The 72,089-nt window shown below is 37.5% G+C and overlaps 2 protein-coding genes and 2 long non-coding RNA genes across 5 annotated transcripts in view; 2 read left to right on the forward strand and 2 right to left on the reverse strand.

Annotated features, from left to right (window-relative positions):
- Nucleotides 1–18,389: 18,389 nt before the first annotated feature.
- LOC114821922 (uncharacterized) lies at nucleotides 18,390–19,844 on the reverse strand. Its single transcript, XR_003769774.2, has 2 exons — nucleotides 19,712–19,844; nucleotides 18,390–19,041 (listed from the first exon to the last, which is right to left on the reverse strand). It is a non-coding gene; the product is annotated as an uncharacterized lncRNA (long non-coding RNA).
- Nucleotides 19,845–43,847: 24,003 nt separating this feature from the next.
- LOC103416927 ((R)-mandelonitrile lyase 2-like) lies at nucleotides 43,848–48,802 on the forward strand. Of its 2 annotated transcripts, none has more exons than XM_029096105.2 (5): nucleotides 43,848–44,121; nucleotides 44,340–44,467; nucleotides 46,513–47,172; nucleotides 47,525–48,365; nucleotides 48,465–48,802. In XM_029096105.2, the coding sequence occupies exons 1-5, from the start codon at nucleotides 43,940–43,942 to the stop codon at nucleotides 48,619–48,621; spliced, it is 1,968 nt and encodes a 655-aa protein (XP_028951938.1). In that variant the 5' UTR covers nucleotides 43,848–43,939; the 3' UTR covers nucleotides 48,622–48,802. The 2 variants fall into 2 exon arrangements, with proteins under 2 accessions (XP_028951938.1, XP_008353354.2); XM_008355132.4 differs by having other exon boundaries at nucleotides 43,917–44,121; nucleotides 44,323–44,467.
- Nucleotides 48,803–57,386: 8,584 nt separating this feature from the next.
- On the forward strand, nucleotides 57,387–58,256 carry LOC139192882 (uncharacterized). The gene is made up of 2 exons (XR_011577407.1): nucleotides 57,387–57,780; nucleotides 57,875–58,256. It is a non-coding gene; the product is annotated as an uncharacterized lncRNA (long non-coding RNA).
- Nucleotides 58,257–69,050: 10,794 nt separating this feature from the next.
- The window catches only part of LOC114822052 (ADP-ribosylation factor 1-like), a 5,199-nt gene continuing 2,160 nt past the window's right edge, over nucleotides 69,051–72,089 (reverse strand). Inside the window, exons 6-9 of the mRNA XM_029096000.2 lie at nucleotides 71,203–71,314; nucleotides 70,759–70,806; nucleotides 70,371–70,501; nucleotides 69,051–69,338 (exon numbers count right to left, since the gene is read on the reverse strand). Of these exons, the coding sequence (XP_028951833.1) occupies nucleotides 69,305–69,338; nucleotides 70,371–70,501; nucleotides 70,759–70,806; nucleotides 71,203–71,314 (325 nt within the window). The 3' untranslated portion in view covers nucleotides 69,051–69,304. The remainder of the gene's footprint in view (nucleotides 69,339–70,370; nucleotides 70,502–70,758; nucleotides 70,807–71,202; nucleotides 71,315–72,089) is intronic.

The raw sequence follows: 72,089 nt of genomic DNA on the forward strand, positions 1-72,089 counted from the left end.
CTTTCTGAGAGCTGCCCAAAGGCAGCCCTTTCTCCCGCTCCCCCCCACTGTGCGTCCTCAGTTTCTGCTTTTTATATTTTCTTGTCAGTCAGTCCATTCTGCTCCTTTATGCCGTGTCCATCCACTGCCTATGTGCCCCTCTTTGACCTATCTTCTTCTCTTATTTTATTTCCACTCCCTGCCACTCACTCCACTTCATTCCTTTCTTTATTCCTAATGTCTCTCCCACTCGGTTTCTCCACTTTTATTCCTTCTCGCCCGTAGCTGTCTTATTTTCCCTTTCCAAATTTCCTTGTCTCCCTCTCACATTTTCTTTTCTGACATGCCCCTCTAGCTACCTGCTTTTTGGACCTGCCACTTATTCCCTTTGCAGTCTGTCCGTCCCACCATCCTCCACTCTTCTATTGCACCAATATGCGTATAGTAAGCTATTAACAAAGTTAATATAATATTCAGATAATTCAAAAACATAGAAAATTGTGTTACTACTAAATAACGTAAACAGCTCAAAAATAACGTAAATAGCATAACAAATCCTATAAACACAAAAATAACGTAAATAGCTCAAAAATATAAGGAACTAACTAAGAAAAGACGAGTGAATTCGAAGTAAAAATATATATAAATATGATCCGATCACTTGTCACCAACAAAGCTGCTCATGGTTATTCCTGATAGAATGAGTTCGTCATTAGATCTTTGCAGCGCCTTTATGCCGGATAGGGGCATGATATTGACCGTAGCCCCATAATCGATGAAGATTTTGGAGATTGGATAGCCTTTAATGTGAGCCGTGACATACAATGGCTTCAAATGTTGAAGATTAACTGAATAGGAGTGGGGAAACAGTACAGCCAAAGCTGCTTGAAGTTTATCAACTTTACTCGTTTGCTCATGTTCTTTGGTAGCGATGAAATCGACTTGTGTTGCTTCTTCGGCAACCATATCCCTATCCAAAGAATTTGGTTAGTGTGTGGTTGGCTGAAATTCAGCAGGTAAGACATGGACCATGCTGATTTCCATATTGTCGAGGATTGAATGACCCATCGGGTCTTGGTCGTCGTCCTTTAGGTTATCGAGTACGGTACCCTCGACTTGATCATTTCTCGCCTCATCGAGTACCTGCTCTTGTGGTACGTCAATTGAACCTGTTTCATTCAGGCTATCGTCATCGAGCTTGTTCGTTGCTGGGGTTTGATTTTTTCCCTGCAGTACTTTACGAGCTCGTTCCTCATAGGCGATTCGAGCATCCCTTGTATCTAGGTAGGCATTCAAAAGTTCCACACGATCCTTTTTATAAGCCATAAGGCCAAATGAGTATGGCTATGAAGACTTCGAAATGATGTCGTAAATACTGAAAGTCTTCAAAAGAAAAAAAGAGCTCGGCGGTGTCTATGTCTGTGTACAGGTCGACCTTGAAGCTGAGTACTCGAGCTTCACATATGTGTTGGAACCTAGCCTTCATTATTAGGTCAGTGGTTTTTCTGAATAATCTGTTCGGCATCAGGGCAAGTTAGTACCAGGTTGAGGGCTTCTTGACACACCTTGGGTAGGCCGTACAAGTCATTGGTAGAATGTTTCTTGTGAAATTCTCGCATGTACTCTTATTAACGGCTCTTACAGGGTTAATGGAGGAAGATTACTTTCGGCTTTTTCTCTGAAACCCTCGAAACTAGCATTCATCTCCCCGGGCCAAAGGAGAAGTTTGATGCACTTCTCAAACTCTTCAATTGTGGTTTCAAAGTTGTGATCAGTTACCATTTTCCCTTAAAGTAATTCAACCTCACTTCCTGCTGCTTTTTTTTGTTGCCATTTGGTAACTGAAATAGCCTGTACTGCCTGTCGTCGAGCCATGCAGTCTATCCGCTGGCGTCGACGTTTATGAGATTTGGATAATGCAGTATACATGCCAGTAGGAGAATTGTAACTATACCAACATTGGTCGCATAACTCAGATGGCTTGAAGATTTTTTGATTTGCCGATGAATTGGAGCTTCTAGAGTTACGCGAGTAGTAATCCTCATTATAAAATGGTGCATCGAAATCAAGATGTCATCTGGCTGAAGTAGGGCCGTCCGTTCGTATGTAAGGGCCGAGCTTATCGAACATTTTCTGACACTGACCTCCACTGAATTCCTTTGGAGGTGTTGTTGTGGCCTTGGATGGTTGCCGTGCTATTAGAGCCTGGGGTGGGTTCTCTTTTGGTTCGGTTTTGACGACGTGCGCTTTACAACTGCTGCATAAAACCATCGGTCCATTAGTTTATTCTGCACTGGAGTCTAACATAGACTCGACTATGGCCAATCCTAAAAACCCTGTGGGTGGTTTGTTGGAAAATAGATTAATCTTGAGTTGCGGCAGAGAGTTTTGCTTTGGAACATGTTGTGTTGGAACGAACTCGGCCTTTCATTTCCCTTTGCTCTTAGGTAAATGAGCATCTACCATGCCAACTGTCCCCAAGAGGAAGGGATCAACATCAACAGTCATCTGCTTTTCAGGAAATTTCAGCTTGCCTTTATCAATCCAGCTTTGAATAACATCATGGAACACGACACGGTTATTTATGGTATGCTTATTCGAGTTATGGTACTTGCAATATGATGTTCCTTTTAACTCTTCGGCCTTAGGAATGTTGTGTCCTGGCTGAAGTTTGATGATCTTTGCCAGCAATAATTGGACAAAAATTTCATCGGCTTTGGTGATATCAAAAGTGTAAACTTTTGATGTTTTAATTGCCTCTTCAGAGGCCAAGCGGGTTTTGGCATCCTTGGAATTAATTTGAACCAATGCCTTACAAACGTACGGTTTATCTATCACTATATCGGCCGCGTCCACACTGACATATTGGAAATCCTCCACTTCGGGCGATGCATAGCTAACCATGGGATTTTTGTAAATTGTTCCCCGGGATGGGGACTTTGAGATCTTTTCCTCTCGGAGCAGATAATCATGGGCCAGTTCATACATATCTCGGAAGTTTGCCCCCAAGAATTTTTTTTTATTTTCCACATCCAGGCTATTCAGAGCGATTATGACGAATTCAACTTCAGGGAGAGGTACTCGGCACCAATTTCTGGCTGACTTGAACCTCATTAAGTATTCCATTGGCGACTCGTCAGAGGCTTGAGCCATCCTAGCCATTGATGAAACTGACATTTCCATCCTTGGCCGGTTAAATTGTTAATGGAATTTTTCGACAAGTTCCTCCCAACTTTGGATGGAATTGGAAGGGAGGTTGATGTACCAAGCAAATGTTGAACCTGTTAGCGAGAATCGAGCCACATGTTCTAACGAGGATAGGGATGATTCTCTAGCAAAAAGGCTGAAATCTGGGATCTTCAAGCCTTTAGGATATTCAAACTTCTCTACATAAGCTGGGTATAGAAGGATGAATTTCGGGAACTTCAGCCATTTCTTCAAGGCCGAATCGATCATTCTTTAGACCTCGATCATATCAACAGATGCTGCTTAATCCTCCTCTTTTTTCCAAGTCAATTGTTTTGAGCCGAATAGATCTTGTTTCGGCTTGTAGCAGATTACTCTTGAATGGAAGTTGTCAGGATTGATCAATAGGCCCACCTTTAAAAACTCTACTAACCAGTAGTTCGAGCAATCTGGTATGTGTATCACCATTATTTTGTATCACCTCGAGAAAACCGTTCATTTTTTGGCTAACTATTTGTTCAACCTGCTAAGATTGCTCGTCAAGTCATCTTTGAAGGAAACGACCTAGTTGAGGGATCAGAGCCTTCACCACCATCTTTATCGCAGTCCTCCACTATCCCTTCAATGAAGACACATGCGGTTTTGTTGGGAATTTATGTTTTACGAGGCTGGGTACCGAGACAAACTTCCTTTTCTCGGTGTGTTACACTTGCAGCCTCCGGCGTCACAGCAACTAGAGGATTTTGTGCATGTGATAAAATTTGTTTGGGGCTCTGAACTGGCAGGTCGGTCGTTGATTTTCCCATGATTGAATCGATTATGTTTCGATAAGCATGAACTTCGTAGTTCTAACACTTGGTCCCACTGGGCGTGCTACATTGTTGACCCTAAAAACTACCAAGCCTACATGGCACAGGCTGAGTAATTAATAAGCTAACTATGTCCTTTAGTTGTGTGCTGGGCGTGCCAACTCAACGGTCGAGCTTGGCCGGTGAGTAAAATTTGTTGATGTTGCGTTAGGTGCGCTACTAACTTCTTAATCTTATGACTGCGGCCAAGGAAGGAACACGTCTCGGCCTTCAGATTCTAGAGCCTGAAGACAAGGCTACTAGTTATGCGAAGTTCACAAATCGTCGGCGTCGAATTGGATCACAATGATTATATTCGTAAAAGTATAAGCACGCCAAATCGACACCAAACTATATGGGCACAAGTACTCAAAGCAAATGTGCGTCTTAATTGTAAACATAGTTCGGCCATCAGAATACTGAACTCTAGATCCCACTTATAAGTATCCAATCATAAAACAACTCGGTGTTCGATGCGTCGAGCCCAATAATCCGTAACACCTTACCTCGCCGATAAGGCTAACGAGATGACCTCTACCAATAAGGATTCGAAAATCCTTCTCAACTGAGACTTTGATAGATAATCAGTCGCCCTCGACGCAGTGTTGTTTATCCAAACTGAAGGTGCTTCGCGGTCGGCTGATTCTACGGCAACAATGTTGTTTATCTAAACTAAAGGTGTTCATCGGTTGCCTTCACAGTGCTGTTTATCCAAACTGAAGATGTGTTGGCGAAAAAGAAAATAAAAATCTCAAGGTTGTTGAGAGGTTTCGTGTAGAGCAAGAGTTTACGCAGGGCAGTTTGTGTGTTGAGTTGGAGGGCTTAGAACGATGCACCCATTTCTTATTTATAGTAGCCAATCTCATTATGGCCGAACTAGGACTATACTCGGATTAGGATTCTTTATCCTAATCTAACCGAGTCTCGGCCAATCCTACCTCCACTAGGACCCTGAACCAAGCTCTTTATACAGCCACATTCACTTCTCAAATCCTGGCATCCTCGTTCCAATAAGACTCCTTATCATACTAGGACTCGGCCTATTCACTCTTATCCAAATCAATCCTTCTGGCAATAGGGCTCGACCGAACTGATTAGGCGGCCCATAGTATTCTTGGAAAAGCTTTGGACGGAACATAAACCTTCGCTCGGCCTAATAATATTATTTTGGGCCCAAACAATAGCATATAACTATCCCTAGATTGGAGGGACTCCAAGACTTATAGGATCTAATAGTGTCCATATTCAGATTAGATCACGTGCCTTGCAAAACAAGCATGCTTATCCAACAGAGTCACTAGAACTCCACTTAGTGCCCTAGAGTACAGTGATGGTAGCACCCTGCTTCATCTAATATAGCTTCACCGAGAGCTAGTGAGTCCATGATCGGACTTCTGAGGTAACTGTATTCGAATCAGTCTTACTTTGGCCCTGAAAAATCATGGTCCCACAGCTAACATGAAGATATAACCACTAGTTAACATTCTATCATCAACAAATCCTCCAAGATCAACATCATGTTAATTCCAAACTATCAACATAATGATAACTCAATACATAAGACTATGTTTTTTTCAAGTATTTGAGTACTTTCTTTGCAACATTCCAGTGACAACACGAGGTTCAATTGAAATCTTCCCAAAGTGCAAAAGCCAAATCAGGTCTGCTACACACTTGAGCATACATCACACTACCCACTAGAGAAGCATAAGGCTTGTCATTCATATGTTGAATCTCAAACTCAATTATTGGACATTGTTTGGTAGAAAACTTGTCTCCTTTCCCAATTGGTTTTTCTCCACCACCACAGTTTTCCATATTAAACCTCTTCAATAATTTACTGATGTAATTCTTTTGTGCAAGCCCTAGAGTTATTTACTGTCTATTTCCAATAATCTCAATCCCCAACACATATTGAGCTTCTCCCAAATCCTTCATGTCAAAATGACTTTTGAGCATGTTCTTGGTTTCATTAAGTAGCTGAGAGCTAGTACTAGCTAGGAAGATATCATCTACATAAAGAACCATGAAAATTAAATTTTACTTTATCATTTTCATGTAAATGCAGTTGTCTATCTTGTCCTCTATGAAACCAAAACTTGTCACAACATGTTCAAACTTTTTATAACACTATCTTCAAGCTTGCTTAAGTCCATAAATGGACTTGTTGAGTTTGCAGACTCAATTCTCCTTCCCCTTTTTAATGAATCCAAGTGGTTGTTTCATGTAAATATGTTCATCCAATCCTTCATTTAAGAATGTTGTTTTAACATCCATTTGATGAAGTTCCAAATCAAACTGTGTTGAAAGAGCCATTATAACACGAAAAGAATCTTTGGTTGAATCTGGAGAGAAGGTTTCTGCATAATCCACTCCTTCCTTCTGAGTGAATCTCATTTCCACTAACCTTGCTTTAGAACTTTCCACTTTGCCTTGGGAATCTGTCTTAGTTTTAAAAAATCTACTTGCAGCCAATAGCCTTTGTACTTGGTGTACCCTCTACCAAGTTTCGTACATTATTACTTGCCATGGAAGCCAATTCATCATCCATTGCCTCTTGCCAGTAAGAAGCATAAGGACCTGTCATTTCCTCTTTGTAAATTGCTGGATCATCCATGTCACCAACGTCATAATCAATTTTTTGCAAATATACCATATAGTCATCTGAAAAATGGATGTTTTCTGGTTCTAGAAAACTTTCTTATAGGTTGTAATGATTGATCGGCATTGGCTGATAATTAAGGTTGAAAAGTAATTCCAGATGTGCTAGTTGCACAATGATTGTAGGAGATGGTGCCAATGTGGTTGTCTGAGAGAGTATATCAGTTTCAGATTCAAGTGGAGGTTGAAATGGAGTTGGTGCAGGCAAAGATGGAACATCAGTGTTCAACGTTGGTAGTGGCAAGGATAGGACATTCACTTGACTTGGAACAACAAAAAAAAAGATTCTACAGCTTGACTGTCCTCTTCAAAAACAAAAGAAGTAGTGGTACCAATACCATGATTAACTCCATCTCCAATGAATTTTGCATTGTAACTTTCTGCAATTCTTGTAAATGATTGTCGATAGTAGAATCGAAATCCCTTAGATTTCTCAGCATACCCAACAAAATAGCTTGTAGCGGTCTTTAAATCCAAATTTATTTCATTTGGATTATAAAGACTTGCTTCACATTTGCACCCGATGTGTGAAAATGTGAGAAACTAGGCTTTATTTCTATCTAAGCTTAAAATGGTGTGATTGGAACAGCTTTGGTAGGCATTGGATACGTATTTGCTGTTTTGATGGCTTCACCCCATAAGAACTCAGGAAGACGAGCATACGAAAACATGCTCTTTACCATATCCTTCAGTGTTTGATTTCTTCTTCCAGCTACTCCATTTTGTGATGGTGTGCCTGGAGTGGTGTATGCAGCAACTACACCCTCTTAATATAGATACAACGCAAATGGTCTCTTAAATTGTCCTTGTTCTTTGTATCTCCCAAAGAATTCATCTCCACGATGAGACCTTACTATTTGAATTTGCTTATTTACTATTTTTCAACCTCAACTTTAAAGATTTTACAAAAATTTAATGTTTGAGACTTGTCTAAAAAAAAAAATAATAATAAGTGTATCTCGAAAAATCATCAATAAAGAAGAGAAAGTAGGAGTGTCCACATTGTTTTGGTTGAAATGGACCACACACATGTTGGAGCAATATTAGAAAATATGAAAAATTCCAATGATAATAATCATAAAGAAATTCACAACATCAATTATATATGAGATTAATATAAACAACTAGAGTGAAAGTTAGAATAACTAACAAACTTGGAGATTGAGGCTTGCATAAAAGCAATGTCCTAAAGATAGAATTTCGCCTAGAATTTCGCCCCTACTCTTGTGCTTGTAGTTCGATAGGCATCCATCTCCCAGGATTCAACAATCTATAATCCGAAGTCAAAGCACTTCAATCTTCGGACTCTTGCGAACTTCATATATTCTGTACTCTCAAGACACGATTCGGATTTCTACCTAAGACATTGGAGAAAACTCTTCCCTTCATTTTTTTAGACAGGTGGGATGCTTGAGTTTATATAGAACTCAAGCCACCCTTTTTGAAACAATATGACTGTTGTCTAAAGTTTCAATGAACAGATACAACTTATGAATTTGAATTCAACTATGACACATGACTCTTATTTTTTATTCATACAAAAATTAAATATTATAATATTAATTATAATATATAATTTCCAACAACACATGTGTGTATGATCTCCAAGAGATCACTGCTTCTTTTTTCCTTTGTTTTTATTGGTTAAGTTAGTGGTCTTGCCCTTAAAGTAATCTATGCAGTTTTTAAAATCATTAGTGTTAACACTTGACAATGCACCATCCGTTATAAGTCTCAACATTCTATTATTTGAGATATGTCCCAACCTTCGATGCCAAGGCATCGAAGATGAATCATCTGTGAACATTGTCTTTGCTGTAGTATTTACAACATTAAGACAATCATAATTATATGTGCATTCAATTTGCCAAAGGTCACCATTTGGAAAAGCATAGCCAATAGCACTATCAAACTGATCCTGAAGGTAAAATTTTATTTCATTAGCATCTCCAATATAAGAGAAACCATTTTTAACAAACTGAGTCACTAAAAACATATTCCTTCTTATTGAAGATACATACAAGACATTGTTCAAAGCTAAAATGTAACCAGATGACAGCTTTAAGTTGACAGTGTCAACTGCTTCAACCACAACTTTATTCTCATTTCCAACGTACACACTAGGACTCTTTACTTGTCTACTTCTAGCTTTGAAATCCCTGCAATAAGTTTGCAATATGGATGGAACATCCAGTGCCAAACCACTAAGAGTTTTGAGGTACAAAAATCATATTTGGTTCAACTGTTACAAAAACATTAAAAACAGTGTTACCTTTCTTGATCAACCATGCTTTAAAACCAGAACAAATCTTTCTCAAATGTTTAGTGAATTGACAATGAAAACACTTCTTAAAATGAGGTTTGTGATCCTGTAAACCAGGTGATGTGGAAGCTCCATCATTTTTAACAGATACACCAAGACTTTTGAACTGTTTCTTTGAACCAAGTGCACCAGCATGAGCGTTTCGTGACCAGAGGGTTTGTTGCCCTTATAGTTGTCATTTTTGTTACCCATGATTAGCTATCCTTTTGCCTTTTCCAGCGCCGACAAGGTTGGCTATTTCCATTTTCTCAGCTTTGGAGTATTTCAACCACTCTTCTTCTTGACAACATATGGCAATGAGTTCATTGAAACTGCATGTTTCGTTCTAAGTGTTGTAGCTTGACCTTGATTTGTTCATATTCCCCAGACAAAGAGTATTACGCCTTATAAACTAAAAATTGGTCAGTGATGCCAATTTCCATTGCATTCAGTTTATTTGAAATGTTAACTATCTTCAACAAGTGCTCACGCACACTACCTGATCCATCAAACTTGCACTTGATGAGCGTACAAAGATATGCCCCTACTTCAACATTGTTAGACCTCAACCTTTCCTTTAAGTATTGTAAGCAAGAACGAGTCTGAATTGTAAGCAAGAACTAGTCTGAATTGTCTTGTTACACTTAAACTATGAAGCTAGTAACACCTTTGGGCAAGAAATTGTCCATACAAGTATATGATTTTCAAGTTTTGCATAGCTAAGTATAAAAGACATGCTTTTATGTAACACTACACCTTTTGGAAATTTCTAAACTTGATATTATTCTGAACTGCCATTTTAAGTACCCTTTATGAAGTCACATAATCTTAAGTGATAGTCAAACACTTTGGTGCAAGAATTGAGTAACTCCCACGACATCAGTACTCAAAATTTGTTACACTTCATATATGTGTAAGCATGAGATACATGTATATCATTTTCTGCATTCTTTGCATTATTGCGGACGAAATGATAACCAAATTATGTGCGTGTTGTTTAGTTTTAGCCAAAATTTTAGAGTAATAAAGATAGAAACAAGCATAATTAACACTCAGGATGATGATTGTATAAGGCTTTACTAACTTATCAATGTAACATAATAGAATATTTGTTAAGAACAGGTACAATCATCATACACATATGAACAGCAGCGGATAATTCATCATCATAATCACATATATACAAGATGAGGTTTGAATGGAATGGCTCTAATACCAACCATTAGAGATCGAAACCATCAACCCTAATCTGTGCATGGACGTTAATTAGTCATGCATGAACCCTAAAACTGATGCACTATGTTTGTAAGCCTAACCTAAGTTGGATGCCATAGCGTTTGCGATGAGAAAATGATCATCTCTTCCCTTGTGTATCAGAAAAGGGTTACTCAACTCTCAATGGGACAAGTTTGCCTTCTTGTAACCAAGCACACATCGAGAAAAGGGACCAAATTCAGTTTTATATACATGACAACTGCCTCTTCCCATCAAAGAGGAAGTTGTCATCAGTAATCGTCCAAATGTAACTGACTGATTCAAATGTATTTGAATCCATTAGGTTTCCCTCCAACAGTTATTTGTCCGGTTACAAACAAAACCCTAATTAAACCTCACTTAATATGACTCACTTAGCTTAAAGTATTGCACTCATGATATGTTTGATGAAACTCACAAAAGAGTTTCTTACTCCTTATTGATAGTTTTTTTCAGCCACACGAATTTAGAGAATCATGATGATCTACTTTCATTTTAGTTTAATAGAAACACAATATTTGGCTCCAAAAGCTTTGTATCTAAGCATTGTCCTCGAAAGAAATTAAGAGTTAATTTGGGAAATTGGGATTGTTTTTGTTGAAAACCCTTTTTGTAAAGTTTTTATATATTATGTTTTAGTCATTATGTGGTTGATCACCTTCTGAGTCAACATGTAATATCTATAGTTGAACACCTTTTTCTTTGTAAATCCTACACCTATAAATAAGCACTCTAATAAGAGAAAATGGCATCTTGATTTCTCGTCCACTTTCCCTCTCATCTCTCTCTATTCTCTTTTACTCCAAACTTTATTTCCAACATTTTTATATTTTATCAGAATTGTTATGTAATACCTTATAGTGGAGATCTTTATCTTTATTTGTCTTTTACTTTTATATGATAAATTTTTTTTTGTTATTTTATGAAAATTAAATTTAATGAATGGTATTGAAACCTGATATGTGATGGAAAATCTGATTCGAAGTGGATTTTCCCAACCCCACTCTTCATTAGGATTTCTATAAGGCAAAGAGAGAAAACACGAGTTCTCTCCTTTTCTCTAGAAGGCCGGCCACATGGGAGGGGATTGCTAGCATTCTCTTCCTCTCATGGCTCTCATCTTCTTCCTCAATCAACCTTGGTATCGAAACATAGAGGCCTCCTGCTTTGGGCTCTTTGGACAATTGCATCCAAATTCAAGAATCCAAGGAGGAAAAATGTGCTATGGAGTCCAACTCAGAGAAAGAAATGAAGGCCCTTACTTTGGATGATTATCCCTTGCCTATGCAAAGAGGATCTACAATGGTATAACACATCTCAACTCTCTTTGTTGAATTGGGTTGAGTCTTAGGTTCCCCATACCACTAGGCTTTGAACTTCATGGGTTAAGTTTTGTAATTAACTTTGTACAGGTATGCTTCTGTCATTTAATTGCTAAATGCACGCATATATGTTGCTCCATGAACTTAGAACAATCAAATTTTTCCTTCACCGTGATGAGTTCTCACACACATGTCATGTAAGAACTCATATGTTGCAATAATGCAAAGTAATTCTTTAACCTGAGAAACCATAGTTGCCTTATGGATACATCTTTGGTCATTTGAGAATGTAACAAAGTACATGCCTCATCTTTAGGATGTTCTTAGCGTTGTTAGGGTTTATGATTTACCCATAGAGACATGTGAGTGTACAACAAGGGATCGCTAGCCTTCCATAGCGGAAGAAAAATATTCTAAGATATGACTCATGAGACTTTGTCTGAATAATATGAATATGATTTAGGAAGTATGTTCCAAATCATATTCACTAGAATTATATAGAGAAGTATCACATTGGATAGTAAATATGAAATAAACTATCTACGAAACAATGTGGTCAAGATTATTGAATTAGAAAATGACCGTATTGCATTGTATTTATAACTAAATAGGTTCTCCAACCACTTATACTTTACTTGGGTAGCCATTACATACTGTTTGGTGTCACTATGGTTTGTTGAAGCCCTGAAGATTATTGAAAGTAAGTTTTTTAATTCACTATTAATTAGGAAGAGTTACAGTTGCCCACTGCCTCGTTAACTAGAACCTGATGTAATGTACACCGAGTAAGGATGAGTATGAAGAAATACGCTTGAGATAGATAAGTAAAATTAAAGAGTTTAATTGAGCCTAGTCAAGATTAATTAATTAGTTAATTAAACATACAAATAAGTCCATATTTCGGGTTTCTTTGCCAAATGTATTTTTTGGTCCATAATGCTCATTAAACATAAGTTGCGTGACAAATTAGCCCACTAATTAAAGGAGACCGGTCATGCTCGCGTTATGTCTTAATTTCAAGTTTGCGACTCAATTCTGAGTGTGTATTAAATTGAAGCTCATTACGGTTCTTTTGAGAGAAAGTTTGGAGGCACACAAATTTCTCCTTCTCTCTCTATAGCCGACCATCTAGAGGAGGAACTGCCAACACTCCTTCCTCTTCTAGGTCATTCCATCTCGTCTTCACATTTCATCCTTGCTATGGAGACTTAGAGCTTGCAATTTTGGAAGCTTTGGAGAATCCATTCATCAGATTCTCAAGAAACAAAGAAGAAGCAAGGAGCAAAGAGGCAAGTAGAAAGGTAACATCCAAGGAGCTAGGAGTGAACTTGAAGCCCATCCACTTGGGTGGTAACCTTGTGGACACAAGGATGAGTTTCAAGGGAATGAAAGCTCAAGTATTTTTCTTTAAATTTTTAAAGAATCATGGTCACCATTCACTAGTATTTGCATTTTATAGGCCAAAGAATTGTATTTTAGTGCATGCCTACTTTAATTGTTAATATATATATGCACGAGTTGCTCAAATATTCTTACAAAGTCATAAAGTTTCCTTCACGGAGTTTCCTATATTTTTAGATATTCCTACAATCTAGTAATTGGCATGTGTTGCAAATAATCTTAATATTCAAGTCGATCCTCCAAATCCCAAATTATTCATGAAGAATGAACGAGACGGGCAATTAAACTTAGACAACATGTCATCATAACAAACCATGCACATGAGCTACACTCCGACTTAAAGCTAGCTCCAATCATGTGCGGCTCCTACCTAATTAACTTCTGACAAATTCAAGTATGATCTCATCAATCGAACACAAGCAAGTCAACTTGGTCAAAGAAGTAATGTCCTATGCAATGACTTAGAGACCTTGCATGGACCAATGTCAGGAACAGCATATTTAGGACGTAAATCCCCAAAACTAGGGATAATGTTCTCATATCATCGTTACGGATGGCCAAGAAATGTGCAACCTTGCCACCCTTACATTAAATTCCCAATTCTTTTGAATTAAGAATTATGGTTTGATTATCACGTGACTTTTTTTGTTCTTTCTTGCACCATCTTTTCGGTAAGGGGAATACCTCAACTTCCAACCAAAACAAAGCTTTGTCTTACTACTTCGTAACTACGAAAAAAATTACCACATTCTAAATACTCAAAATGCTCGTACCAAAGGAGTCTCCTATAGCCCATTCTATACAGATCCATTTGACAACTTAGGAAGTGTAATTATGCAAGGCAGACTACGGATATTGGGACATGGCTATGTTGTTTGGCGTCTTCTAGTGCACCATCTGACTTCCATAAAATTTGTACAACCTAAAGGTTATGGGTTGTAGATTCACCTGGGGCTCTTGCCATTTGAGGGAGTAATGAGAAGGGCGAACCGAAAAATCATCCGAGTAGTGGCTTTAGACTCTGACCCCATAGTATGATTACTTCTATTCCAAAGCAGTGCACTAAGTCAAATACGTTCTGCAGCAACCTCGTGCCTAAAGCAGGTCCAAATGAGGCATCCAAACTAGGAATGTCTCAAAATAAGATTGTATTCCAATGGAGCTCTGATTCACGGAAGTAACTTAGTAAAGTCAGTTAAGTGTAATTTGATCAGAAACAGTTAATTCTGACATATAGGTCATTTCTTATAAAAAAAATTAAGGATTATGCTATTCACACACCTATTTTTTCCTCTTACACACTATTGTTAATTTTTTACCATTGATCTAATTCAATTCATTTGATCCGATGGCCGACAATTAAGAGGGGTGTGTTAAAAGTAAAAATGGGCGTGTAGGTAGCATTACCCAAAATTAATTGATTATTTCAAGTTGAATGTAAGTAGAAAATTAATTTCCTCATTTGGTGGATGCGGAAGCAATGTATTAAGGGATGTGTTATCCACACACCTCTTTTTACTTCTCACACACCCCTTATTAATTTATGTCCCTTGATCTTTTTAATTCAGTCGATCTGACTGTCACAAGTTAAGATGGTGTGTATGAAGTAAAAAGGGGTATGTGGATAGCACACCCTTGTATTAAAAGGAGAATGTGGATATAAAAATATATATTGACCTTTTATATATAACAAATTTCACATTGAATTAGTCATTTATTTAAGAAAAGAATCTATAAAACGTTGCAATCATATTTAGAATAGGAATGTGATTGTATAAATCCCAGTGTATCTAGGGATATCTTTGAATATTCCCTGTAGTAGTTAATATCTTATTAGAGATGTAATCTTATAAGTGTAAGGATTTAACCTATCATACTACTATAAATAAAGGCACAATGGGGTGATACAACACACACCTCACAATTAAATCTCTCTTTTCTCTCTCTTCTCTCTTATATTGTCGTCGGCCTCCCCCTCTCTATCCCCTTAGAATAGTTCAATTAAATAGGCCTACAACATGTTATCAGCATGCTCTTACCAGAAGCTAAGGAATTGAAGGATCGTAGAAGGGGGCTCTCTTCTACAATATTCAAAGGCTTTTATTTGTTTTCTGCCAATCAGGTACACTTAAAATAAAGTAAGATATTTGAAATGTCCATGAAGCATGAAAACATTCCCCATGATGCATGAACCCCCTACATTTAAATTTTCATTCCGATATGTGTGTGTGTGTGTGTGTGTATATATTGTATATGATTCATATATTTGTCAATATATATATATATATGTATGTATATGTGTGTATATATATATATATATATGTTTCATGCATTACACAATTATTTTGCTATGTGGAATTTGTGAGTCAAAGCATATAAAATAAATTAGAAGCAATTTAGGGTCTTTCAAACCCTAGAGATGTCAAAAAAAAAAAATTTAGAAAATACGGCATAGCCGCCGCCACGCCGTCGTGGCACAACTGCTCTGGCCTGTAGCTAAACCACGTGGGGCACACTACTAGGTCGACGTTGTTTTGATGTCTAACCCATGGTTACAGCCTTTTGGGCTTGCCGCAAGAAAAGAACACTCGGTTGGGCTTCTCTGCACCAACTCGCAGGCCAGTATTCACTGGCCTACACCCGTGTCCAATTTTTGGCCTAAAGCCAACAAGTTTTTATGTTGGGCTCCCCATACCACACGGCCCAGAGGCCTGCAACCCCACTACTACAAAAGTGGCTTATTGTGTCGGTCGTCGGTGTCAGTTTTATATAATATACTGGCGGATAAGACATTTTTGACACTCTCTTTATATGGTGTTGAAATTAATGTCGGGTATAACCGACATAAAATATCTATGTCGCTTACAACTGACATAGATTGTTAATGTCGCTTATAACCGACATAGCTTTTAATCTTTTTAAATGGCGGTGTCATATAAAAAAAGAATCGTGTCGCTTTGGCCCGACATTAATAATTATTTTTAAAATATTGTAAAACCTAGTGTCGATTCTAGCCGACACTAATAATTGCATTAGGGATTGGAATGTTTTATTTGGGTTTTAAAACCCACTTTTGTCAACATCTATCAAACATTTCCCTTTTTTAATACACTATCATTCTCCTTCCATTACTTCACTTGACTCTCTCTCTTTACACACAAATCACATCATTTTTTTCTTACCTTCTTTTTGGCTAATTCCCTCACATGGGTTTCTTTCTCTCTCTGACACACATGCCTCATTTCTCTCACTTCCTTTCTTTTCTTGTTTTTCTTATTATTTTTCTAACCGGTTCTTCTTCACCCCCTCTCTTTTCCATCTCCCTCACATCTCTCTCTGTACCCACCCACTCAACCTTCCTGCATCATTTTCTCTTTTTCCTATCCTCTCTCTCTCTTTCCTCGACTTCTCCATTTCCCATCCCTCCATCTTCTTATCTTCTGAATATCCACAAATCAAAACACTGCAAACATCTCCCTTTAGCCTATAAATCAAAACCAGCCAAGTTGTATCCTTTCCTCTATCTCTCCACTACACATCTCCCTCTATCCCACCAACACACTTTTCCGTTTCCACACACGGAGCTTATAGATCTAGTAAGGACGCCAAGCTTAGTTCTGCATAATGTGTTCCACCACTGTTCATTGCATACCCCAACTAGTTCTCGAGCTCTTGACTTGGGAAGCCTCCATACTACTCCCTCTCATTTCAGTTTATGTTTTCTAGCTTGATTTCATGTAATCTTAGAACCCACACCGTGGTTGAAAAAATGAATGAGGGTTTTGTTCATTTTGATGTGTTTTGGATGCGAAATCAATGAGAAAATTAGTGTGATTTGGAGATTTCTATGCTTAGATTGGAAAATGTAGGAAAACAGAAGTGACTTTTTGAATTTCGAGGGAATAACAATTTGTTTTCCCTCCTAAATGAATTGTTTTCATTTCCCCAAAAACTCAAAGAGAATGGAAGCCCCGAAAGCCACCAAGGACGCCAACGGAAGAAGAGGCGGAGATAGGAAAAAGTCAGTGTCCAAGTCAGTTAAAGCCGGCCTCCAATTCCCCGTTGGTTGTATAGCTCGTTTCCTCGAAAAGGGACACTACGCCCAACGTATTGATACTGGCGCTCCCATTTACCTCGCCGTAGTCCTCGAATACCTCACCACCAAGGTGATTTCCCGATCCACATTTCTCAGATCTAAACATATTCCGTTTATATATATTTTTAACTTTTGGTAATTATTATTAATAATTGAGACATATATTTTTTTATTAATAGTTTGTGGTGTCACTTATGGGCGACGTTATATTAGTTATTATATTTTTCAAATTGTTAGGTGGTGTTGGTTAGGACCGACACCAATCTGTTTCATCTGCCAGTCTTTGTTTATCACTTGGTTTATCACCAATCGAAGCTAATATGAACTGTCTATCATTATTTTGCTACCAAGATCGACCCCTTTTGGTCCCAATCTATTAAATTAATTAAAAGTGACCTACAATCCATTAATCTGATAATTAATCCAAAATTATTAACTTGAAGATCACTTTTGGGCATTAATGATTCAATAATTTATTTTTATATTTTGAACCGTTAACATCCTTTCATAGTCCGAAGCTCTCACACTTGAGTTCCTAAAGCAACTCAAATCCACTACACTTCAATCAGCATATTGCATTCTATGTTCTTGCAGGAACCTCTCCTTTATGAACTAATCGTTCATAAAACTAAATTGAACCTGTTATTTTTATCCAATACATGTCTATCGAACCCGAATGTTCTACAATGTATGTCTATAGATTACGATTTGACTAACTATGTTTTGTTGTACCCTCCGTTTTAGGGACATGTCGAACTTAAACAAGCACAATTTCACCTCTGTAGAAGTATCTGGTAGAAACTACCTAAAGTGGGTTCAAGACATGAAGCCCCATCTTACTGCAAAGAGATTAGAGCCACTATCGAGCCACTTACCAACATCAACCTCGTCGATGAAGCTCAGAAAGCTACTGCAATGATCTTCATTCGAAGACACATCCATGATGCACTGCAGACCGAGTACCTCGCTGAGGAGGACTATCACGCCCCGAACCCAGGGTCGGTGGAAAATTCGATCCCAAGTCCGAAACGCGAACTAAAAACTAAATAAATAAAATAAAACGGAAACGTGTTGGAAAATAAAATTCTTCTTATTTAAAATAACTCAATAATTCTTTACAAGGCTAAATAAATAAATACAATTCTAGCCTCACATCTATCTCGTCTCATCCCGTCTACCCTTTTGACATTTTAGTTAATAAACGTGCATAACAATAGAGGGGTGAGCTTCAACAGCTCAGTAGGGACATAACCTTATCACATTAAACTAATAATATTAAATTACGTGTTATTAAAATCATGTAATCAAGTACCAAATCATTATCAATAACAATGCATGAGTGCAATGCAATACTCTTCATCTTTATCCATTAATTCATATAATAAAACACGCGGACCTGCACGTCCCATACCGTGCATTTTACCTCTGCAATGGTGGTTCGAATGTTCTAATATACAAATTAACCCCCTGTAACTCAATCATCCCAATTTCCCCTTTTGTTAGTCATCTTGCCAAAACCCTTCGTCGCCAGTCCCGAATTATCCTTAAAGAATATGTGCACTGTGGGCTCGCTTGAGACCTGGTACCTACTAAAAGTTGAGCTCAACTACACAAAAGATCATTTCCAACTACCCTCATTTCCAATTCCTTCTCACCACTGGAACTCCAACCACACGACCAATTATGAATGATTCACAAATACTTTCATTTATCATTCACATATACCATAGTATATTCTCAACCAATAGCATTTCACCAATAATTCCATAACCAATAACAAGTAAACACGCAAGAGCAGTATTTGTCCAATTAGAAACCCATATCACATTAATCAACCAACAAGATCGATAATAATATAATGCTTCACGAAATTTAATAAAGCCAATCTTGGTAAAGGTCTGCCGTATTTCCCCTACCTGGAGTCCAAAACAAGTAAACAATGTCCCTTACCAACACCTCGATTAAACACAACCGTTGTGGTAACTGGAGTCCCTGATCCAACAAATAAACTATATCACTGTATAATCCCTATATCTAACAACCAATATAAACTCCTTTATTTTAGAATTCCGTTATTAGCCTTAAGATCACCTTATCTCAGTTGGACCCTTAAAACATTTTTCTTTCTTATTTGGGTCCTCAAAAATTTCTCAATTATATACATGCTGCCAGCAAGCATTTGCCCACAAAACAATTCTAAAATCACAGTTTTGTCCCAAGCCTGCGGGTAAAAACAAAACTACCTAACTTTCAAAGAACTGTAAAATGGCCCAAAATCTAAAACTTCTTTTTCAGTTTGGTCCCTACAGCGTGAATAGTGATATTCAGGGTTATTTTCCAGATTGGTTCCTCCTGTCTTTCAATCCAAAACATGTCCAAACCTATTTATCATGATCTCTACGTACCAAATCACCATTCAAGTTCACCAAGTTCCCTTAATTTCGTAACAGCCACAAAATATCAAGGTTTAAAAGCCATGAAATAATTCTAGGGTTTGCAGCAGCTAAGCCCATATAGAAATTAACCTCAATTCGTTCAATTAAGCTTCGAATAAGCTTAATCCACCATAAACAACATTTAAATTTGAAGATTAAAGTTTGTGTAGGAATAAATCCCAAAAATGGCAGCTTTCAAAATCTGCAGTAAATCCATAAATTATTACCTGAGATTTGTAGTACTCTTCCCCACGAAAGCGGAATCAAATTCAGACTTCCAAATCAAAAGTTAAGAGAAAAAATGGTGTTTGGTTGAGACAAGGAGATGAAGCTCATTGCTTCCTCTTTGCATCTTTCCGTGAAGAAAAGAAGAAAGGCCATCAGGTCTTTCGATCCAATATATAGGTGCACCTGTACCGCTTTCTTCATTTGTGGTCCAATGTCTACTTGCCACGTTTCAAAGTAATTCTATCTGCTTCTTAAGGTCCAACTAAAACCTGCCAAGTGGAAGACTTGGCACTTATTTAAGAACTCGGATCATATCCTTTTGTTGTCACCTTCAGGAGCTGTCACGTGGTGATTCGCCATTGGTCCAGCTTGTAAATTCAATTAAAACCTAAGCTCCGAAAAATCATCTGAAAGATTATACAAACTCGCAATGACATTCACTACCTTCATATGAAAACCTTTTGAATAAATTTTTTTCCAAATATTTCTCTTATTCGATAATTAATTCTTGGGATATTACAAGGACCCACGCACCCTCTAGCTTGCTCTCGTCAACCGTTTCGATCACCAAAAGACATTTACTTGCCTGAAGCAAGACACGACTGGCAGTATCTACGCTTCCAAGACTTTAAGTCTGTGAATGAATAGAACTCTGAAGTTTATAGAATCTGATCACTGCTTAAGTTATGTAAAATAGACTTAACAAATGCAGATATTCTAGAGAAAACCTATTCGACCTTCCATGCCACCAATATTGTCCTGCAGCAACAATATATAGGGCACAAAAGTTCACCAAATTTTTGGATTTGATCTCTGTTTTACTTCTTGCTGAAAGCAGAACCAACTTTTGATGAAGAATCATTAAGCTCAACCCACTGGCTTGAACCCTATGCCTGAAGCACAGGCTACTAATTCTAGTAGCCACAAACGACGAAAGAATCGTTATGGTCATGGTAATGGGCAGCAAGCCCAACCACGGGCCCAAGGTCAACAGAGCCAAGGCCCACCCAAGGGAAGAAACTTGACCTAGAAGCACCAACCCCTTAACCCTAAGGCTCCAAACTTCAAGAACAATGGAAAAGCTACCGTTCGATCGGCTTCTACAGAAATGGATATGTGTTACCGCTGTGGATCAAAGGATCATTTGTCACATGTATGCAGAGCTACCCCCAAGGCCATTGCCAAGTATCATTCCCGTTGTGAGTCTAACTTTACCCATGTGGAACATCCTGAAGATGCTACTACATCCATGGAGATGTCAAATTTTTAGAGGTATCAGCTCCTATGGACGAATAAGTTTTATTCTTCTAGACATGATTTTAGGGTGTTTTTACCCTTAGTGGCCGAACCTACTAGGAGTGGCCGGACCTCCCCTTAATTTTTAGGTTTATGGTTTAATTTGTGGACAATTTTTCCAAGTATTTGGAATAATTTGTTTGGTTTTGGTTTGTTTTGAATTATGGATAATTATTTTATCGATATTATTTCTCGAATTGATTAATTGAATGAATGGAATTATATTTATGCATGTGACCAATTCAATCAATTTATTTCTAGGTATGTCTAGTGGGGAAGTTATTTATCTGACTAATAGTGCTACTACGCACACCATATTGCATGAGCGAAACTATTTTACTAACTTCGTACCTAAGAAAACACCTTTGACAACTCCCTAAGGATCATCCAACCTGATTGAAGGATATGGAAAGGCTCGTATTATGTTGTCTAATGGTACTATCTTAACCATTAAAGAGGCCCTCTATTCTCCACATTCTGGAAGAACGTTGTTGAGTTTTAGAGATATTCGAGATAATCAATATCATATTGAAACCACTGAAAAGAATGGTTATGAATTTCTTTGTATTACTTCTTATGAGTATTGCCAGAAGCATATTCACGAGAAGTTGGAACGTTTCCCGAGTGGGTTGTACATCATAAACATTCGCGGCATAGAAGACCACCATGTGGTCGGCCCTGTGCCTGAGTTCCAGAGCACTTTGCTACTTTGGCATGATCGTATGGGACATCCCAGACATGACATGATATGCCGTATCCTCAAACCATCACATGGGCATGATTTACCTCCTTATGTTGGATTCCCACCATGCAAAGATTGTTCTTTGGGGAAGTTGAATACTCAACCCCTAATTACAAAGATTATTCACAACCCTCCCAAGTTTCTTCAGAGGATTCAAGGGGATATTTGTGGACCTATCCAACCAACATGTGGACCATTTAATTACTTTATGGTGTTGGTTGATGCATTGACACGTTGGTCACATGTCTGTTTACTGTCCACATGCAACGCTGCATTTGCGAAACTCCTAGCACAAATTATTAAGCTAAGGGCTCACCACCCTGATTATCTGATCAAATCGATTCGACTGGATAATGTTGGAGAGTGTACATCACAAACTTTTGATGATTACTGCATGTAAGTAGGGATTGAAGTCGAGCATCATGTACTACATGTTCACGCCCAAAATGAACTGGCAAAAGCTTTCATAAATTGCCTTCAATTGATAGCTCAGACTTTGGTTATGCGAACCAAATTGCCGGTATCTGCCTGAGGCTATGCAATATTGCACACAGTTATGCTGGTCTGCCTGAGTCCCACCGCTACCTAACCTCATTCACTGTTATAGTTGGTTACTGGATACGAGCTTGATGTCTCATATTTACGGGTGTTTGGCTGCTCAGTCTATGTGCCAATAGCACCACTACTACGTACCAAAATGGGTCCTTAGAGAAAAATGGGAATCTATGTCGGTTATGATTCACCATCAATTATTCTCTATTTAGAGCCATTGACATAAGATCTCTTTACCACACGTTTTGCGAATTATCACTTTGATGAGACAGTTTTCCCGTCGTTAAGGGGAGATAAACATGCTAACATTCCTAGAGAACACTGTGAATTGTCGTGGTATACTCCCACTATATCTCATTTAGATCCCCACACTGCCCAGTATGCAACTAAAGTGCGACGATTTATAAATCTTCAAAGCATTGTTCAAAGCATGCCAGATGCTTTTACTGATCTAGCTAAGGTGAAAATATCACATATACCTACTACTAACGTACCTGCAAGGATAGACGTACCATGAGTATGCTGTAACACCACCTAGGAAAGCCGAACCATCCCCAAAGGTGGGGAGGCCGCACCTTCCATGGGGCTCGGTACATTAGCGGCTAGCCAATCATCTGCTCCGACCTTGAAGCGTGGTCCCTTGGTTTAAATGATTCACAACACCAGAAGAGGAAAACGGCACAAACTAGTGACCCTAGTCTGAATCTGACCATCGCACACTCGTATGTTCCAACGCATAAGGTTATTATAGATTACGGCGATGCCTTAAATGAGAGACAACCGTACCTCCCGAGAATTGCAAGATTTCGGTCCACTACACAATATTGGATGAGGTTTGGAATCAAAATGAGATGATCGTAGACGATGCATTTGCGTACACAATAGCTACTGACATCATGCTTAGTGATGACATTGAACCACGTTCCGTTCATGAATGCCGACATAGAACTGATTGGTCAAACTGGAAACAAGCAATCCAAATCGAACTCGATTCCCTTGCGAAACGTAAGGTGTTTGGACCTATAGCTCATACCCCACCACATGTGAAGCCCCTAGGCTATAAGTGAGTTTTCGTGACAAGCATAATTAGAAGAATGAAATAGTATGATAAAAACACGCCTCATAGGACAAGGCGTTTCTCAATGCCCTAGAATTGATTATGATGAGACGTATTCCCCTGTAATGGACGTCATAACGTTCTACTACCTTATTAGTTTGGTTGTTTTCGAAAAACTGAATATGTAGCTTATGAACGTGGTAACCGCGTATCTCTATGGGGATCTAGATACATAAATCTACATGAAAGTTTCAGAACGACTTCCATTGACTGGTTCAAATAGTTCTAGACCACGGAACACTTTCTCTATTAGATTAAGGAGATTACTCTACGGATTGAAACAATCCAGGCAGATGTGGTATAACCGTCTGAGTGAATATTTGACAAGTTAGGGTTATGTGAACAATGAATTATGCCTATGCGTGTTCATTAAGAAGTCACATTCTGTATTTGCGATCGTTGCAGTTTAAGTCGATGACATGAACCTCATCGGAACTCTTGTAGAGCTTAAAGAAATTGTCGTTCACTTGAAATCGGAATTTGAGATGAAAGATCTTAGGAAAACTTGATATTGTCTCGGCCTGAAGATTGAGCATTGTTCGGATGGAATCTTAGTACATCAATCAAACTTCACCCAAAAGGTGTTACGACGTTTTAATGAGGATAAAGCGAAGCCTTAGGTACTTCTATGGTCGTTTGGACTCTAGATGCTAAACGAAATCCCTTCCGTCCTAATGAGGATAAGGAAGAGATGTTGGAACTTGAAGTTCCATACCTATGTGCAATTGGGGCTTTATTGTACTTGCCTCAATGCACTAGACTCGACATTTCCTTCGATGTTAATCTTTTGGCAAAATACAGCAATGTGCCTACATGCAGACACTTGAATGGTGTTAAAGATACTTTTCCGCTACCTCAAGGGTACGACGGATTTGGGCTTGTTCTACATCCACGAATCCTCGAGAGGAACCGCCACCCCCCGTCGGTTCTTAGGTTCATTCTAGCCTTGTTAGTTATGCAGATGCTGGATATCTACCTGACATTGAAGCCACCGCTATATCTTTAATGTTGAAGACACCACTATATCTTAGAGATCTACCAAGCAAACGCTAGTTGCGACTTCTTCAAACCATGTTGAGATCCTTACCCTGCATGAAGCATGGCGTGAGTGCTTTTGGTTAAGAGCAGTCATAGAATATATTCGAAGCACTAGGGGTCTTATTACTGTCGTTGACCTTCCTACGACGATCTTTGGCATGTATCAAACAGTTAAAAAAGGGATACATCAAGGGAGAGAACACCAAGCACATAGTGCCAAAGTTCTTTTATTCTCACCAGCAACAACAACATCAGAACATTGAAGCCAAGCTAATCCATTCCCAAGACAACCCGGCCGATCTCTTTACCAAGTCATTGCCAATGTCTACTTTTTGTAAGCTTGTCCAAGGAATCGGCATGCGTAAATTATCTGAATTGAATTGCTTGAAAGTTATGTCTAACTCAGGGGGAGTATCTTGAAGCATACTCACTTGATCTTAATGAACTCTTTTTCCTACAATTAGGAGCATTTTTCCCACTGGGTTTTTGCTACCTAACGAGGTTTTGATGAGGCACCCATCCCAAGATGATCATAATCCGTTGAGTTCACTATTTTCGTCTTGTTTGATGTTTGTTTTAGACATTATGCATACTTCTCACTTTTCTCCTTAGTCTATAGGTTTTTACCTGCCTTAGGTTTTACCATAGCGAAGTTTTGTGAGTTTTACTACCAATGCAAACTTTCTTTATATTTGAGACTCGCATTCGCCCGTTGTGAGTTTTACTACTAATGCGATGTTTTGTTTGAGTATTTACACAATCAAGGGGGAATGTTGCAGTCATATTTAGAATATGAATGTGATTGTGTAAATCCTAGTGTATTTAGGTATATCTTTGAATATTCCCCATAGTAGTTAATATCCTGTTAAAGATGTAATGCTATAACGGTAAGGATTTAACCTATCCGACTATTATAAATAAAAGCACAATGGGGTGATACAACACTCATCTCACAATTAAATCTCTCTTTTCTCTCTTTTATTGCCGCCGGCCTTCCTCTCTCTATTCCTTTAGAATAGTTCAGTCAAATAGGCTTACAACATAAAAATGATTATAGATGCTATTATTTCAAACCACCGAACCGACCCCTAGGCACGAGAGAGGGTGACAGGCCAACAACTCTAGTTGACACAGACAGTTTGACATGGATATAGTAGCGGTTTACTGTTGACTAGTTTACGAAAATTCACATCCTCATGCTTAAACAGCATAGTTTCGGTTCAATTATTGGTTTGAGTGGTGGAAAACCATATATACCTTATATAACGGTTTACGACATGATGAAATCATATATCATATCGAACCTTGATCTTTGTGCCAATGATACACAAACACAAAAGATGAACATGGAAACAAATTCCCAATCCACGGTTTAAAGTTTAAACCTGGAAAAAAAATAATCTAATCCAACTGTTTAAGTGGGATGAAATCGATCTTGTCGGAATTTTAAAATTTTTTATCGAATTATGCGGAAAACAATTTATGTTAACAAAAATGTTGAAAATTAAATTTAATGAATGGTATTGATACCCTTATAAATATTAAATTTAATATTGCAAATAAAATTACTGTGTGAATATCAAGGTTTTAAAAGACGCTAGGTATTAGTCGGGCAGTAGGTTGGGGCCTACCACCTAGCAAACTAGACGGATTTAAATCAATTTATTATATTTCGTGTAAATAAGTATTTGTTTATATAAAAAAAAATTTTGGTCACACGCCGTCACGAAAGAGCTCAACTCCTTTTCACCAGTTTGGTAAAAGGCCGCTTGCGTCTGTTTATACTTAAAATATATATAATTTCATCATAAACTACAAAATAGAATGACTTATATATTATGAAGTATTGGAACATAATGAAAACATAGCGAACAAGCATATAAGGTGTGTTCATTTAAGTATTCAGCAAGTCTCTTACAATTTATTAAAAAAAAAATGCAAAATGAAAGTTATCTATTTTCCATCGAAGTGAGTCACAACCTAGGTAGGTGCCTGGGGGGGTCTAGACGGGCCTGACGGGGTGCCTAGGTAAGCGCCTCAGCAAGTCTAGGCGCCATTTCTTAATTTTCAAACGCCTAGACATTAATTGGGGCAGTGGCCAGCCGCCTAGTGCCTGCGCGGCGCTAGGCAAAGATTTTTAGAACAGTGGTGATTATACATGTTTTAAGCATGGTATGGAATTTCATTTGAATATGTTTACTCGAATATTGCAAATACAGTATTTCAATTTTCCCAATGACTCTTTGTTTTCTTATATGTGAACTACTCCTTCAAATATAAAGTGACATTATTGTATCATACAAACGTCATAATCGTAACCATTAATTTTTTTATTATCATCTAAAATTGATCTCTTCAACAATTCAAAAAGAAAATGATAACCACTACAAAAATTCATGGGATATAGAGACTGTACAGTTATCCATATAAATCAAAGAATTCATTGAATATGGAGATCATTTAGTTATCCAAATTAGTCAAAGACAATTGATGATTTATCAAAAAGGTTTTACTAGTGGTCATAACTGTCACTTTGCTCAAACAAATATAGATGACTAAACAGTCTTCAAATTGAAAGAAATGTTTTTAATTTTGACTAATGCGATAAAATTCCATTTATCAAAACAAACATATACAAGAAGGTGCCATATGGGTACATTTCTCTGGTGACCAATCTCTTAATCTTGAGATAAATTTTCACAAATTTGCAAATAAGAAAACCCCTACATGGCTACCACAACAAGAACCATGAGCAAGCAGCATAGATCTACCACAAAGATGGCTGATGCAACATACCTAGCTATAGGGCACACAAAATCCATTATAAGAATAATGAGTAACAAGCAACTAGCTAAATAGGACAAAACAAAACATATAAAAGCTACCTAATCCAAGATGGAATCATCAATCAACAAGTCTCCACAGTGAGGTGCATACCGCTTCTAGAGAGATCTTTTAGCTGCCATAGGAGTAGGCCACCATGAAAATCAAGCTGTAAAAGGTGTATCTGACCCACCACAACCGAAAATCCCACCCAAAATCATGAAACTAGCCAAAATCAGAGTGTACAACCTAGATTTAGGAAGAAAACTCCAACAAATGTTGGAGGGTTGTACAAAATGGTGGGAAAGGGAAAGAGCTTTTGCAAGGCATCACCAAACCCAGTGAAATTATAGGAAAATAAAGAAGTTTGCTGGAGGCGCGTAATGGAAAGAGGGAGGCGCATGAGCGAGGGAGGGAGAGGATGTGCAGAAGATGGGATGACAAGAAAATCCACAAAGGAAAAGGGAGAAAGGTTCGGAAATGGTGTGAGGGGTTGTTGCCAACCCTAAGCCGAAGCTAGGGGAGAGGGAAAGAGATAAACCTATAAAATGATGCTCAAGAGAATGAACACTTTCGATTATGATCGTCATTAAAGAATGAATTACTCATTAGCTATATTTTGTGTATATCCCAAATAGATGCTCATCTCCATGAATAGTATGGTCCCTACGTGGACTTTTACCAACAAAGAACGAGAATGCCGCAATTAAAATTGTGAGGCCCACATTTAATCCACGCACAGTTCAACATCCCTGAATGCTTGAATAGTTTAATGAATCTTATCTTTATGCTCTCTTAATTGAAGCTCAACTCCATCAAGTAGGAATCACAATCATATCCAATTAAGGATATTTCAAGATAATCCCAAGATATTATTTATTAAATAGTATCTTTAGTATAATGTTTTCCTCATCCATCTTACAGATGACATACCTTAGCCAACTGGACGTCAATAGATGTCATAGCAAACCATACACATGTGGTCAGCCTAGCTCTATAGATATGCTATTCTCCACTAAATTCTGGTAAGCTTTTGCTACACAATCAAGCTCTAAGCTCTCTTTCCTTTTCAAAAAAAAAAACTAACTTATGCATCGAAAATCTATTAGCCAAACTCCCCCCTCTCCACCTTGTGAACATACATAGCTTTAGTCTTTAATCAACGTTGTTTATTTGTTTTGTAGGTACAAATAGGCCAAGACCGAAGACAACATACTTTTGCTACCATAAATTGGTCATTTCATTGTGAGCCCGATTTAATATCTTCAAAAGGTTCTTGTAATCAATTTCGAAATTTTCTGTTATGTTGAATTTCTCATACGTTCATAGTCATTTAACTGTTTCAAAATTCCTTGATCAATCCTTGGAGAAAGGATACTATGGTAAAAAAAAATAGAAACCACGATGAGCAGAATGCTCTACGTTCAAAAATATGGACCAGAGAAAGGAGAATATGACGTGGCCCAGCGCCGCTGTTCCTCGTGACTCAATGCAGCGATTGAAGCAACCTCACATCCATCATAGAGGAGTCTTATAGCAGCGCCGGGCATGCAAGTCCATGATGAAGACTTATAAAATAACAGGCAAAAGGACCAAGAGCAAGCAGCCCACGCTTCGGTAACGGCTCACACTCTCTAGGCCCATGCATACTTGTAGCAGCAGCAGACCTTGCTACTAAAAAAACTAGGCCCAAGCGCAATGCATAAGAAGTCTAACATAAACCCTATACACCAGCTGCAGTAGCCCAAGGCTAGGCAGGGCGACCTAGCTCCGTGCCTCAAGACGCACCTATGCACCTAACCTGACCGATGGTCCCATATTGGTCTTCAAGTCAGTAAGGCCAAGTAGGCCTGTAATCCCAGCTAGATCCTACTCCAACCGGGCCAACCAGACCGGTAATTTGATCGATGACTGAATGAATGGTATTTTTACCCTTTTTTCTCAAGTTTGACCCATCCAGGCTAGAATTTTACACTAATTATCCATTACACATCCACCACTGGTGGGGATGCTTACCAACCAAGCTCTTTTACCGCAAATATAGATCAACACCTGTCCTAGTAGGTTGTAGATTTGACAAACACCTTCACGCAACAGATGACCTTATTGAGTAAACCTTTAATGCACATCGAGATGCAGCACTCCTAACGAGGTGTCCATGATCAGGACGAAGGCAGATGACTATGTTTCTTTCAAGCAACATCATGGTAAGCATCTACACAACCATAAATTGAGCATTCTACTAGTGCACACTCTCATTTACTCACTCGAGATAAAGTTATCTCCCACCATAGTACACGTAGAAGCGTTCACTCTCAACTTAACTCACGAGAGAGTGTTAATTCACGATTGAGCCCACACTCTAACAAGCATCCTAGATGCAGTATCCACTTACAACTTGGCCTCGCACAGAGATTATCCCACCACACACCAGAATAGGTGATGCAAGGGACAAAAGGAAGGAAAAGAACGATATGGCTCAAGTTTGATTGGTAGCCAATGCCAATGTAACCACGAACAGCCCGCTCACATACCAGACATGAAGGAAGTGCACTACAGCCACGACACTGACAAACAGGACACTAGGAAGAGCTGCATAAACCTGCAGGTCACCATTGCCCTAGAGGCAGATCCATTAGGAAGTAAAAATATTTTTAGCTAAGCGATTGAGCAGTTTCCATCACATCGACAACACTGAAGACGCGTTCTGGATGGAAGTAATCAGTATAAGCAACTCATCTTTCACAAACGAGATTAAGCAGACGAACTTGCATCGTAAGTTCAACATGCCACACTTTACCCTTTTCAAGGACTATGACTATTCGAATAGACATTTAAAGCAGTACCGTCATGCATGACCTTTACAAGAACAACGGCACCCTCAATTACAAGATTATCAACATCACCCTGCAAGGCGAGGCATAAGACTACAAGATTATCAACATCAACTTGCAAGGTGAGGCGTAAGACTGGTTTCATACCCTTCTTTACGGTTAATATGGAACTTCAATGAACTTTCCTTGGTTTACATCAAGGAATGTTCATCCTATCGCTCGATAAAAAAGAAGTCTGACCATATGTTCAACATCAAGAAAGACCCGAAAGAGACGTTATGCAACTATATGAGGCGGTTCTATAGAATTATCAGAAAGACGGGCCATGCTGTGCACGACCGACTATTTTTTTTTTTTTTTGCAAATCCCTTGCAGAACGTCAGGCTGCTTGTGTGTGTGTGATATTTCCATGTATGAGTATGAGTATTGCTGTGTCAAAGTATCCTTGTGGGTGTGCTACTTTGTTGTGCAATTTCTTGTAAGATATAATGGCATCTTTGGAGGATAGCGGGGTTCTGAAATTGGAAGTGTTGGAAATGTGCCCTAAAACCAATCATATGATGATACTTTACAGACATTTCAAATGTTAAACTAATCTAGTTTAACATATAAAGGGCAAAGATTATTGTTTGAGCCGTCTCATATAAATGTTATATGCTTAAACGATAAAGTCCAAGGAATATGTGATTGGGAGAGTGCAATCTAATGAAGTTAGATTAATGAGACCATTCTTTCGTAGACACTTCCTAAATGTTCCTGATCATAGGATTACCAATTGGGCATTGACAGTCCGTTAAGATCAGTACGTACTGTGTCTTCTCTCAGGGAGAGTGACTAGTCTCGAGTCATTGGTGTGTGTGACATCAAGACAAGTACGTAGGTGCTCAATAAGAGAATGAGTTCACTGAACGTGATCAACGAAGAGTTCTTATATTCCATGTCACATGAGAACTCATGGTTGGGATAATGCAAAGTAGTCCTTTTACCTGAGGCATCACAGTTGTCTTGTGGTTAAGTCCTTAATCTTTGATTATGTCTAATTCACCCCCTCGGGGTGTCACGGCATCGTTGGGGTTAAGCCACTTAGCTATGGAGACAAGTGAATGCGCAACAAGGGATCTCTAACCTTCAAACAGTTGAGGGAGAATACTCTATGATATGATTTGGAATCTCTGGCCAGAGTATGAATGAGATTGGGGAATGCGTTCCAAATCACATTCAAGGAAATCATATAAGCAAACGATTCACATTGGATAGTAGACATGAGTAAATAAACTATCATACCAAACAATGTGGTCAAGAGTATTAGATTAGAGAAGGACCGTATTGCATTTGTAATCCCGAACTGAATAGGTTCTCCACCTCTTCTGATTAGCTTGGGTAACTATGATATGCTGCTAGGTGTCACTCATGGTTTGTGGAAGCCCTAAACGTGTGTAATCACTAAAGGGAGAATTGAAAATAGTTTCAATTCACAATCGATGTAAAATGGTTTTAATCGCCCACTACCTCGCTAAAAGGAACCTAATGGATCGCACACCGTAAAAGGTAGAGATTGGAGATTAAACGGAAATGAGTAAGAATGATTAAATGGTTTAATCATTTAATTATGGCAAGGATTAATTAATATGTTAATTAATCAAACGAATAAGTTCGTTAAAGACTTCGGGATAGTTTTGGACCTTAAGGCCCAATGGGCTTCGAACGTCAAGCCCATTAACTTAAATTGTATGACAATTTAATGAATAAAGATTCATTAAAGCCCAAAAGCCCAAACATCCCTAAATGGCCGGCCATATTAGATGAATTAGGGTTTTGGTTGTTTAGGTTACTTAAAGAAGTGACTATATAAATGACTTTATAGCCAAAATTCATTAAGGAAAAATTAAGGGTTTATTTTGGGGGAAAATTGGTGAGAATTGTCTCTCCATTTTCTCTCTAAAGAGGCCAACACCTTGGAGGGTACATCTAGCAATCCTACTACTCCAAGGTCACTCATTTCTTCTACAATCAAACCTTGGTGAAGAGACTTAGAGGTTCCCTATTTTGGGAACTTGGAGAAACCTATTTTCCATCCAAATCCATGGATCTAAGAAGCAAGGAATGAAGGCCCTATCTCTTTGGGTGATTAGCCTTTGCTTATGCAAAGAGGAATCTACAAAGGTAATAATTTCAACTCACTTTGTTTTGAGATGATTATTGGTTCACCAATCTACTAGGCTTTGAATTTCATGGTAATGTTTTGTTTTTGAGTGCATGCAAGCATGATTCCGCCTTTTAATTGTTAATTGCATGCTATATGATGTTGCTCAAATGAACATGTTTTTCAAAATAAATCCTTCAAGTGGTATCAGAGCCTAGGTCTAGTAGTTGGTGAATCCTTTTGGGTTTTGTAGTTCATAAGTTTATGATTTAAAAGTTGTAATTGTTACAAGCTTTATTCTTGCTTCTTTGAATGTAAATTTTGTTTGAAAATTTGCCATCTCAAATGTTGTAGATGTAGTTCATATGAGGATGAATATTGGAGCTAAAATTTGGTGCCATGATTTTAGGGATTTTCGGCCAAATCCAAAGGGTGATTTTTTGGGTTCATGTTTGTCTTGTTAAAATGGTTTTAAGGTGACTTTTGGAACCCCTAAGTACCCTAGGATGTTAGCCTCATTTTGAATGATAAAAATTTGAGTTTTATTGCATGAAAACATTCATGGAGCTTTTATGGGTTTTCATGGATGTTCTTCATATGTTCTTGATGTTCTTGCCAAGAACACAAAGGTTTGTGTTTTGATTCAAAGTTTTGATTTATTTCATAAAGTTTATGATATATGTTTTTCAAATGATTTATCATGTATTTAAAGTGTTAAATATTTGTATAAATGATGATGGAAACATCAATCATCAAAACATATATTATTTTTATGAAAGTATTTAAAGTGTTAAATATTTGTATAAATGATGAAAGAAATATCAATCATCAAAACATATATTATTTTTATGAAAGGTGAAAGCACTACTTGATTGTTTTTGACAAAACTAATAAATCAAAACACCCACCACTCATTTTTATCCCTAAAAACCGGCCACCCTAATAAAATAGGGTATTTTTGGGGCTTTTATGCAATTACATAAAGTTTTGATACTTTTGTGTATTTGTACTTTGACCCGAAAGTTTACGTTTTGACGTTAAGGCCTAAAAACGCTAAAGGACAAATTGTTTTGCTCCTTTAATGAAGTTTTTGAATTTATTTAAATTTTGGGTTCTAGTTGTATTTACATGAAGTAGTGACTTTTGTGTTTTTACAAAGTGACCCCAAAAGTTTATGTTTTCGCAATATGGCCCAAAAAGTTGTGGTTATTGCATGATGGCCCAAATAGGATGAGAACAAAATTGTTTTGTCTCTTTAAATGAGAATTGGATTTTCATTTTGTTTAGCTCCACTTAAATCAATTTTATGGATACAAAAACCAAATGAAAAATGTTGCATTCAATTAATTAGTTAAAGCGTTAATTAATTAAAGGATGATTATGAACCTAAGCCTAATATAATTGAGCTATGTGAAAGGCGTTTCAAATTTGTTTGAACCATGGGAATGTGTAGATTAGATTTTGGTTGTAATTTGATTTGATCAAATGTTGTAAAAGGGCATAAGTCCTTCTTTACTTTAAGGTAATTTGTTTTATGCAAATGTTGTAATGAGCATAAGCTCATCCTTTACTTTGAAGTATTTCTTTCTTGCTTTATATGATATGCATGAAAATGAAGTAATTGGGTCCAACGCCCCTAAGACAACACGCCTTAATGTGATTAAACGCGTAACTAAAATCAATCTCCATCCCTAGACCGAGATTCAACACAAGGCTCGTGTTGAATCTAAACAAAGGTTCATAGTCATCCTAAGGCCCTAAGGCAACTATATAGTCCATCAAATGAATGCAAACCTTATGTTAGTAGTAACATATACTCTTGCTTTAAAAACCGTTTTAAAAGCATAGTGGGAGTATTATGTACAACTAAAACAATCATATGGACCAATAGTTGTAATAGGACCAAAATTGTTTTAATAGAGATTAAAATGTATATTGATATGTGATGAGACCTAAAACCCTCAACCAAACCAATATTAAGTTGAAAGCGTGGGAGTGCTTAGAACATTCTTTCGTGGCCTTCCACCATGGTAGTTCCAATCGTTTATGACTTGTACACCGGCTTCACCCTATCATGGGGAAGTACAAAGTGCATGCTTATACTCAGGAGGAGTCTATATACATATGATGAGGTGAGTTTAGGCAACGAGGATGGCCAATATCGTATCATCGTGAGGCTATTCTTGAAACCCTTCATGAACTAAGCTTGGTGGGAATGACTTAACTAAGTGCAATGGAACCAATATCATATCATTGTGAGGTGACATTCTCTAGAGGCCAAATAAGATGGGTACTTGCATGAGTTGCAAATGAGTAAGCGTACTCTCTCATTATTATTGTTGCTAGCCATATATCGTATCATCGTGAGGTGGGCTTGGTAATAGTGAGCCTCCCATAACCTACTAGGAGTTTCATCCAAAACTCTCGAATTCCTATGAGGGATATGGAATTTGCCAAAAATAGTGGGTGGTGCTATTTGATTTAAAGACCCAAATCAAATGGCTTAAAATCAATCAATTTATATTCGTTATGTATTTGATTACCAATATATTTGCAAACGCTATCCAACACTTGACAAATAAAAGCCGAACGTTTAGTTTACGGACTTGGTACTACAAAACCATAGATTGTCTTTAATGGCTTGTAAAAGTACCAAAGTAGTCTCATCCTCACAATCTTCCTATTGATAATGTATCATTAGAAGAATATGTTAGAAAAGGTCTATCATAGAGAGGACAACACTTTTAATGTCATAATTCTTCAATTACAAATTGTTGTATGAAGAAATAAGAGTTGTTTTGAACAACCCTTAGTCAATACAAACACTTAGTGCTTATTTCTTTGTTAATTGAACAAAGAACTTGAGAAGTAAGCACAAGGGCATGGACACTTTATGTGCCATGATTCTTCACTTACAAATTGTTGTATGAAGAAATGAGAGTTGCCTTGTACAACTCTTGAAAGTTTGTAATTATGTTTAGAACATAATGGTTGGTTGACAAAAATAGTCCATTAACATGGACTTATGATGATTTTGAATCATTGAGTGTTGAAGTGTTAAACCACTTAACGAGACGGAAACTAGGCAAGGACTTCACCTTTGTTTCCCTATCCTAATGGTTCACTAAGTTTATGGTAAACTATGTAGTGAACAATAACCACATACTCTCCAAATTGTTTGATGTGTATAACACAATTGAAAAAGGTTTCAAGAGAGATAGTGGGAGTTTAGGGACCATGACTAATGTAGTCAAAGGTGAAAGTCAAATAAAGAAGATAAATAACTCCAAGGGAACAAACTTTCTTTATGAAAGGATGGACATTGGAAGGGGTATTTGCAAGAAATGTCTTGCAAGTGTCAAGAACACACCTTTCGAAGGTGTTGTAAATTGTTCTTGAATAGTTCAAAACAGTTGGTTCTTCTACTTGAATGTATGATTCCGTATTAGTAACTATGTTTTACAAATCGTTGTAAAAGTGTGACTAATAAGAAGTAGAAGATATATGAGAGAAGAAAAGGTGCTTCACATACGGAACGTGAATAAGATATAGATCTCTGCGAAAGCAGATAGTACTTACTTCCTCATATGAACTACCAAAGAAATTGGATTATAGTAATCTAATTGATTGTCTCTATAGTAGAGATGATATGGTAGTGTTAACTGTTTAGAATATAATGATGCTTAAAACCCAAAAGGTTGCAAGGTAGTGACTAATCCCAACTAAATTGTGATACCTCTAAAACATAAGTTACGAGTTGGTGAAACAAGGATGCTTTGGATCGTTAGATCCGGATCCAATACCTTCTTGTTAAAATTGTATAGAGGCGAAATGTTCGAATCTTTATTCTTTTGGAAAGAAGAAAGAATCACAAAGTTGTTGAGGTTAATTCACTTAGATGTTAGTGGCACTTGTCCACAACATAATACTACTCATGTTATATGACATTCACCGAAGATCACTCTCGGTTGGACTATAGTTTATTTTGAATAAACACAAGTCCGAATACTTTGCAAAAGGTTTCAAAGAATTCAAGAAATGTAAATAGATGAGTAAGATATCTAAAGTATTTACCTCCTTAGATTTGATCCAAGGAAAGGTAACACTTTAGATGAGTTTCCTTGAAAAATATCAAGGAAAATAGCATCATAAGATAATGTATTTCTCCATTAGGAGAAGAACGAACTCAAATAAGATTTAGTTCGTTAGATGTTATCTATTACCCATATATAGGATATATACTTCTAAAACAATATGATTGTCAATTAGAAGATCTTCCAAAATTTTCATAACTCCATAAGATGTAGTTGGAAAGAAAGACAAATCTTAAGCATGTTAAGATTTGAGGTTGTGTGCTAATAAGCAATATTTGTTTGATAACAATCATGTGGGATATCCTTAAATTAACTTTTGGATATCGCTTCTATAATCCAACTAACAAATGTTGTTTTGTTGGGAAGTTCATTGTAATCCTACAATGTGATTTGCCTAAGAGCAAATGAACGAGAGATAGAACTCAAAGAATGGGTTCTTTGAGAGACAAGGAAGTAATCAACAAATATAACAACCTAGTTCCTATACCTCAAGCTCCAAGGTAGTCAATAAGGATTTATAAACCGTCTCAGTTGAATGGTTTTGAACTTTATGACTATGTCATAGAGTTGCACCTCTTAATTCGAAAGAAGTAAGAATGAAAATCCTTATACACTGAGTGCATATACGATATATACTCAAGGAAATGGTAAAGTACCATTTGACTCGAAATAATGAAACCTTCATAGCTAATTGGTAGCTTAAGGTGACTACAATCAAAGAAAAATGGTTGACTTTGAAGAAACCATCTTTGAGATAGTCTTAGTTTCAATTAATTCGAAGATTGCTAGCTACAACTAAATGGTGATTCAATGTTTGGACATTATTAAGATAGTCTTGATAATATATGTCTAAAACTATGAATCACAAGACATGTAAGTTGTAGAGATCCATCCATCATGGATCTTAGCAAGCTAGTGGGAGCTATTTGCATCTTATGAGAAAAAGATCAAATCGTTTGATTGCTTATAAAGATGTAAATGAATCTTTTGTTTACTAGGTTTACAAAAGATTAGTGGGAGTTAATCATGTTCCTAAAATTTAAAATATATATGATATATTAATTTTGGAAATGAAATGAATTCTTCTTCGTTAAAGTTATGACTTTAAGCATTCTATAAACGATAGAATGTATATGGGAGATATAGTCTATATACATGGGAATGAAATCTATATTGATAGATTTTAGGATATAATTGGATTGTATCAATCCCTAATAATAGACAAGAGATGCTGGGAAGTTTCTCATATGATGATAAACTTCAATCAAATGGACAATTCTAGTAAGACTAAGAAGTTGTTGACTCCCAAAGAAATAATGCGTAAATAGAATCCTTTATGCGTAAGCAGAAAGGTGATTTATGTATTTCATATTGTATGAAAAACATTGATATGAGTTGTACCTAGAACGGTACAAGACGATATCAATACAAGCCCAGGATCAGAACCATGGCAACTGTCAAGTGAGTCCTTAAGTATTTAAGAAATACTAAAGGATAAATTCCTCAAAGATCGAGGAAGAATTAGAGTAACGTAATGGAAGCGTAAATGTATTAGATTATGAATCTAATCCATCATTGGATGTTTCTTCATTACGAATGAAGAAATAAACAGATATCTCTTTATTATGACTAAAGAGATATTTGGATGGAAACATTAAAGTAATGACTTTAGTGTGTTCCATTATGAATGCAAGATATATTGCCATATAGAAGTTTACAACAATGTTGTTTGGATGGGAAAGTTCATTTATGAACTCTCTATACGGTTCCAACCAGAAAATGTATGACACTAATGGGGCGATAGCTCAAGCCTGGGAATCAAGGGCTCATCAAGATCCGAACACAAATGAGAGACTGAACCACATGATTGAGAATCATGTATAATGGTGACGTCGATATTCTCAACGTTGCTTCTATGGATAACATATAGATATCCATTGTCTAGGCCTACTTTTCAGCCATTTATGAAATGACTACAGAAGAGGTATCATCACTGATGACCAATGCTGATTGGCTCTAGTGCAAGTGGGAGATTGTTGGAAATGTGCCCTAAAACCAATCATATGATGATACTTTACAGACATTTCAAATGTTAAACTAATCTAGTTTAACATATAAAGGGCAAAGATTATTGTTTGAGCCGTCTCATATAAATGTTATATGCTTAAACGATAAAGTCCAAGGAATATGTGATTGGGAGAATGCAATCTAATGAAGTTAGATTAATGAGACCATTCTTTCGTAGACACTTCCTAAATGTTCCTGATCATAGGATTACCAATTGGGCATTGACAGTCCGTTAAGATCAGTACGTACTGTGTCTTCTCTCAGGGAGAGTGACTAGTCTCGAGTCATTGGTGTGTGTGACATCAAGACAAGTACGTAGGTGCTCAATAAGAGAATGAGTTCACTGAACGTGATCAACGAAGAGTTCTTATATTCCATGTCACATGAGAACTCATGGTTGGGATAATGCAAAGTAGTCCTTTTACCTGAGGCATCACAGTTGTCTTGTGGTTAAGTCCTTAATCTTTGATTATGTCTAATTCACCCCCTCGGGGTGTCACGGCATCGTTGGGGTTAAGCCACTTAGCTATGGAGACAAGTGAATGCGCAACAAGGGATCTCTAACCTTCAAACAGTTGAGGGAGAATACTCTATGATATGATTTGGAATCTCTGGCCAGAGTATGAATGAGATTGGGGAATGCGTTCCAAATCACATTCAAGGAAATCATATAAGCAAACGATTCACATTGGATAGTAGACATGAGTAAATAAACTATCATACCAAACAATGTGGTCAAGAGTATTAGATTAGAGAAGGACCGTATTGCATTTGTAATCCCGAACTGAATAGGTTCTCCACCTCTTCTGATTAGCTTGGGTAACTATGATATGCTGCTAGGTGTCACTCATGGTTTGTGGAAGCCCTAAACGTGTGTAATCACTAAAGGGAGAATTGAAAATAGTTTCAATTCACAATCGATGTAAAATGGTTTTAATCGCCCACTACCTCGCTAAAAGGAACCTAATGGATCGCACACCGTAAAAGGTAGAGATTGGAGATTAAACGGAAATGAGTAAGAATGATTAAATGGTTTAATCATTTAATTATGGCAAGGATTAATTAATATGTTAATTAATCAAACGAATAAGTTCGTTAAAGACTTCGGGATAGTTTTGGACCTTAAGGCCCAATGGGCTTCGAACGTCAAGCCCATTAACTTAAATTGTATGACAATTTAATGAATAAAGATTCATTAAAGCCCAAAAGCCCAAACATCCCTAAATGGCCGGCCATATTAGATGAATTAGGGTTTTGGTTGTTTAGGTTACTTAAAGAAGTGACTATATAAATGACTTTATAGCCAAAATTCATTAAGGAAAAATTAAGGGTTTATTTTGGGGGAAAATTGGTGAGAATTGTCTCTCCATTTTCTCTCTAAAGAGGCCAACACCTTGGAGGGTACATCTAGCAATCCTACTACTCCAAGGTCACTCATTTCTTCTACAATCAAACCTTGGTGAAGAGACTTAGAGGTTCCCTATTTTGGGAACTTGGAGAAACCTATTTTCCATCCAAATCCATGGATCTAAGAAGCAAGGAATGAAGGCCCTATCTCTTTGGGTGATTAGCCTTTGCTTATGCAAAGAGGAATCTACAAAGGTAATAATTTCAACTCACTTTGTTTTGAGATGATTATTGGTTCACCAATCTACTAGGCTTTGAATTTCATGGTAATGTTTTGTTTTTGAGTGCATGCAAGCATGATTCCGCCTTTTAATTGTTAATTGCATGCTATATGATGTTGCTCAAATGAACATGTTTTTCAAAATAAATCCTTCAGGAAGGACGTGCTTGTAACCCAACTAGTAATCTAGTATTAAATCCTATTGTTATTCAGAATGATGCGTCAGCTGTACCAAACACCGTGAAGCTAAATAGATCGAATTATCCTCTTTGGTCCAAAGTTTTAGAGATGCACATCGCTAGACACAGTAGGAAGGGCTTTGTGACAAGGAGTACTAAGGAGCATACTGAGGATAGTGTTGAGTATGAGACATGAGAGATCTATACATCGACAACCATAACCACATAGAGCCAAGGGGACTCACCCTACACGTGGTAATACAATACGAGCCCTCTCCCTGGCTCTCATACCATGTAGAATTATCATTGAGACGTGGCAACAACATTGATACTGTCCCCAACTTGGTAATTACCACATGCACAATCCGTCAAGTGTGGGGTTTTATCATAAATGGCCTCGGTATTAGTTGGAGTGGGGTTAGGATATTTAAACTACTCATTTCTTATTGATACGGTCGATGTGGGACATTTCAATAGGTTCAAGGAGGAAAAGGCCAAGATTGTTAATTGCGATGATGCGATAGCCAATACAACATTTAGAAAATGAACTCATAGCAAACCACCCCTTAATCGGAAAGCTGATCATTTGAAGGGACATAACCCTGGTGAACCCTTTTTATTTGGCTAAGAACTACTCACTTTGGGACGATGCCAAGCCAGCTAAGAAAGCACTTAAGCAACCTCAGAAGGATTCGAGGTTAGTTTAAAAAAAGGCAGATGAGAAGTATTCCGGACATCAAGAGAAAGTCAAAAACAAACTTAGGGACTGGTCCTCGACAAAATAAGGCTCAACACCCAAGACATTTACAAAGTTCTTAATCTCGATCAACCAGATACTTCGCAATCTCAAGAGCAAACCACGGTTCAAGTTGCCACCACTTTCGAAGGGAAATACATCAAGGCTAGACCACTCGAAGTATTGCACATTCCACCGAGGTCCAAGTCACATGACGGGCTCTTGTTACAAGTGGAATGAGTACCTTCAAAAGGTGGTAAAGAAAGGCTAGCGTGACAAATGCCTTGATAAGTCAGCAACGTAGCATAAGCGAAATGCAAAAGCTGACGCCAAACCCTTTACCAAGGTGATTTGAATGAATGACATTTTCACCAAGCCCAAGTATATGGGGACCACTAGCATTTTTAAGAAAATGAAGGTCCAACTAGAGAAAACGGTCTTCCACGTTCAAGCCATATATGTTGTACAAAGTAAGACACCGAAAGAGGAAACTTTAGTCATGTTAATTTTGACCTAGTTGTTGTAGCTTAGAAGCTCAAGTCATACTTTAAAACGCATATAGTCATCATCATGACCCAGTATCCCTTGCGATCATTCCTGCACAATCCAAATACCTCTTAGCAAGTAATCAAGTGGTTGTTAGAAGTTGGTCAAAACACCTAGTCTACCGACCCCACATGGCGATAAAGGCCTAAGCACTGGCGGACTGCATAACGAAGTTTATTCCTAATTCGACGAAAGCAACAACTTAGCGAAACATGCCTCTAGGCCAGACGACCATCACAAGGATGCACCAGCTTACCCTGCAGAAGACTTTTAGTGCTTGTATGTTAATGGTTCCTTCAACTACCAATGATAAGGAGCAGGTTTTGTCTTCATTACCCCAAACCGTTCGATACTCGAGCAAGCTATCACTTTAGGCTTCTAGGAGTCCAACAACGAAGCAGAGTAATGAAGCAGATTACAAAGCCTTACTAGCAGGCCTCTTTCTGGCGAAAGACTTTGCAGTGACGAAGCTTGTAATCCATTCAGATTCTCAGCTAATGACGTACCAAGCCTTAAGGAGAAACATCAAAGGATGGCGCGATACCTGGTGAAGGTTCTAGAGAAACTTGTCGCATTTACGACTTACACCCTCACGCAGGTTCCACGAGTAAAGAATGCCCATGTGGATGCACTAGCAAGCTAGGCTTTGCCCTCGATCATTAGCTCAAACGCGCTATTCTAGTTTAGTACTTGGATAAGCCAAGCATAGATATAGAACCAGCAACATTGATACATGAACTTTTACTAGTGAATGACGAAAGGGCCCCTATTAAATTAACGAAGGCTCAGATTTAATCAGCACGCAGCTCAACATCCTGAAGGCCTAAGCAGTTGACTACAACCTCATCAAGCTTTCCTGCCCATGGTAAGGAGAAAAGTTAAAGGTATTAAGGATTTATTACCGAATTTCATATTTATACTCTTCAAATTGAGGTTTAACTCCATCAAGCAAGGAATCACAACCATATCCAGTCAAAAATATTTCAAGATAATCCTAAAATATTATTTATTGAATATTATCTTGGGGATAATTTTTTCCTCTTCCATCCTATGGATGACACACCTTGGCCAACTGGATGCCGACACATGTCATGCCAAACCGCACACAGTGGTCGGCCTAGCTCCTCTAAATATCCTCCATAAAACTCTTGTAAGCTTTTGCTACGCAATCCAGACATAAACTCTCTCTCAAAACTGACATAAGTATCGGAGATCCATTGGCCAAATCCCCCTTCTTCACCTCATGGGCGTGTGTGGCTTTGGTTCTTTGATCAAAGGTGTTAATGTGTTTTATAAGTACAAAATCGTCAAGACCGAAGATGGCAAAATTTTTACTACCACAATCCCCATATATATAAAACCCCAAATAAAAAATAAAAAATAAATTCTTGTAATCTTCGTGCAGGATTTGGGATATCATGTTTCAATAGGGTTAGTGATAGAGTTGAGATTTGTCTAGTTTTAGGGGCTTTTAGATTTTAGGGTTTAAATAAAATTCTTTTTAGATTTTAACCTAAATGGTTTTTGAAATCTAACTTAAGTCCTTATTTTTAAAATTTACAATATTTAAGTAATTATAGCACATTTATTATTTAAGTAATTAGTGTATTTTTTTGGCTCCTCCAATCATATTAATAGGTAAAAAAATTTATTCAAAATTTAAATCTTATAATTAAAAAAAAAGTCAATAATAAAAAAATAATTTATGTTTATAATAACTTATAGGTACAGAAGTTTCAGTACGTAAATTTTAGTACAAAAAAATTAATACAATAGATCGGTATGAGTGTATAGGTACATAAGTTTCAGTACGAATATATATGTACAGAAGTTTTGGTACGAATATATCGGTACATACCTATAGTGTCTAAACATAAATAGGTGCATAATACGCATATAACTCTATATGGAGAAAGTCGCACATAATGAAAAATAGATGATAATCTATGAATTTTCTTATTATGGGAACTGAATAATAATTATCAATGATAAATAACATTTTTATTGTTTATGAAAATCAATATATAACCTACACACAAAAACTTAATAATTATTACAACCTAATTAATATTCAAAAATTAAAATTAAATGTCAAGGACTATTGTTGATTTTTAATCTTAGACAAGATTTTATTCAAAAATTAAGATGTCTCAAGGATTGAAATAGAATTTTCCGTATTGAAATAACAAATGATGCATACAACTACAATCATTGAGATAAAAAATTAATTGTGACGTGTGGCCATCATTTATCACATCAAATAATACACTATTGTAATGTGAAAATGATGTCTCCCTAATATTTTTCTTTAATTTATGATGCCGCGTGAAGCATCCATGTCCTTTACAAGGGTCCCTTCCTTTTCTCAAGTTGTATACATGCTGCCAACATTGACCAAAAAAAAAAAACAGATGCTCTCAACATCTATAAAGAATGATGCATACTGCGTCCAATTCTCGCCATTCAGTAGCATACGGTTTCAAGATTATTGTGAGTTCTTCAGAGAAGTTTGAGAGTTCTTCAGAGAAGTTTGAGCTTGTTTTCCTTGAGGATACAAGTGCTGCTTCCACACCAAGTCCATCTTTGTACCTGCAGGAAACAGAGACTGACAAACCGTAAAGTTTCGAACCTTTTATTTCCTATTATATTTTATGTGCAATAATTTATATTGTAAAGTGTAAAATTCTGTAAATATAGCAAGTGTCGTTTAGTTTATTAACTTCAACGTTAGAAATACTTCAAAAGTTGTAAATCAATGAACCTTTTGTTGTTAATATATAGTCACCAACAAAATAATTAATTATATTCAGTTGAAGTGTTTTGAATTTTTCAGGAGAATACGTTTGCCTTTCGGAATTCAGAAAATGGAGAAATCAACAATGTTTGTTGTACTATTGGTGTTGCAACTTTTTGTCCATCTTCAATTAGAGGTTCACTCGTTGGCCACTCTTTCTGAACATGGTAAAATTAATTATGTAAATGAGAATTTTTCCCTTAAAACTCATTTTCTCTCTGCTTCAACCCATCATATTTACTTTTCATGAGAAAAACTCATTGACTAGGCTCCAACAAAGCAAGTTTCCTTAACTGGCTTGATGACTTCGATTATTTATAATTTCTCTTCTAAGAATACCCCGTTATAATTTAACATAATTTTAGGGTAGAATTTTGTGGAATTTAATGCTATTTGTCACTAACTGATTGCTTTCTCAAACATTTTTTATCTCTCACATTAGTGTTTTAAATATTTTACAATCTGTCACTTTTATTTCAAACTTGTTCAAAATGCTTTTCCAGTCTGTCAGGCGTTTGTTCATTCAATTGTTGGGAGTTCTATGGGATTGGTTTTTCATCGTTTGAGATCTATCAGATCCTGTTTCAGGCTTTGATTTGTTATGTTCACAGTTTTTTTTAATTCCTCGGTTTGCTTCATTCCCTCTATAAATGTTTGTTACTTTTTTGTTACTCATCATTTTTTGTTACTTTGATGTTTTATATTTGTATTTTATTAAAAAATGGAAGAATATATGCATTAATTTGCTTATCAAATATATGAAAAACAATTTACCTATACCATGTAACCAATTATATACGACAAGGGAACCAACTCTTTTCTTCTTTTGAGGATGCATATGGAAAAATGGGTGAACATTTTTACCAAAAATATATGAGAAGGGAAAGTATCACACAAGTTTACCATCTTTGTATGATATATCTCCCATTTACAATGTAAACTTTCAAGAATTTTTCAGCACATAAGAACTCTTACAAGAAATCGTCTTTACAACAAAAATTAAAGCTTTTTGTCAAGAAAATAAACTATACAGATACAAAAATGCACGGTTGCAATCATGAAAAATAGCATGGCCACCTTACAAAAAAAATACACTTGCACCGCCCCCCCCCCCTTCCCCCATGGCTACCTTACAAAAAAAATACGCTTGCACCGCCCCCCCCCCTCCCCCTCCCCCCATGGCTACCTTACAAAAAAAATACGCTTGCACCCGCAACCCCCCTCCCCCCAACGACAACCACAAAAAAAAAAAAAAAAAAAAAAAAAAAACTTGATTGCCATAAACCTCTTTTTCCTTTGTTTTGTTTCGTACACATAACACACACATGGGCTAGAAAGGTGCTTTTTTGCATGCAATATTCTCTTAAATCCTAAAAATTTGAAATCAAATGAAAAATAATTGCATAAATCAATTCATACCTAGGTGGAAGATTTAAAACTTCAAAATCACCATCCATCGGTCAAAAAGAGCTTGTTTTTCTCGATGAGAGAACCTTGAATTTTGGTCATAATGAACATAGAATAAAGATTGCATGATGGTAGTGTTTAATTACTCGGTGTGTGTTCATTGATAAATTTTAGTTTTATTGTTAATTTCATCTTGTACTTGACGGTTTGGGATTCGGGGTCTCTATGATGAGATCTAATGATGTTCGTCCTATAATTGCCAAAAAATTCACTGACAGCACTGCATAATAGTTTGTTAGTTTTTGATCCAAGGTCACGCAGAGAACACACTAACGCATTTTCTAATAATGTAAGTCAGATGTTGAGTTTTGCTGCTAGTTATTTCTTGAGAATTCTATAAAGACTTGTATTATATAAGCATATAATTATCCTTCAAGTGACATTTGTGACAGGTGGTTGTGTAATTCATGTTATAATCATATTCTTTTCTGTTCAAAAAAAATTTAAAACAAAATATATTAAGGTTATTTTGAGAATAATAATAGGTGGAGAAATAATATTTTACTTTTTTAACTTTTTTATGGGGTGGGTCTAGTAGTACTCTTTAAAAGTTGGGTTTTAATTAGAAGCAATTAATAGATGGGTTTTTGTGTAAGACTATTAAATTTGCAAGGCCTATTTCTTAATGACCCAATTAATTACGTAAATGAGAAAAACATAAAGATGCCCACGTAGATGTTGTCACTTCTGCAACCTATTTCCTTCCTATTTACTAAAGAAAATTCTCTCACTTCCCATTTTGCAGATTTTAGCTACTCAAAATCTGTGATTAATGCCACTGATCTTCCACTAGAAGAAGTGTATGACTACATTGTAGTTGGAGGGGGTACCGCAGGGTGTCCATTGGCAGCAACTTTATCATCAAAGTATTCGGTGCTCGTTTTAGAAAGAGGAAGTTTTCCTACATCATATCCGAATGTCTTGACTCAAGAGGGGTTTATATATAATCTCCAGCAAGAAGATGATGGAGAGACACCAGTTCAAAGGGTCATGTCAGAAGATGGCATTCCTACTGTTAGAGGAAGGATCCTTGGCGGCACGAGCATGATCAGTGCTGGCGTATACGCAAGAGCTAACATTTCATTCTTTAATGAATCGGGAGTTGAATGGGACATCAATTTGGTTAATGCGACATATGAGTGGATTGAAGACACTATTGTGTACAAGCCAAATGCATTCGCTTGGCAAACTGTTACACAAAAAGCTTTTTTGGAGGCTGGCGTTTTACCAGAAAATGGATTCAGTTTGGATCACGTACCTGAAACAAGAATCACTGGCTCAACTTTTGACAATAGTGGAACGAGACATGCGGCTGATGAACTACTTAACAGAGGAGACCTAGACAACTTGCGAGTTGCAGTTCATGCCAACGTAGAGAAGATCGTCTTCTCTTCTAGTGAATCAAGTACGTTGCATCTATGATACTTAAAACAGCTCTAAGTTTCTCATTCTGCACTTTAAGATTAACAATTTATTGTTTTAACCCATTAACGGAATCAAGGAAAGGCCAAACACTGGATGGGAGAATAAATTAAGCTACTGTATTCTTTGGATGAATCCAGGGTACCCCCGCACGTAGGCGATGACTAATCCCTCGAACCGGGTCGGACCCCATTCAGGGTGCAAACTCTCCCAATGCTAGCTTCTCCATTCACAAGGCTCGAACTCGAGACCTTGCTTAAGGAGAACAAGCTCCTTGCCATTTTAACCTTCGTTATAGTAGTTACATATTAATTATAAGCTATTTTATAATGCAGGATTGTCAGCTACAGGAGTCATATATAAGGATTCTAACGGAATTTCTCATCGGGCATATGTACGCGATCAAGGTGAAGTTATATTGAGTGCAGGGACAATGGGGACCCCTCAACTTCTACTACTCAGTGGCGTTGGCCCAGAGTCTTATCTATCATCTCTTGGAATACCAGTTGTGCTTGACCATCCTTACGTTGGACAGTTTCTATACGATAATCCTCGTAATTTCATTAACATTTTGCCCCCAAATCCAATAGAACCCTCAATTGTAACAGTTCTAGGCATTAGAGACGATTTCTGGCAATGTTCTATCTCGTGCGGACCACTTACTGCTCCACCCTATAGTTTATTTCCTAGTCAGTCTTATCCCCTGCCAATAAATTCAACTTTCGCACACATTCCTAACAAAGTGCCAGGACCTCATTCTCATGGTTCTCTCACGCTAAATTCATCTTCTGATGTGACAATTGGTCCAAATGTTAGATTCAATTACTTTTCAAATGCGGCGGACCTTGCTCATTGTGTTAGCGGCATGAAACAAATTGGTTATTTATTAAGGACTAATGCATTTAAACCATATAAAACCCAAGATTTACCAGGTATAGAAGGTTTCACCTTTTTGGGACTACCTCTGCCAAATAATCAAACAGATGATGCACTCGAAACATTTTGCCGAGATTCATTGGCCTCATATTGGCATTACCACGGTGGATGCATTGTTGGAAAGGTGGTTGATGGTGGTTTGCATGTTAATGGAATTGATGCATTACGCATAGTTGATTCTTCCACATTCCCTGTCACACCGGCGAGCCACCCTATGGGCTTCTATCTGATGTTAGGCAGGTATATGATGTATACTTGCAACAGCTTGAAATTTTCAAAACTTATTTGGTTGTATGAATTGCTCGTTTTCGTTACTTTCAACTTTTGTTCTTTGGGCAGGTATATGGGTCTTCAAATTCTGCAAGAGAGATCAGCTTGGGTAGGTATGTCATGCATGGACGGGGCCATGCAAAGCCTACAGCGGGGCATCTGCCCCCACCCAATGAATTTTGAAGAAAACCTTGAAGGGGTCAATTGTCAATCAACTCTAATATAATTTCCTTTTAATTCTTATAATTTACAGCTTTCTGTAACCTGTTTGAACTATCATATATATAGTTTTTCTACTTAATATGTTTATTGCATGCCCTTATACAACTTGAAAATGGCTCAGTACAATTGTAAATCTGTTGTTTGGTAAACGAATTGAATCAAATATTATAAGATATTGTGTTTTATCGTTTTGTTGATTGTTTTAGCATAATTATGCACTGTCTTTACTTTTCAATGTTTGATAATAAACCCCATTCTTTATTGGGGATTAAGTTTTGGCTGCAAGAAAGGGGTTTCTCATGTTTTTTTCACGCAAGTAATATGTTGTATATCTAAACCACCTATTAATAAAATTCTCTTTATCAACTAAAATAGGATAAAAAGACAATTTGATCTTAGATCATAAAATAAAATTATGGGCAATAATGTAATTTCACACAAACCAAATTTTGTAGTTTTTTTTTTTTCAAAAACTTCACTCACTTGTCATCATAACATATCTTTAAGGGTTTTTATCACAAATGATTCCTGAAATTAACCCACCTCATCAAGATGGTTCTTGAAATTGAAAATCGATCAATGTAGTCCTTGAAATTAGATGTCGCAAATAAATATGGTCATTCCGTCACAATTCCGTTAAAAATTCCGTTATGTGCTAAGGTGGCACATAAGTGAATCCCACAATGTAATTAAATATTGTCAGGTGGATTAAAAATATTTAATAATAATTAAAAAAATTATTTTATACAATTAAAAACAAAAAAAAAAGGAAAAAAAGAAGAAGAAGATGACTGTTCATCATCTTCTGCCCCTCCTACCCAGCGACCCACCAATCTTCTCCCACTGAAACGGCACCGTCGCACTCGGTTCCTGCTATTCTCATGTTCCCAGGTGATGATAATTCGAAATGGAACCTCCCCGATGTTGATCAACCAGGATGTGCAGGCATCCCAGCTTTTACCAACCAAGGGCACCTTTTGTAGAGGAGACAGTGGGGTGTTTGTGTGACTTGGAAGAGTTGTAATCCTTTGTAACGTTAAAGACATAAGAGAAATGGTGGTCACGTTTTACTCAAAATCCTTAGTTACGTGACACATCATCACATAACAGAAATTTTAACGGAATGACCACATTTATTTGTGACACTCATTTTTAAGGACTACATTGATTGATTTTTAATTTCAGTGACCATCTTGATGGTGTGGATCAATTTCAAGGATCATTTGTGATAAAAATCCTATTTTTAATTAAAAAAAAAAAAATATATATATATATATATATAAACCTCTCTCTACTACCACATTTTCTTTCTCTCTCTCTCTCTCTCTCACTCCCTCTCTCTTAGGGCTGGGCACATATCAAGCCCAATTTTGAAGGATCCGGACCGGACCGATGTTTAAAAGAAACAGGTCAGTCCAGGACGGGTACAACAGATTTTAAAACAAAAAACAGACCTAACCGGGCCGGGTACAAAGGGTCCTCTTACGTTTTTTTTTCTTTTTTCGGTTTTGATACAAAGCTCCAAAACCCAAAAAAACTGAGTCTACAGAACATGATTGTGACGATCTCACCAAGCTTGAGCTTGTAGAGGATAGTGGTCTTACCGGCTTCATCATGACCAACCATCAGAATTCGCATCTCCTTCTAGGTAAAAAGCCGGTTGAAAAGCTTTGTGAATGTAAGCCCCATTTCTGGCTACGGATCCCTACATATCAAAACACCAACTCACTTACATCACAGATCAAACAAATCAAACCCCGGCAAGGCCAAATGTAAAACACTTTAAAGGCAATCATTTGCAAGTTCCTATTATCTCATCCAATAACACTTTGATGCATTCAAACTAGTAACTATGTGGTAGGTTCCAGTAGCACCAAAGAGAGAATTGCAAAGAAAATGAAAATAATAGAGGAAAGATAAAGCAATTTTCATTCATATCCCAAAAAGGTATCATGATGGGTATTGTATACCCACATCAGACACTACAGACAAAGGAGTTAGGTACACAAGTGCTGAGTCACTACTTTATATTACTCCACTACTAGACAAGGAATTAACAAAAGGGAATTGGCATGGTTTAGAATCCTAACAGGGCACCCCCCTTAAGAGAAAGCCTGTCCTCAGGCGTTAAAGTTTGGGAAACGGCTCACAATGGAATCAGCATCTTCCCAAGTAGCATCGTGTTCCGGTAAACCTTACCACTTGATTAACCAACGAGTGACGACCTTGGTGCCTCGTTTGAACATACCGCGCTGCAGGATCAGCTCTAGAAACCACAGGAATGAGCCATCTGCGACTACAGGTGGCAGTGTTGCTGAAGCAACAACATGTGTACCAATTTTAGGTTTGAGCAATGGCTCGTGAAAAGTGGGATGAATGCGGGATTGCGGAGGTAGGTCCAGAGTGTAGGCAACCTGTCCGACGCGAGCTATCACCTGGAAGGGTCCGTAATAGCGATGAGCGAGTTTGGGGTAATGATTCTTGGACACGGATGTCTGTCTATAAGGCTGAAGTTTGAGAAAAGCCCAATCACCGACACTGAAGGTCTTTTCCGACCTATGTTTGTCAGCTTGTTGCCGTATTCGATGCTGTGCCACATTCATATTCTCACACAGGTGTTTGAGTAGAGTTTCCATGTCTTGCAGAATGACGTCAACTAAGTAGACTGGAGAAGAACCTAGGAGATAGGATGACACTTGTTGTGGGGAATAGCCATAAACAGCTTAGAAGGGTGTCATCTTGATCGTCGATTGGAAAGTAGTGTTATACCACCATTCAACCTATGAAAGCCATTTCATCCAAGTGTTGGGTTTGTCCATCACAAAGCTCTGCAGATAGTGCTCCAATGTTCGGTTAAGGACCTCGGTTTGCCTATCAGATTGGGGATGATAGGCCGAGCTTTTGCAAAGAGCTGTTTGTTGGTGTTTGAAGAAAGCAGTCCAAAATTCACTAAGGAAAATTGGGTCACGGTCACTGACAATGGACGCCGGCATCCCGTGCAATTGGAAAACTTCTTGAATGAACACATCTGCAATGTGGGGAGCGGAATATGGGTGCTTGATAGGAATGAAGTGCCCGTATTTGGAGAGACGATCAACCACAACCAAGATAGCATTCCGACCATGGATTGAGGGAAGACCTTCCACGAAGTCCATAGAGATATCTGTCCATATTTATGTCGAAATGGATAGTGGCTGCAAGGCACCAGGTGGCTTAATGCTTTCATAATGAGTGCGTTGGCACACATCACAGGCAGCCACAAAGCTCTTGACATCTTTTTTTAGTCCATTCCAGTTTAAGTTATTAGTGAGGCATTTGTAGGTGCGTAAGAACCCGCAGTGCCCCGAAGAAAGAGAAGCGTGGAATTCCTTGAGAAGTTGGGGTCGCCATGGGGATGTAGCTGGAACAAAGAGACCGGATTTGTAATAGAGGAGGTCGCCTTGTAGTCGAAATGACCCTTTACCTTGAGGGTCTTGTTGCAAGGTCATAATGATGGTAGATGCGTGAGGGTCTGCCACATAGGAGGCTTGAATTGCTGCCACGCAGTCAAAGAGGGGTTGCGAGAGTCCCATTAATGAGAGGAGTTCGGGCCGACGGGACAAGGCATCAGCAGTGGCGTTGGAAGCCCCAGAGCGATAAGCTAAGGTGTAGTTGTACCCAAGGAGTTTCAGCAGCCATTTTTGTTGTGCAGGAATGGTGATGCGTTGGTCCAAGAAGTATTTGAGTGTTTGATGGTCCGTGAGGATGGTGAAATGGTGGCCAATTAAATACGAACCCCACTTTTGGATTGCATAGACCACGGCCAACATTTCCTTGTCATATACCGAGAGCGAGTGGTGTTTGGGCACTAATGACTTGCTTAGGAACTCGATTGGGTGGCTATCTTAGGAGAGCACGGCCCCAAGGCCGACATTGGAGGCATCACACTCCAAGGTGAAAGACTTGGTGAAGTCGGGGAGTGCGAGTATTGGGGTGGTTGACAGAGTTTCCTTAAGGGTTGAGAAGGCCGTTTCTGCTGCTAGAGACCATAGGAAGTTGTCCTTCTTGAGTAAGTCCGTGAGGGCCTTCACAATGAGCCCAAAGTGGCGGACGAGCTTGCGATAATAGTCGGTGAGGCCTAAGAACCCACGCAAAGCTCCGACGATCGAAGGAGTTGGCCACTCAATAATAGCTGCTGTTTTAGAGGGATCAACAGTAACTCCTGAAGCTGAAATTATATGACCCAAATAAGCAATGGCATTCTGTCCAAACAAGCACTTAGATGGTTTCAACAGAAGCTGGTGCAATTGGAGAATGTCAAAGACAACGGCCAAATGAGAAACATGGTGGTCTAAGGAATCACTGAAGACCAAGATATCATAAAAAAAAACAAGAACAGATTTCTTGAGGAGAGGCTTCAAGATTGAGTTCATTAGTGCTTGGAAGGTGGCCAAAGCATTTGTAAGGCCAAATGGCATGACAGTGAACTCGTAATGGCCCTCATGGGTGCGGAATGCAGTCTTGTGTATGTCCGGTTCGTACATACGGATTTGGTGGTAATCGGAACAGACATCCAGTTTAGAAAAGACGATCGCACTGTGCAACTTAGCCAAAAGCTCATCAATAATAAGAAGGAATCCTTGATGGTTGCTGCATTGACCGCTCGATAATCCATACAAAAACGCCAAGAATAGTCGCTTTTAGCCACCAATAAAGCCGAGGAAGAAAAGGGAGTCATGCTGGGACGAATGAGACTGGCAGATAGCATCTCTTATACTTGGCGCTCAAGTTCTGCTTTTTGGGCATGCTCGTAGCGGTAAGGCCGGACATTAATCGGTCTTGTGCCCAGCAGCAAAGAGATGCGATGATCAACAGTACAGTGTGGGGGTAAGGAGCTTGGTGGTTGAAAGAGCTTTGGGTACTGGTTAAGGAGAACTTGAATATGTTCTGGGGTTGGGGAAGGAGGCTGGTCATATGTGGTGAGGCTGGAAAGGTGAGGGAGGGCATGGAAGACAGATACCTCATAAATAGGGGATGCAAAGGCGGGCAAGGTGGAAGTCCCTACCAACCGATAATTTGTTCCGTGGATGGAGAACTCCATAACTTTAAGCAAAAAGTTCCAGCCAATGAAACCTAAGGTTTCGAGCCAATCCACTCCTAACACCATGTCGCAATCCATCACTACGAGGAGGTGGAAGTCACTAGTGAAAGTGTAGCCTTGAAGGCAGACAGAAACCTGGGAAGCCACCCCTCTGGTGCGAAAATAGCGGCCGATGGCCACCATGACCAGCTCAATGTGCAAAGTATCAATCTGGAAGCCCAAACGAGTCGCCACTTAGGGGTTGAGGAAACTCTGATCAGCGTCAGAATCAATAAACACCTAGATTGGTGTAGGATCAGTGAATCCCTTGAGTCACATAGCACGGCCCCGGGCACGTTTTGTGACGAAAATGGCGTGAAGAGCTATAGGGTGCTCTAGTTGTTCCATGACAATGGTAGGTAGTGGAATCTGGTCCTCGAGGACCTGGTTAAGATCTGAACAATCATCATCCGCCAACAACATGAGAATGTGAGATTGTTTGCACCGACGACCCGAACAGTATTATTCATCACAATTGAAGTAGAGACCTTGCTCCCGACTGTTCCGCATTTCCGTTTGGGTGAGCCGGAGAATGGGTTTAACGGGGTTGGAATTGCTTATGGTGGAAGGAGGTCATGGTTGAACTGGATGGGTAGAGGGGTTGGGTGAAGGGGGAAATGGTAGTTTAGAGTAGTAGGTGGATGAACAGGTGTTCCAGGAACGTACCATGGATCAGCGGCCTTGTTTTTGCTCAAAGATAAGCCAGTTCAATGGTGCGTGCAAGGGAGGACGGGCTCAGAGCAACCACATCATCCTATAGCTCGTCCTTGAGGCCCCCTAAGAACGCCCCGAGGAGCTGCACATTGGTCTAGTCCGAAGTGCGACAGGAGAGGCGGATGAACTGTCCCACATACGCCTCCACAATGGTGGTTTGGGTGATATATGAGAGGGCCATATTGAAGTTCAAGGAGTTGGTCGGACCAAAGCGATGAAGTAGTTGGGTGGTGAAGGTGGCCCAAGCTGAGAGAGGGAAACGCATCTTGAACCACTGAAACCAATGGGCCACATCACCACCCAGATGAAGGCCGGCCACTGTAACTCGGCGGGACTCGACAATTTTGTGGTAGTCCAAGAATTCTTCGGCCATTGCTAGCCACCGGTAAAGGTCATCCCCAAAAAAACGAGGAAGTTCAATCTTCAGTGTCTTGGGTCCATAGAGGGTTGGGGAAGTGGATGGGTATAGCTGGGTATAGGAGGGCTCGGAGGTGAAAATGGAAGGGTGAATGCGTGTGGATGGTGGGGGAAGATAGCGGGAGGTTGAAGGACAGCTCATAGGTTGAGTGGTGGCAGACAGTGGTGGTGTGAATGGAAGGGATGAGGGTCCAGCAGTCATGTGGGATCCTAAAGGTAGGGCTGTGGTTAATGGCTGGGAGGGCAAGAGACCCCAGGTCGGTGGTGGAATAGGACTATGGACAGTGGAGAAGGGGGTGGGGCCAAGAGAAATGGAAACCGAGCCGATCGGGATTTGTGGGCTAGGTTGGGGTGGGATTCGGAGAGCACGAACTTCATAAAGGATCATCTGTTGCAGTTAGTCCTAGCGGATCTGGTGGATCAAAAGCTTAGCGAATAAGGGCTGGAGTTCGTCATAGCGGACGTTCAGCGACGAGATGGACTCATGAAATTCCTAAAACTAGTCGAGGATCTACTGGTGATCAAACAAATCAAACCCCGGCAAGGCCAAATGTAAAACACTTTAAAGGTAATCATTTGCAAGTTCCTATTATCTCATCCAATAACACTTTGATGCATTCAAACTAGTAACTATGTGGTAGGTTCCAGCAGCACCAAAGAGAGAATTACAGAGAAAATGAAAATAACAGAGGAAAGATAAAGCAGTTTTCATTCATATCCCAAAAGGATATCACAATGGGGATTGTATACCCACATTAGACACTACAAACAAAGGAGTTAGGTATACAAGTGTTGAGTCACTACTTTCTATTACTCCACTACTAGACAAGGAATTAACAAAAGGGAATTGGCATGGTTTAGAATCCTAACACTATGCGCCATGCAACAACAGATCAAGCAGATCTGGAGTTACAGCATCATAGTTTAAAACATTTGCAATGAAAAGTTGGAGCATAATTATAAAGATCCCAATGATTCGAATCAGAGTGAAAAATCAACACAAATCTCACGGAATTAAAGCATCTTACCACATTAAACACAATTGAACTTAAATCTGACCGTAATTTACGAAATTACCGCAAAATCCAAAACAAATCGAGAGCAAAAGTACCGAAATCCAACGGAGAAGACTGAAAATGTGATGAAATTCAGAGAAATTCAAGATCTAAGAGTCAGAATTTACCTTCGCTGAGCTTTCGCAGAGGGATCTTGAAGATGGAGATCGAGGGAGAGAGAAAAGGAGATAGAAGCTTTGAACGGGCCAGTGTGAGAGAGGAGAGTCTTCGAGAAGGTGTGAGAAAGTAGGAGAGGAATGGGAAAATGTTACAAACGGGCCGGTCCACATACCCGTTTTTCTATACTTCTGGAACCGACGCGTCCCTAAAATTTCATAGACCCGCCCCACCCCGTTTTTCTTATTAAAAATTTAGAACCAGCCTGTACCCGTCTCAACCCGCGGTTTCTATACCCGTTTGCCCACCCCTACTCTATTTCACATTTCTCTCCAACTTCATCTCTCCCATATATTTTCCAAAAAAAATTAAAAAGCAATAAACTGCTTGACACACAAAGTGTGTGGGCTTAGGCTAAACTAAATTAGTATATTTAATTAAGAGATCAAAAGATATTAAAAGAGTACATGAATTTTAGAGTATTCCACCAAGATTTTAAACGAGTCCATATGGAAGTTCATGGATATTCAATTCAAGATTTTAAAGGAGTTTATAAAACTACATAGAAATCTGGGTGTATTTGATCATGAATTTAAAGTAGTTCCTAAAACTTCATGTGTATTCAATTAGAATTTGATTTTAAAGGATTTTAAAAAGTTAGGAATTTGGAGAGATTGGATGGACGATCAAACCAATTTACTATAGGGAGGTTAATACTTAATAAAGGTGTAGCTACGAAAATTAATTTTTTACTTAATTATCCTTCATAAAATTGAAACCGAATCAAAATATCAATAGTCTCAAAAAAATTTCAGTTTTTCGATATTCCCGAAATTGTGACGACCCGTCCCTACTTTTCACTGTAATTTCTTTTTTCATTAGGGTGTTTTGACGATTTTGCCATTTTTTAGGGAAAAAGTGGAATCTGACGTGAACGTGGTTTCGGCTTTCAGTTTCTTCTTCCTGGTTTCATACTTAAATTGTACTCGTCGTCACGAACACGTGGACACGAGTTTGACCTGAAACGAATTTGTAACGAAAATGTTACGCTCCGTTAAAGTACGTTAATTATGGGTATTTTGTACAAGTTCGTACAAAATATCAGTGTCAGAAACACTGTTAAGGATACAGATTTGGTACATTTGAAATGGTAAAAAATCTGAAAATCCATCCATCCAATCCCATTCCTCAAAAAAGGGATCTGTGTCCCCCCATCTCATCCACCAATCAAACTTTTGCTTTTCCTTGAATCCCTCATCACCACCCAATCAATTGTTTTCCCTCTCTCACTCAACCAATCATAAATGCTCTCATTTCTGTCCCACCAATCACAACTCAAACCTTGTTCTCTCTCTCTCCCCGAAAGTTTCTCTCTTACCTTCTCTCGACAACTCTCTCAACCGACGTCCAAACCACCCAAACGTGACTTGTAACCTACACCTTTGAACTCCCTTCAACCCCACGAACACAACCGTGTAACCAGATCTCAATTTGGTTGAGGTTTGACTCACCAACTCGGAAGCTCCGACTCTATGAGTTCAGGATCGACGATTTTCAGACCGAGTCACAGCGTTTTACGAATCGTGGAAGCTACTACTCAACTCCTTAAAGATCCTAGACTAGTTTTGGTGAAGAGTTGACATCAAAAACACGAGGTTTCAAGAAGTTCCAGTTTGGCCGTACCTCTCAAGCCATTTTCAGGCCACCTCTGTCCACTTTTTGGACATTTGAAAGGTATAACGTGAGTATACTCTTCATAAGCTTCATTTCTATATAAATTTTGTGAAAAATGGTTGAGAAATGAAGAAGATATGAAGGTTTGAAATTTTACCCAGAAACCGGCGAAAATTTCCAGATTCCGGAGGCAACCGGCGAGGATCGCCGGAGAAGATGACAAAATATTCCGTCAAAGTTGATTGAATATTCTAACGGCGTCAGGTAATGCCGTTAACTTCTGTTAACGTTTAACGAAATATTCCTAACGGCCGTCATGCCTCTGTTAGTCTATGCCTGCGCGTGGTGACGTGTATGGTCGTGCCATAGCCGGAGTGTGGTGACGCTTCCAGCGTCCAAAAATTATTCTGAAAATTTGTGTAGGTCCATGATGTCGAATAGATCGATTTTGTATATTCAAACCTTATGTTTGAGCAATCTACAGAGGTTTTAATTAAGTTCCCGTTTATCTATTATTAAACTAAGTTAATTAGTAATTTCACATATAGGGGAAACGTATCCCGAGGGCGTATGGGGTCAAGCAAGGCTCAAAGGATTTGTTTTGACTATGTATTTGTGAGTGGGCAATTTGTTTTTATATCTATACATAGTTATAGTTTCCATAAATGTGTATTTACTTCACTTTTACGCTTCTATTGCCAAGTATCATTATTGTGATATTAATTGTGATAAATGCTGCTATATGGTTAGGATATTACTATCATGACATTCATACATACTTGTTCATGCTCATCATGCTGCACCTGATGTTAGTACTCGCCCTAGGGCCAAGGCCAATCCTTCACGTGTATGTTCACATCCACATCGTTCACTCGCCTTGGATCCAAGTTAGGTGCCAGTCCTGTCATACAATTTACATTAGGCAATTGCAACTCGTATGTGAGCATGCTTCTGCACTAGCCTTCACATGGTCGTAGTACTAGAGCATATTAATTACACCCAGTCTTGTTCGTGTCAGAAATAATCTATACGAACTCGTGTGTCAGCTTAGATGGATGAGCACTTAGTTACACTTGATTATCACATGATTATATTACTACGGCATTTGATATGTCATGACTTGTCATGTTTCTGGTTATATTGTTGTTGTATTGTTGTTTACATACTTACGTAGCATGTTTTACGGAAACTATACTTGTTTTATATCGAGGGGTTACTATGTTCGAAAATAAAGGTTTTTTCTTACAAACGTTGTTTTGCTGACCCACTCAACTTCGTTTTTCGCCCCTTCAGGTTTAGTAGCTGTGCTTACTTGTAATTAAGGATTTTGACAAATCTCTAGAGATGGTTACCTTCAGTGGTATAACCCTCATCTTTTTTACTATACTGTTTTATGCTCTGATATCACGTATGAAATGGGTTCAATCCCGCGCACTCTTTAGATTAGGCACTTTTAGGTTTAAATTTATTCACATCCTTTTTCCACTACACTATACTTTTTGGCTTCATCACCCTCTATGTGTCGGCCAGCACAACTCGATCAAGAGTCCAAATGGACATTCCGGATCGGGGTGTATCCGAAATTATTGCAAAAACATTATTCATTCTAGAAATGAATAACAACAAAGAATTCCATAATTCACAAACAAAAGAATATGTGACGGTATTCTAGAATTGTGGGGTGGCTTAAATATCATTAAGATATATTATGGTATTTACTTAATATAAGAATGTGTTTCAATGAAGAAATTTGAGATTAATTATTCAGGAATTTCAAAATAACGGAACTAGAAATGATAGAATTTTATATTCTAAACTTTGTGAATTTACTTATTTGGTTAACCTAAAAGAACAATGGAATTTGAAATGGAATTTTTTTATTTTTAAACTCTCCCTCTAGGACATTTGGAAATGACACCTATATACATGGAATTTAAACTTAGGAAGTGGAGGTCCCAAATTCCAAACCTTTTTTCCACGCGGAAATTCTAAATTTCTATGTTTATGAATCCAAACAAGAGAATTAGTGCATGTCAATTTATAAATTTAGACTTTTGTCAAAATTTCAATTTTATTTTCCACCTCCAAACATAGTGTAAATGAATTCCGGAATTCACAAACAAAGGAATATGTGATTCATTGATTTAAAATTATTTGAACAAAACACAAATTCGAGAACAAAAAACCAAGAATACCAATATCGAAACCTTTATTCAATTCCAAAATTCCCAAATCGAAACCCTAATCCCTAAATCGAAACTCTAATTAAATTTGAAGAAGCAAGGAAAAATTTACCTTCTGTGCACAATTCACTACAGCAGTCCGAGCCTATAAGGTGAAGGAAAGACAGAGAAGTTGAGAAACAGAGAGAGAGAGAAAGAGAGAGATTCAAGTATCACACGACCAAGAGAGAGATTGGATCAAAAAGAGAGATATAACAAGTGTGTGGTCAATGTGGTGTGGCAAGAGAGGGCATGGTGTGGGTGGCAAGAGTCAAGAGTTAGAGAAGGCGGGTGGAGGAGAGTTGGAATAGTGAGAGAAGGTTAAGTTCAAGGTGAACTTCAAATCGAGACATAAACAGAAGTGAGGACTCGAGAGAGGTGAGGTGGTTTTAACGGTTGAGCTTAAATCTCAACAAATATGACGGCTATTAAATATTATATATTAAAAAGTAAAATTATTTTTATTTCGGCTTGGTTTGGTCTTACCGAACAAACCTAAGTTTCATACCGAATCCTATACCAAAGATTTTGGTATCAGTTAGGTTTTGGGTATTGAATTTTTAGGTACTTTTGGTTTAGTTTTTTTTTCAGTATTTTTTCGGTACAGTTTCGGTATTTTTGGTATTTTTTTTCCACCCCTATATACAAAGAACTAAATTGGTAGTGGAGCATGTAAACTTCCAAAAGGTATATATATATATATATATATATATATATATATATAGAGAGAGAGAGAGAGAGAGAGAGAGAGAGAGAGAGAGAGAGAGAGAGAATTGTTATTAGCACTCCAAAAATCTCATTTTACACTCCAAACTTTCTATAATTAGAAAGAAAAATACACTTGTGAGAAGTGTAGAATGAGATTTTTGGAGTGCTAATAACAATTCCCTATATATATAGGAAATTGTTATCGGCACTCCTAAATCTCATTTTGCACTCTAAACTTTCTATAATTAGAACGAAAATACACTTGTGAGGGGTGTACAGTAAGATTTTTAGAGTGCTAATAACAGTTCTTATATATATTGGAAAAGGACATGATGGAGAAGCTAGTTTCACTTTGCCTCCAACAAGACACTACTACAATTAACACTTCTCACGACAAAGGGTAATTTGTCTCGTAAATATATACTTCATCGCTTAAACATTCACAGGACAAAAACTCCATCGCAAAGTAGTTGTCACGCAAAGCTTGTGAATTAAGCATTTGTGTGACGAAGGAAATGGTATTTGTTGAAAAAAGCTTTGTTGCATAAAATATAAAGAAACGAAGCCTGTCATCACACAGATAACAAGGGTATGCAACCATGTTGTCACGTTGAGTTCATGACGACGGCAAAACGTCATTAGGTAAGACTTATCGATGAAGGTCCCCGTCGGGTAAACCTTTAACAATTCAAGTAATTTTAACATTATTTAATTATTAAGTTTTGTTGTTTACCAATTGCGCGACAAAACCTTTCTTACTTTTAATCTTTTGTGACGAAGTGATTCATTGCTCAAGGGTTTTTATTTTTTATTTTTACTGTTCTGTTTTCATTTTTAATAAAATATATAATTTAATTATATTTTTTTATTATTATAATTAAATTTTAAACAGTAATTAATAAAAAAATATTTATAGGATATATGGATATGTACATACAAGACAACAAAATTTATAATATCCGAAAAAAAAAAAACTACATAAAAAGTGTCGCGGGGCCTATTGCGTCAGCATAGGCAAGCTAGGTCTCCTTCGGGTGGGTCTCCTTCAGGTGGGGGGTGCTTAGAGGTCGATAGTTCTTGAGAAGCTTGTGGGAGACAAATACCGAACAAGTGAAAGACCTGTAAGATCAGCGTCATCGGACTCCCCTGGGTTGCGAACCGCTACTTTAGGTAAGCCACTTCCTACATCAACGCATTGACCTGGCCTTAGGCCTGCCTGGAAGAACAGGCCACATTCTCCCTATGATGGGCATTCCCCCCGACAAGCCTTTCTCGACCTCTAATCGAAATCTCTGTGATGATATGAAACCTCACACCGTCGGGCGGAGTCACTGCATTGATCAGGGTGTCCGGGGAAAGCTAGGAGGCGACCTCTTGATGAATAGCTTGGCTCTTCTCCGCCATCGTCACTTGTAATAATACCACAGATGTATTAATAATAATTAAGATGTATACTACTTACAAGTTTAAGAAAAGTAAGAATTAAATATACTTACATGCAGCTCCTCCGTCATCTTATCCCCGGTTAAACGTATACATCCCTAAACATGTCGATCTTGTGAAATTTGGAACCCTCTTGAAAAAAAAAATTAAGAAAAATGTTAGTAATTGAAATAGAAAATCCATGTTGTATTTGTGGCTTGGTCGCTTCATTTTATGTGATAGTGAGGACACCTTCCACTGTCGAGTGATTCTGTTAGCCCTGGCGATTGTGTGGGGCAACTTAGTTCCTTCAGTGCCTTGTATTCCTCAGTCTTCTATACCACGAGTTGGATGACATTCACTCTCTGGGGGAGTAAGTCGACAGTGCTTCGGTAAAGAGTTTTTGTGTGTCTGCTTTCTACAAATCTTCCTCTGGGAACATATTAAATGGTTGAAGATAAGTCATTGCCCTTTAAGTGCCGCTTTATTGTTAACTCCTCTTATATGCTTGTGAGACTTTTGTTAGCTAGTCGTTGGTTTGGTAAGATCCCGGGAAGGAAGCAAGACCTCCTGGAGTATCTGGATGACGTGAACACAGCAATCCCTGAAGGCTTCGAGCCGGCACTAGAAGAAAAAAGATCATCTGCCACGGTGGATGTACGTTGTAGATCGAAATCCACCACGGACACACTGCCCATTAGTATTAAGGATGTGGTAAAAAGTTTAGACTTTTACCACGGCCAAAGCACGTTGTCAATTAAATAATAATCACGGACTTAGCCCGTAGTGAATTCGAATCTAACACCACACGCTAAAACCGTTGTGGACCATTAATTAACCATGGATAATGCCCATTATAAAAAAAATTCTAAAAATTAAAATTAATTAATTAATTAAAAACAATATATAAATTTTGATTAAAAAAAAAGCAATATAAAAAAACCCACAAAATTGCAAATTTACTATAATACAATAAAATTTTAAATTATTACATGTTTAAAAAGAATTACAAGTATTACACTAAACTACAACAAAATCACCTATAAAACCAATGTGATGCCCTAACAAATATGAAACTATCTATAAATTATGAAATACTTTCCATTTACAAGGAAATTGTCAATTAGAAGACTTTAGTTTTCCTTGAATACCTCCAATCAAATTCCTTTCAAATTTGCAGTTGCCCACCCATGTACACACTTCAAATTTGTAGTTTCCTGTTGATGTAATAGCTGACATTGGAGTTATGGACCCTAGACCTGGCATTCGTGTCGTGTTTTCCGTGTTCGTGTCGTTTTCGTGTCATACCCGATATCTTAACGGGTCGTGTGGTGTAACACCCGTTAAAATAAACGGGTAAAATGACCCGACCCGAAATCGACCCGATAATATTAACAGGTAATATGACCCGACCCCTTACCCGTTAAGAAAAATATATTTTAAACCAATAAATAATCAAATGAAAAACATAATACTAAATAAGTATATACATTCCATATTATCACATCCAAAACATAAAAACGCAATTTTGTTTTAAGTATATTTTCGCTTACCTAAAGTCTTTAATAGTTTTTTAATTAATGTAGAAGTGTAAAAAAATATAGAAAAAATATATAAACACTTTTAATGACAAGCTTTTTTCAACGATCCAACCGTCAAACTTATTTGTACACATTCCGAGATCGCATACATAAAAAATCGTAAAAAACAAACATTCAGAGATTACGTAACGGAACAAAGGTTTTCGACGGTTATAAACGAAAAATCACAATTTAACGGTTATTTTAGCTCCGATTTTGATGATTTTTTACAGATACACTCCTCGACCCTATAAGAATGTAATGAATAAATCTGATCTTTAATTTAAAGTATTTACACTAATGGATACCACAAAATCTTTTTTTATACTTAATAGAAGTATAATATTAACTTTAAGTGTTTGTTTAATCTACTATTTTGACGCAATATGCATTCTACGAAACTTGTTTTAACGATCCAACCGTCAAACTTATTTGTACACATTCCAAGATTTCATACGTAAAAAATCGTAAAAAACAAACATTCAGAGATTACGTAACGGAACAAAAGTTATCAACGGTTATAAACAAAAAATCATAATTTAACGGTTATTTTAGCTCCGATTTTGATGATTTTTTACAGATACACTCCTCGACCCTATATGAATGTAATGAATAAATTTGATCTTTAATTTAAAGTATTTACACTAGTGGATACCACAAAAACTTATTTTATACTTAATAGAAGTATAATATTAACTCTAAGTGTTTGTTTAATCTACTGTTTTGATGCAATATGCATTCTACGAAACTTTTTTCAACGATCCAACCGTCAAACTTATTTGTACACATTCCGAGATTGCAAACGTAAAAAATTGTAAAAAACAAACATTCAGAGATTACGTAACGGAACAAACGTTTTCGACGGTTATAAACGAAAAATCACAATTTAACGGTTATTTTAGCTCCGATTTTGATGATTTTGTACATATACACTCCTCGACCCTATAAGAATGTAATGAATAAATTTGATCTTTAATTTAAAGTATTTACATTTTTTATATATTAGTGATTGTATATATATTTTTTTACATTTTTTACACTTCTACAATAATTATTATTAATTTTATTAATTTTGCCCTCAAATAAAAAACATTATTCATGAGGGTTTGAAGGATTTTAAAAATCTAAACGATAATATAAGTGTAACAATTATCTATTCGTGAAGGAATAATGATAAATCACAAGTATTTATATATTCTTTCACATTTTTCATACTTGTATGTATGTCTTCTTAGTTCTTGCATATACAAATACTATACTAGTATATTTTAATTTTGGACAAGAATATGTTATGTAAAATTTATCCTAGTAATGATAATAAGGAACTCTCATAATAAAAATAAATAATGACTAAAACTTTTTTTTATATTTTTATAATTTATATAGAACAATAATACAAAACTATATATTTAATATAGAATATATTGTATATATTAATATGACTATTGTATTTTATAATAAATCTTTTAGTAATTAAACTTTAAAATTATTAAAATAATTTTTTTCTTAACGGATCGAAACAGGTTACCTACGTGTTACCCGCGTGTATACCTGTTAAGAACCCGTTCTTAACGGGTCACCCGATAGTGACCCGATAAGTTATCGTGTTGACCCGAAACCCGTTATTTTCGTGTCGTTTTCGTGTCGTGTCACCGTATCGTGTCAAAAACTGCCAGGTCTAATGGACCCTCATGAATTAGAACCACCAACCACCTTTGAGATAAAACAAGAAAAAATATATATCTTAGAAAGGAAACTCATGTCTCAACTCAAGGACATGATATACAAAAAAATTTCATCCATTAAGTCAATTCCCAAAAGGCAAACAGTCCATCATCTATGTGGAAAAAAAAAAATGTCCTAGTACCGATTATCCCAAGGATTTGCTAAACTACTGAGACAGGCAGTGGATCAATAGGTATCAAATGCTGAACCCTATGGATAAACTCAGCCCCAGTCCAAACTTCTGATTCCTTCTAATAAGGATATTAACAGAAATAGGCATTCATTATGTAACAACCTTATGAAACCCTCTAAATAATACCTTCTAATCAAAGTCCAAATCATGGGCAGGAAAGAAGCTTAGTTATTGTTGGCTACAATCAAGCTCTTCACATTTTGTTGATCATTCATCCATTCTTATCTTTACATTTATCAAGATTTCACCCCAAAATGGATCAAGGGCAGTTTTTCTGAACATACATCAGTAGCCAATGTATTGCAAAGCCAATCCTATTTATTTTCTAAAAGCTCTAATCCCTTTTGCTTTGGATGCCCTTTTTTCAATTCCAAATCTTATTAGCAAACGTCTACTTAGTTTATGTAACCATGAATCTCCCAAGTTTACACAATTCTGCTTTCCTTTTAATCTCTAAAATTTTAACAAATTCAAAACTTTTGGATCATCAAATTCTCAATCATTCAATAGCATATCAAAATTCAGAAAGCAAAATAACGAAAGGTTAAATATTTATTACACGATTTTGATCCAAACACAATCCAAGATCCAAACTTTAAACAAAATTAAAACCCTAACAATATCAACCCTGAGATAATTTACATAGCATAGCGAAAACAAAGTATTTGTAGCATTGAATTACCAATTAAGTTTCGAATCCGAACCCGATCTGAACCAGGACCCAGACCTCAAGTTCCGCCACTAGATCGGTGGAGGTACAGCTTGCTGAACACATGAAGAGCCGTGATGAAGCCAATGAAGCAGAGGTTCATGACGACAACAGTTGGGGCACTAGCAAGGAGATTTAGAGCGATACTAGCATATTGACGAAGATCGTTAAGTAAAAACTCAGAGGGCTGAGAAGCTCACCATTATTGCAGTTTTCTCAGGAAAAAAATGAAAATCAGAAGTTAGAAAGAGAGAGAGAGAAAAAGGAATCTTCCGAGAACAAGTACGAAAGGGAAGAAAGAACAAGGGGTAAATGAGAGGGAAATGGTGAATAGGAAATCTGTAGATGGCTAAGAACCGGTGGGGAGTTTTCAAGTCGGTGGTAGGTGGGAGTCTGCCCAGAGAATAAAGAGGAAGCCATAAGAAATAGGAATTGAGAAGGATTTCAATTTTGAGAAGGGCGGGAATATTAGTAAGTTTCATAGATTTCAAATTTTGGGAAATTTGTAATCCCGCTTTTTGAATTTTTTTTAATAATGTGTGTAATTCTACCACACTTAATGATCGTGGTAGATAAAAAGAATCCAGAGTGGTTACGAACTATATACCACGTTGAAGGTCTGTGGTGATTTAATATTTTTACAACATGTTGATTAAGTTCGTGGTATTGGATTATTTTATCATAACGGATCATTATTTGCTCGTTATAAAATATTATTATCCACGACGTGCTCACTAAGCCCGTGATAAATATTCACTTTTTATCATGCGCACATAAAGTCCGTGGTAGAATTGTCATGGTAGATGAGCTGCTGTGTTCTAGTGCGGTGATGTTTTATACTGATGTCGTTTATGGTGATGATCCTAGTATGACTTTGATTCCTTTGTCCGAGAATTTATATTTCTCTTCCCTCACTGAGAAATTATTGGCGTTGTTAGCCTCGTTGGTACCGTCCCTTTGAAAGAATGGTAAGGAAAGGAGTGCAATTTATGCTCCTCTCCGAGTGAGACGACAGTTCGGTTTTGACCACGGTGTACCGCAAGCTTTCCTAGCTGAGGACAGTGGTTTCGTCAAACGACTATTTTGGAGTTTCGTCTTTTTGCCACTCGAGAGTCTTCATCTTTTCCACTACATTGCCAACATGACTCGAATGGGTGGCACCTCCAAGGCCTATATGACGTGCTCGATGAAGTGTTTTGCAATTGTCAAGTTCCACAATGACATACTGCTAGGTGACATACTGCTAGTTGCCACTCATGGTTTTTATAGAAACCCTGAAGATGAATCACTAAAGGGAAAATTGAGAGTAAGTTTCAATTCACAATCGATTAGTAAGAGTTCTTATCGTCCACTGTCTTACTAAAAGGAACCTAATTTATCGCATACCGTGTAAGGTAATGATTGAAAGATATAACGACGATGAGTAAGGACAATCAAATAGTTCAATTGCATATGGCAAGGATTGATTAATATGTTTAGTAATCATATGAAAGGTTTGTATTAGGTTTTAATTAAGTTTCGCGTTTGGGGGCCAAATAGGTTTTCATCCACAAGGCGCATTGAGTTTAAGTTGTAGGACAACTAAAATTAGATAGGAATTAACCCAAAGACAATCTCAAAACTGTCCATGCTACAAGTTTGCCACTCACTTGAAAAGAGGTATAAAGGCAACTTTATAACCTTAACCTCTTTAAGGTTTCTTTGAGGAAAGATATGAGAACACAAGCTCTCTCTTTCTCTCAAGAAAGGCTGGACATATGGGAGAAGCAAACTAGCATTCCCTTCCTCTCATACCACTCATCTTCTTCCTTCCATCATCATTGGTGTCAAAACAACTTTGGTGGCTTTTGGAGAGTCTATTCTTCCATTCTAATCGAAGAAGACAAGGAGCCAACAAGCAACTTTCTTCCATCCATATCCATGGAGCCAAGGAGTAAGGATGCAAAGGATTGAAGGCCCTCTCTTGGGTGAATAACCTTTGCAAAGCAAAGAGGTGCTTCAAATGTATAAAATTTCTCAACTCTCTTAGTGATTCAAAGTTATAAAATTTCTCAACTCTCTGTGATTCTAAGGTATAAAGTTTCTCAACTCTCTTTATGATTTGAGTTAAGTCTTGGTTCACCACCACTACTAAGCTTTAAATTTCATGGTTTAAGTTTTGTTTTAAAATGCATACAAGCGTGCTTCAACCATTTAATCGTTAAATGCATGCATTATGTGGCTTAATGAACTTAGTTCATCAAAAATTTTCCTTTTGAGGGTTGTTTATTTGCGCGGAGAGAATACAAGGGTAGAGAAATCTACAGCAAGATTTTGGTGTTTAGCATAAGGGTTTTCAATAAGCTCTTATAACCGAGTTGTTATTCTCCATGGTTCATTTCGAGAGAGATCACATGAGAAATAAGCAAAGGTCGTTGAACCTCACTAAAATCACTGTGATTGTTTGCAGCAGATGGTTATTTATTGTTCATATATTTGCATAGCATCATCTTATGAGTTTGCAAAAACCGAAGACTGTCGATAAACCAGATGAACTAGGAGGGATTAAAATCTACATGAAAATACTCCAACGTCAAATATCAACCGCTGAAACTTGTAATTCACTTTCTGAACCACAGCCCCAAAATATACGTTGGTGAGAACGCAAAAAGTTTTTTCTCTAAGTTATGGCTCACCAAGTGACAGATAAACCAACCGAAGGCGATAGACAATATTGGTCAACTTCCACGTAAAAGGTTAGAAAATTTACGTTACCCCAACCACAGAAAAACACAAGCAAAACAAAATCTAGCATAACTGATATAAAGCAGAGAACATGAAAATTACAAAAATATGAGCCAAATGATCATATCTATGATGGGAACTTTTTACATGTATAGCAGTCGTTTACTCCAAAATGGGAACAGAAAAAATGGGCAAGGGACAATTGACATAACTGCACTCCTAAATGAAATTTTCTATCAGAACGTCGTTCCTCCCAAATTCTGACCTGGCTACAGAGAAGTAAGCTTTGATTTCCCAAACCCAAAGAATTAGCCACCTCCAGACTTGAGTGTGTTACTCAACCTACATTAACAAGTGTATTGTTCCACTCTACTTCAGAAACTAAGGTTGAAGTTAAAAACAAAAAAAAATTGAAAACTATAAGAACTTGAAAATTCATCATCACTTCTAACTGTACAAAGTCTTAAAAGTACATTTATGCACATTCAAAAACGAAATATTATGAAATAAATGCCCCCAACAGCACTGCTTGTTGTTCAAAAAGAAAAATAACTGTTATTGGCAATCATAAAAGTCGTCATGCACTCCTCCCTAGTGTAAGAAAATAAAGGACATAGGAGTGCATGATGACTTTAACGCTAATAACAATTCCCAATAGCAAAACTCCAACAGAATGAATATTAAGCAGGAAGCAGATTTAGAGTCATAGTTTCAGAAAGGAATTAATGAATAAAGGATCCTATTGACCTGCTGCTGGACTCTTGAAATTTCTACGACGTTAATGGGGACAATGGTACTTAGTGTACATTATGCATGTATACTACAATTGTGAAAACTACTAGTACTCAGTTTTTGTTTCTAGCAGCTGAGCAGTTGTAGGGCCAATTTTACTCTAGCATCGTTGAAGATTCAACTCTGAAATTATGAATTCGTTCTACGAGCTTGATTTCTGCATGATACTCATGGTTATTATCATTATAACTACCATGTTGACTACTAAAGTACCAACAAATGCTTTTTGGGACGTGGCTTCTAATAATGGACTGAGGTGAGTTGAGCAGATAACTCAACAGTTTTCCCTGACCTTTCGCCCTTTGCTCTTCACAAGGGAAGTCAAGGCAACAGGCAATAAATATTTGCTCAATCTTACCCAGATAAATTGTTAGCTCAATCTTATCCAGTTAAATTGTTAGCTCAATCTCATCCAGTTTTAAAACCGTTGGAAATTCCTAGGATACATAAATGTGTAAAACAGATGTAACTACAGAGAAAACATATCCACCATTTTTAGCTATATTAGAAATTACACAATTGAAACGGAATGTTCTTTTACTAACTGGAACTACAGAAAATTTGATGATTAGTAACGCATACCAGTCTAAGCCCTCAAATAGACCTTCCCCTTTTATGGCAGAAGTTTTAAAAATAGCCCACTGGCGATTTTTTATCTTGTGAAACTCCAAAGCCTCAGTTATTGCAGCATCATCAAGAGCACCAGGAAGATCCTAATAACACAAATGAAAATATAAAAAGAATCACAAAGATTGAAAAATTATATTTGAAGGTCAATATAAAGATATGAAACTGAACTTGGAATGTAAGAACTGCTTCCCTTTCAAAGTTTTCTAACAAATGACATTTTTCTTTTTCTTATTGTTTTAACATTGTCTCTTTATATTGTGCATACACATGCATATTATTTAAATGATTAAACAGCAGTTTTTCACCGAACCATGCAAATTTAACAGGAAATTCCACTAACCTGCTTATTGGCAAAAATGAGAACAACTGCACCTTTCAACTCTTCCTCCTGCCAAAGGGCTCAAAAGCAATAAAATCACTATCAAATAACCTACACAACCAATGAGTAAAAGCCAAACTCCAGGGAGTCAGAAAAAGAGAGTAGAATTATGGAATCACAAACATCCAAGGCCAAGAGTTCGACATTAACAGAAGTTTCTCGTACTAAAAAGAATTTCCACTTTATTATTAAGATTCCCAGAAAATACAAATAGATCTATTTATATCCCCTCGTAACAAAAATTCTTATATCAATTTCTCTTTCCTTATATTTACATTTACAGCAACAAAGCACTGACAACAATATGGAAGGTAGAATATTCAAAAATTTATGACCAAAAAGGCCAATACTATATATTCCAAAAATTTACTTTGAATATTCAAATGCATGCCAACAAGAAGTTACCTCAAGTATTGCATGAAACTCATCCTTAGCAATTACCAGCCTATCGGTGTCACTAGAATCAACAACATAGATTATGGCCTGAGTATTTGGAAAATAGCATCTCCAATACGGTCTGTGGCATGAAACAACATAGAGTCCAATGAGCTTATTGTTAACTTAGAAATCACTAGGAGTGACAAACCAAAAGATACTCAAATGACCCAACAGTATGCATACGTCAAAAGTCAACAAACAGAGTTTCAGTACCACATATTTGTATAGATGGGCACCATATGAAGAATTTCATTAAAATTTCTAATCATAAAGTGTCACATCCTATGGATACTTTCTTTATGGGTAAGCAGTTCAAAAGGAAAAAATGAAAACCAAACCTTGACCTAACTCTTACAACTATTATCCATACTGCTAATCCAGGAGACCCAGCCAAGTTATTTTTATATAAAGCTGCCATGCTAATAAATACGCATCTCTTTTTTATCGTAAAACTTAGTCTGGTTTCAAGCTAAAAAAGAAAAGGCTACTATCATCATGTATCCCTCGTATTCAGTGCCAAAGCCCTATTGTTTAAGAATAATTACGAATTTTGCATAAAGTTTCTAACAGTGTGTGGTTGAGACTAAAGCACTCTTAGATTATATTAGATTAAATTGGCTTGAGAAATTATATCTCAACATGAATTTACTTGGAAACAAATGGCATCCATTAAAAAAATCCAAGAAAAATAAACAAATATATTTACAAAATGAATTCAGGCATACAGAACAATCAAAGAGATATTGAAACACCCAGTAAATGGATACCAATTGATAGTCATGAAACACAGAACTACATTTATAGTGAAACATCAATCAATCAAAGCTTATATAGGGTTCTGACAATAAATCCTA

This window comes from Malus domestica, chromosome 16 (assembly GCF_042453785.1).
Source record: "Malus domestica chromosome 16, GDT2T_hap1".
Taxonomy (NCBI): domain Eukaryota; kingdom Viridiplantae; phylum Streptophyta; class Magnoliopsida; order Rosales; family Rosaceae; genus Malus; species Malus domestica.

What these genes read in the sequence shown, in the direction of transcription:
- LOC103416927 (XM_029096105.2), top strand. Translation starts at nt 43,940, where the DNA reads ATGATGCATACTGCGTCCAATTCTCGCCATTCAGTAGCATACGGTTTC. An exon ending in GGCCACTCTTTCTGAACATG is followed by an intron (nt 44,468 to 46,512) that starts GTAAAATTAATT and finishes CCCATTTTGCAG; the next exon opens with ATTTTAGCTACTCAAAATCT. An exon ending in TTCTATCTGATGTTAGGCAG is followed by an intron (nt 48,366 to 48,464) that starts GTATATGATGTA and finishes TTCTTTGGGCAG; the next exon opens with GTATATGGGTCTTCAAATTC.